This window comes from Argentina anserina, chromosome 1 (genome assembly GCF_933775445.1).
Source record: "Argentina anserina chromosome 1, drPotAnse1.1, whole genome shotgun sequence".
NCBI lineage: Eukaryota > Viridiplantae > Streptophyta > Magnoliopsida > Rosales > Rosaceae > Argentina > Argentina anserina.
Window position 1 is genome coordinate 7,985,695 of NC_065872.1, and position 68,076 is coordinate 8,053,770.

A 68,076-nucleotide genomic window follows, 5' to 3' on the forward strand; every position below is an offset into this window, starting at 1 on the left:
TGTGACATTTTTTCCTATGTATGTGATATTTCAGGATCTTCTCACCAGAGGGTTAAGTGGTCAGGGGTATCTGAGGGGCCGGTTGTTTCATCTGGATCTGACATATGCCGGGGAAAAACCAGGGGGACAATCTCGGACCGCTTTACTCTCCACTTCTGACAAGCTAAGTGAAGTTTGGTTATGGCATCGTCGCTTAGGGCATCCATCTTTTAGTGTTATGAAAAAATCCATGCCTATTTTATTTCTTAGTGTAGATGAGTCTTTTTTACGTTGTGAGACATGTGTTTTGGGCAAGAGTCACCGCTCTACTTATTCCTCTAGTACTTCTACTAAAAGTATTCTTCCTTTTGAATTAATTAATTCTGATGTTTGGGGACCCTCCAAAAAGTCTATTGTGTCAGGAATGCGGTATTATGCGTCAATTATTGATGATTGCACACGTCTTTCATGGATTGTTCTTCTTAAAACTAAAAATGAGGTTTTTCCAGCTTTTCGTGCCTTCTATTCCTCTGTCCAAACACAATATAATACCACCATTAGAGTTCTTCGTTCTGATAATGGGGAGGGATATGTGAATCGTGTCTTTCATGAGTTCTTTGCCACACGAGGAATTGTTCATCAAACAACGTGTCCTTACAAACCTGAGCAAAATGGGGTTTCTGAAAGGAAAAATCGTCATTTACTTGATATGGCTCGGTGTATTCTTTTTAGTGCCCATATGCCTAAATACCTTTGGGGTGATGTTGTCATCACTTCCGCCCACCTCATTAATTGTCTTCTCTCTCGTGTCCTTCAGGGGAAAGTTCCCTATGAGGTGCTCACATCTCATGTTTCATTACCCTCTTTTCATAATCGTCTTGCTCGTGTTTTTTATTGTGTTGCTTTGCTTTTGTTCATCTTTCACAACATCAGAGGTCTAAGTTGGATACCCGGGCAGTTAAATGTGTGTTTGTTGGATACGGCGGACATCAGAAATGGTACCGGTGCTATCATCCACCTACTCGGAAATACTATGTTACTATGGATGTTACCTTTTTTTAGGACATGAGCTATTTTACCTCTTCTGATACTGCCCTTCAGGGGGAGAATTCATATTTTGAAGACCTATATCATGGAGAGGGTGAGACAAGTGGGCCAGTAGATATGGTGACAGGTTCCATTGAGATTACCAATGCGTCAGCTACACAGGAAGCATCGGATGATTCCGTTGTAGTCACTCCGGAAATTCAGGTACCAGAAGATGATAACACAACTGCCCCTCATGTCTCATGTACTTTTGTTTATACACATGACCAATGCTCTCCTGGTACAGAAGATCACTCATTTGAGGTTAGTCATTCTCTTGGGGCTAATAGTAGACAATATGTCTTGCCAAATAGGTCTACTCGGGGTCAGCCAACAAAAAATACGAACCTACCCTTCAGACTAAAGCTAAGTATCATGTGGCAAATTTTATATATACCAAAAGATTATCTAAGTCATATGAGTCATTTGTGAATCAAATATCTATTGTATCAGTACCTAACAAAGTGCATGATGCATTGGGAGATCTAAAATAGAGGAAAACAATGGAGGAAGAGATTGAAGCATTACAAAAGAACAATACTTGGGAGCCTTTCCCAAGTATTGTTCTCCACCACATGGCAAGAAGGTTGTGGGATGTCGTTGGGTGTTTACAGTGAAGCATAATCCAGACGGGTCAGTAAGCCAGTATAAAGCATGCCTAATAGCAAAGGAGTTCACTCAGACATATGGCATATACTATGATGAGACATTTGCACATGTTGCAAAGATAAACACTATTCGGGTATTGCTCTCTTTTGCTGCTAGTTTAAACTGGCCACTTAGGCAGTTTGATGTTAAGAATGCATTCTTTCATGGAGAACTAACAGAGGAAGTATACATGTATCTTCCGCCTGGATATGTGGCCGCTTCTCCAAGTAACTGTGTATGCAGATTGAGAAAATCTTTGTATCGTCTTAAATAGTCACCTCGTGCTTGGTTTGGAAGATTCTCACAATTCATGAGGAAAATTGGCTACAGACAGTAATTCAGACCACACGTTATTTCTCAAACATCAACAAGGGAATGTAACAGCCCTAATTATATATGTTGATGATATGGTAGTTACTAGGAATGATACTGTTGAGGTGGATAGATTATAGAAACAGCTAGCCACAGAGTTTGAGATGAAGGACCTAGGTACACTCAAGTACTTCTTAGGCATTGAAGTAGTCCGGGGAAGTGATAGTATTTATCTGTGTCAGAGGAAGTACATCATTAATCTACTAACAGAGACATGTATGTTGGATTGCACTCCCATTGATACTCCTATTGAGCAGAACCATCGGTTAGCAGAGTATCCAGATCAAGTGCCTACTGAAAAACCTCGTTATTAGAGGTTTGTTGGACGCCTCATTTATTTATCACATACCAGACCAGATGTTGCGTATGCAGTAAGTGTAGTGAGTCAGTTCATGCATAATCCCAGTGTGGACCACATGGATGTTGTCGTAAGAATTTTGAGATACTTGAAGTCAGCTCCAGAGAGAGGAGTAATCTTCTCTAATCATAATAATACCCTTGAGGTTTGTGGCTTCACTGATGCAGACTGGGTTGGAAATATTACAGATCGGAGATCCACATCAGGGTATTTTACCTTTGTTGGGGGTAATCTTGTTACATGGAAGAGTAAGAAATAAAAAGTGGTAGCCCGATCTAGTGCTGAAGCAGAATACAGAGACATGTCTCAGGGAGTGTGCGAATTGTTATGGCTTAGAAATTTACTACAAGATTTGGATATTAAGTCTAAGTGTGCTATGCAGCTGTACTGTGACAACAAGGCAGCTATTGATATTTCACAGAATCTTGTGCAACATAATCGTACAAAACATGTGGAGGTTGATCGTCACTTTATAAAAGAGAAGCTAGACGCGAAAATTATTAGTTTTCTTTTTGTTCCTACAAAAGAACAACTTGTCGATATGCTCACAAACTGAGTGTCTAAAAAGGCATTTTATGATTCATTTAGCAAGTTGGGCATGATTAATATGTATGCGCCAACTTGAGGCGGAGTGTTAGCGTGAATCACGAGAGTGATTTATGCTTTTGTAGATTGTATATAGAGCATCTCCGTGTATGATTTCAATACATCAATACAATTCAACTCCACATGTGAGTAGAAATGCTCTATCTGCTTGTTCATCCCAGTGTGTGCGAACTAATTCCACCACCATGATCCCAAAGCAAACTATTCAGCCACAGGCCCAGTAAGCTCAACTATACCCCAAAGCCTAAAACAAGGGCTGCAGGCAATCCCACACCATAAAACGAGCCGAATTTATTTACGCAGCCAAAGTTGGCCGAGCACAACCTCTCAAAACTCCACATACGGTGGTTTGCAGGCAATTCCGATCCCGAGCTCACATAGCCCTGCAATTGGCAACACTGACTCCACCAGCGAGATAATGGCTGGATCAGAAGTGAACAATCCGCCCCACACGTTTTGCATTCCGATCATGAAACTCATGGTGATAATGCCAGTGACTCAGTGAGAATAGCACATGCCACTGCAACTAGAGACGCTATCTTAGCTTGCTTTGGCCTGTCCGCTCCTAACTCATTCCCCACCCTAGTAGACACGGCCTGGTTTAACGAGATAGGAAACTGATAGATCAATGCGGTCATCTGGATCAGGATTCCCATGGTGGCCACAGCCTCGGGTGCGTTGACGAGTAGTCCAGAAAAAACAATCATGAACTCATACCACCACTACTCAATACACAGCTCGGAAACGCTAGACTGAAAATGGGGCCCCAATCTTCATAATGTCTAAATGAAGCAGTCTCTCCAGAACCAAAGAGAACTCGATGTAAGATGGCCAGAAAAAACAGATAACCTAGAAGAGAGATCGTGATATTAAAGTCGGCCAAGCAGCCGGTGAGTGAAATCCCTTCGAGACCAAGGTCAAGACAGTAAACGGCAATGTAATTAGCCGGGATGTGAATGGCTAATGAAAAGGCAGTACTGAGCGTAAAAGGAGTGGTGACTTTCTGGCTCCTTAGGTAAATTTTGATAGGGCAGATGAGGGACTGAAACAAGAGTGTAGGGATAGAAAATCTGAGATAGGTAATGGCTGTGGATGAGATGGATGGGTTTTAGCCAGAGTATATGAGGACATGTTCAAAGTTATACCAGATCAGAGCGATAGGCACAGATATGATGGCAGGAGAATGATTGTCCTCTGTACGTAGAGTGTGTGACAAAAGACAACCTTTACGAGCACCAAATGCTTGTGAAGCAATTCAATCCATCCCAGTGGCGAGGCCGGAGATGAAAGTGTATCTGATAATGTTCGCAACACCTATGGCGAGGCTTCCTCCTGCAAGAGCAGATTTTCCAATCTTCCCCATAAAGAACATGGAGATTGCCGCCTTTGAGTAGTTTAAGAGGCCGGATAAGATCATGGGGATGGCAAGAGTGTATAGTGCCTTAATTTCGTCCAGAACCTGGTGATTAAATAAATCAGACTGAAAATAAATTCAAGAACAACATGCATGGTATAAGACAAGGGTGGCGTCATATAGTACTGACCATGTTAAGAAAAGTGTATGATGAGATTCAATGTGATATCTTTTTTGAGAGGAACAAGCAAGAATTGAGAATTTCTTTATAAAGTTTTTTTTAATGTAAAATTATTTATATGTAATAACAAATTATTAATTTATATATTTGATGGGATCCAAGTTAACTCTTAAATTTCTATTATCTTATAAATTTAGTAAAATATAAATTTAGCACGTTAGCCTCGAGGCATGACCGGCAAAAATTATTATTTTAGCGAGGTCGTTAATTAATTAGGTATTAATTTAACAAGATTTTACTGTATATTACAAACTAATTATTATATAGGGTTCAATTGTGTTAAATAGTAACAAATTTCAAAAATCTAATATCATAAAAGAGTATATATAATATTGTTAATAATGACAATGATGTTTCGGGAGAATTATTATTCTACCCTTGTGTGTGTCTTAGCCTAATAGGTTTCCTGTTAAGAGATAGATTAGCATCTCCGTAATATATTAGGACTCCAAATCCTACAGTATTGTGGTTTTGTAATGCCTATATATAGGCCCCCATATCATTCAATAATACACAATTATTTCATCCTGAAACACGTTATCAGCACGTAGTTCTAATCCTGTGTTCCTAGGTCTAGAACCCTAATTTCTAGAAAATTTTGACGGAAGATGAAGAAAATTTCCTTCTGCTGAAAAAAAAAATTCAAAAATCGAAATTACTGTGGGCACCCAAGAAAATTTTCTGCGCACCCGAACTCCATCTTCTCCAATCGATTTGCTAGCCCAGCCGCGGCTCCGCTCTGGCTACATGATGCCACCTTGCATCTTCTGGTCCCCCCCCCTTCCGCAGCTCCGCTATCGTCGAGAGACCACCCATCCAGATCGCCAGCGTCGCTTCCAAGCGTGCCTTTGTACCCCGATGCCATCCCCGTCTCGGTCCTCTACATCTTGACCCGGACCCTGCCTGGCAGCCTCGAGGTTGCTCAACCCGACGGCGCCCTCCTCCTTCTCGCCTCCCGGATGAAACCTAGCTTCCAAAAATCAACGGCCGCTCTTGCACGTCTACAACCCGGTGTTCGATGCCAAGCCGGAATCCCTGTGTAAGAGATGCCTTCGTCGCCAAATTTCTCAGACGAGCCTTGAACCGGATTTTCCGACTCGCCGACGACGTCGAGCCTCTCCGACCGGAGACACATGCAGGTCTCCTCCATTGCATCTGCAGACCCGTCTCTTCTTGGACTCGCCCTGGAATCTCCACGATCCGACCCGTATCGGGGTCCATTGACCCGAACCTACAGGACCCGATCCGCCTTCCAGATCTGACCCGGCCCAACATTCAAGGCATATTGCTCCACCGACCCCAACTGAGCCTATTTGGCTTTAAACTTTCTTTTTCTTTTTCCTATTTAATTATTTAAATGTTCATTAGCACGTTTTTATTTCTAACAATATTTCACGTGCTCGTACAGGAAAAATCATTGCTCGTCGTACTATGGTGATGACATTCATGCCGAGATGGACGATACTTTTGTCATCTAGATATGATTTCGATCGTATCCTCCTAAGATTTTTATATCATCGGACGACGATCGAAAATGAATTCATCAAGTAACTTCCTACATGACGATCGATTTGCAGAGCAATTTAATTATATGCGGTCTATTTGGCAGACCAACAAGTATGTTTTTCTTAAAATTGCTGCTTTTGAGCATATATATATATATATATATATATAAAGTATTGGGCGCTATTAGCTTTCTTCATGTCTCTTTTCCGGCCTTCTTATAACGCCGATGAGACCAAAGAGGGATATGATTCCCCTCTTTGTCGACATTTTTCGTGTGACGGTCATGGGAGAGTCACGTTATTATTTAAAGGGAAGAAATCGATTACGTGTGGTTGTCTGAGTACACCGCTGTTTTGGGTGCGATCATGAGAATCACCGATATGCATCGATTATTTTGTGACCATATACATCACAACTCTTCTAATTCTGGTTACATACTTGAATAGTTTTGATTCTTTGAAACCTATACAACCCTCGTTTCTTATGGATGCGTCGCCATCGTGACTGTTATTTGATTGTTTGAGTTTTCTTAAACTCTTGTCTATAAACGATAATCCCAAGGTCTATGTACTCATTTATTTGAGTTGAAATTCATTACTCTGAAGCAGCACTATTTGCTGAAAAAAGATCCCAAAAATAACGATTTCTATGGGACACACTTAAAGTGATTCAATAAACGTCTATGGCGTTGTATTATCAGAGTTGACCTTGATGCATGCTCCACATCCGAGAAACACATGCCATTTTTGGCACCTGTATCTATTCATTGAGGGAATTTTGGAGATGGAAACGTAACATTCTTCTATTCTCAAGTAAATAAACATTTTTAAGTCTCAGGCTAAGGCTCCGCCCGATCCGATATGCAAGATTTTGTCGCTATGAACTTTTGATTTGTCAATCTATTTTGACTATGTTTTCTGCTTACTATTTTTCAAGTATGACGTTGGCATTGCCATGATTCTTGCTCGACTTTAGCTTAAGTCGTCTATTTTAATTGGAAGCTTGTTTATGTTGTATTAAATATTGACATATTCAATAAAATTTCTCGCATTCCTTGTTTACAAGATGATCTCGTGAGAATTTTATTTGCCTTTGGCCCTTGACTTAGCATGAATGGTCAACGTTTGCAACTCACGTGGTTTTTAAATTGGCCTTTTTGAGTTACATGGGACCACAATAGCACTGAATTATGGTCAAAATTGGCACCGTTGGAAAGGTCTATGTGTCTATTTTTCAGGGACACCAACCATTTGTTCATAGCTATCATATTGAGTGTGTTATGGCCGTTTTAGCAAAGTATGACAGTTTTGTCGGGAAATTTACAAGTAAGTCAACTTCGACAGAGCACTGTGAACTACTCTGATCGGATTAGGTTGTGAACTTTAAGTCATTGGAAAGCCACGGGTGTCTACTTTCCATAACATTTTACGGTTCGCTGATACCTATTTTGACGAAGAAGTTATGGCTGTTTAAGTGAGTGAAGGTCATTCTACCTGAGGATCTGATTTTCATTGCAAACTCTTGTTATGAGTTGTTATGCAATCTTGTTTCCTAAGATCTAAGTTTGGCTAAGTATAGCATGTATGATCTAAGGATGTGTGGCTAAATTAATAATTAATCATTAGTCCAAGACTACGTTTGAGAAGCATGTAATGAACGTTGTATATGTTGTTCTTTGTACTTCATGATTATGGCACTTATCATGGGGAGTTGTTTCGTAGACTTCAGGAGGAGTCTACCTCACATGATGCTATCAAATGTATACGGTGTGTTGTGCTATTTTTCCCTTCGATCAAACTTTTGTTTTTACCCAAGAGGTTTTTATTTTGCTTGACAAAGTTTTTACCGAGGCAACGATATGTGCACCATGCAACCTAGGCATGCGACACAAGGGGGAGTGTTCCGGGAGAATTACTATTCTAACCTTGTATATGTCTTAGCCTAATAGGTTTCCTGTTAGGAGATAGATTAGCATCTCTGTAATAGATTAGGACTCTAAATCCTACGAGATTGTGGTTTTGTAATGTCTATATATAGGTCCCCATATCATTCAATAATACACAATTATTTCATCATGAAACAAATGCATAATTTTTCAAAATCAATCTCTTAATTTGTAATTAGAAATTTTATTTTTAGTTTATATACTTCAATATAAATAAGCGCATATAGTTTTGTTAATCAATAGTTACAAATTTTGCCTTTCTTTTTTGGGTTCATGTTTTCTGTTGAAGTAATCATTTATATTGTCCTTATATCCTTAAACCTCTTCTGAATCACGCCTATTGAACTAATTGTCATTAATTAGTCCAAGTTTACATGCTAACAATGACTGACTCTGGTTATAGAAGAAATGGATTCGAAACAATACTTGCTAGGAAACGGATTATATACACCGGTAGTTATTTTAATATCAACCCCAATCCCATCATTTGACATGTGGGTCAAATCATTTATCTAACCTAGGTGCTAACAACAATTCCATTCTCTAGCTGAAAATGATGAGCGCCTTCGCTCGGAGAGCCTCGCTTTTAACTTATTATGTGTCATTGTGGCATTGGTCCTTTGATTAATCAATTCACCTTTTATTTCCATGCTTGATTATCGTAGGTCTGTTTTTCCCTTCTAAATAACTACTTTCCATTTGTCGTGAACTCTCACGGAATCAAGTCAATTAACTCACAAAGGAAGAAGTTTCATACCAAGACAAAAACAGATAAGGATGAATCTGATAAGACTCCCATGCATCTTCACTTGTATTCTTCGTTTATATACATGTTTAATCCAAATTGTGACTCTGAGAGTAAATAGACATAGGGGTGAGGCACTGAGGCAAGCAGCCATGCACGCCATGGTTCATGCATTTGGATTAAACTAAAGAGATGGATCAGTAGCATTATAATTTGCTGATCAAGACTAAATTTTAGAACAAAATGGAAAAACATTTCATTGTAATAATCTTCCATTTCATTGCAGTAATTTGAAGTTGCAGCCTATGACACTGCTACCAGTATAAAAAGAGACCGATTAGGCATGAATAGTTAATGCAACACCTAGTGAATGCAACAATGTAGTTAAACCCTCACTATGTCAATAGCAGCTCTAAAAATGAAAATTAATGGAAGGTTTAAGTCAAGTACCTTGAGTTCATCATACAGCTTTTTCTCCCACGCTAGCAATTATCCAAGACCGTAGCGTGAGTTTCATGCTCTTCAGTGTCAAACTCATCCTTGCCGCCGTCATCAAAATTCAGAATTTCTTTAAAAGACCGATTCCATGTACACGCATCACTCTAGCAGAGTGATCAATATACCATGGGTAAATGTAAAGCTTAAATATCAGAGTTATTCCGACCTCTCGAAATACACTGCCCGATTCAATCACTCTGTCCAATTGGGTTACTGCATGATCCTTCTCTTCGCATAACACAACTCTAACAACTAATTCTGGACACTGCAAAAAGATCTCAGCTTCATCTTATTCTCTTTTAGCATTGACCCGTGATCCCTAAATCATTAATATCTCGAATCTCATTCACTCTGAACTTAAATGAGGTAATTATACTGCTTGATATTGATATATATGATCTGATACAAGTCTAACTATTTATAGGAATTGATTTGAACATTAGCACTATCACTAATGATGAATCCTAGCTGTTCTACCACCATGAGTAACATGTTTGTTGCTTTACACAACTCACACACAGCTCACTTATGCTAACACTCCCCTTCAAGTTGGCGCATACACATCAACCATGCCCAACTTGCAATGTGAGTCATAAAAAACATTCTTTGACACTCCTTTGATGAGTATATCTGCAAGTTGCTCTTCTGTAGGAACAAACGGAAAGCAAATAATCTTAGCGTCTAACTTCTCTTTTATAAAGTGACGATCAACCTCTACATGTTTTGTACGATCATGCTGCACAGGATTCTGTGAAATATTAATAGTTGTCTTGTTGTCACAGTACAGCTGTATAGCACACTTAGGTTTAACACCCAAATCTTGTAGTAAATTCCTAAGCCACAACAACTCGCACACTCCTTGAGCCATACCTCTGTATTCTGCTTCAGCACTAGATCGAGCTACCACATTTTGTTTCTTACTCCTCCACGTAACAAGGTTACCTCCAACAAAGGTAAAATACCCTGATGTGGACCTCCAATCTGTAATATTTCCAGCCCAGTCTGCATCTGTGAAGCCACAAACCTCAAAGATATTATTGTGATTAGAAAACATTACTCCTCTCACCGGAGCTGACTTCAAGTACCTCAAGATCCTTACAACAGCATCCATGTGGTCCTCACTGGGATTATGCATGAACTGACTTACTACACTTACTGCATACGCAACATCTGGTCTGGTATGTGATAGATAAATTAGGCGTCCGACTAGCCTCTGATAACGAGGTTTGTCAGTAGGAACTTGATCTGGATACTCTGCTAACCGATGGTTCTGCTCAATAGGAGTATCAATGGGAGTGCAGTCCAACATACATGTCTCTGTTAGTAGATCAAGGATGTACTTCCTTTGACACAGATAGATACCATTGCTTCCCGGGGCAACTTCAATACCTGAGAAGTACTTGAGTGTACCTAGGTCCTTCATCTCAAACTCTGTGGCAAGCTGTTTCTGTAATCTATCCACCTCAACAGTATCATTCCCAGTAACTACCATATCATCAACATATATAATTAGGGCTGTTACCTTCCCTTGTTGATGTTTGAGAAATAACGTGTGGTCTGAATTACTTTGTCTGTAGCCAATTTTCTTCATGAATTGTGAGAATCTTCCAAACCAAGCACGAGGTGACTGTTTAAGACCATAAAAGACTTTCTCAATCTGCATACGGAGTTACTTGGGGAAGCGGCCATATATCCAGGCGGAAGATCCATGTATACTTCCTATGTTAGTTCTCCATGAATGAATGCATTCTTAACATCAAACTGCCTAAGTGGCCAGTTCGAGTTAGCAGTGACAGAGGGCAATACCCGGATAGTGTTCATATTTACAACAGGTGCAAATGTCTCGTCATAGTCTATGCCATACGTCTGGGTGAACCCTTTTGCTACTAGGCGTGCTTTATACTGGCTTACTGACCCATCTGGATTATGATTCACTGTAAACAGCCAACGACATCCTACAGTCTTCTTGCCATATGGTGGAGGTACAATCTCCCAAGTATTGTTCTTTTGTAATGCTTCCATCTCTTCCTCCATTGCTTTCCTCCATTTTGGATCTCCCAATGCATTCTGCACTTTGTTAGGTACTGATACAGTAGATATTTGATTCACAAATGACTCATATGACTTAGATAATCTTTTTGTAGATATAAAATTGGCCACTGGACACTTGGCTTTAGTCTGAATGGTAGGTTCATATTTTTTTTGTTAGTTGTCCCTAAGTAGACCTATTTGGCAAAACATATTGTCTGCTATTAGCCCTAATAGAATGACTAACCTCAGATGAGTGATCTTCTGTACCAGGAGAGCATTGGTCAGGGGTATAAACAGTGGTACGGGAGACATGAAGGGCAGTTGTGTTGTCAGCTTCTGGTGCCTCAATCTCTTGAGTGACGACCTTTGGTGGTGCCTGTGTGACTGACACATTGGTAATCTCAACGGAACCTGTTACCATATCGACTGGCTCACTTGTCTCCCCCTCTCCATGATACAGCTCTTCAAAATATGAATTCTCCCCCTGAAGAGCAGTATCAGATGAGGAAAAATAACTCATGTCCTCAAAAAAGGTAACATCCATAGTGACATAGTACTTCCGAGTAGGGGGATGATAGCACCGATACCCTTTCTGATGTCCTCTGTACCCAACAAACACACACTTAACTGCCCGGGCATCCAACTTAGAACGGTGATGTTGTGGAAGATGTACAAAAGCAACACAACCGAAAACACGGGCAGGAAGATTATGAAAATAGGGTAATGAGACATGAGATGCAAGCACCTCATAGGGAACTTTCCCCTGAAGGACACGAGATGGAAGACGATTAATAAGGTGGGCAGAAGTAATGACAGCATCTCCCTAAAGGTATTTAGGCATGTGGGCACTAAAGAGAATACATCGGGCCATATCAAGTAAATGACGATTTTTTCTTTCAGAAACCCCATTTTTCTCAGGTGTGTAAGGACACGTTGTTTGATGAACAATCCCGTGTGTGTTAAAGAACTCTTGAAAGACATGATTTACATATTCCCCCCCCCCCCCCATTATCAGAACGAAGAACTCGAATGGTGGCATTATATTGTGTTTGGACAGAGGTATGGAAGGCACGAAAAGCTGAAAAAACCTCATCTTTATTTTTTAGAAGAACAATCCATGAAAGACGTGTGCAATCATCAATAAATGACACAAAGTATCGCATTCCTGATACAGTAGACTATTTAGAGGGTCCCCAAACATACGAATGGATTAATTCAAAAGGAAGAAAACTTTTAGGAGAAGTACTAGGGGAATAAGTATATCGATGACTCTTGCCTAAAACACATGTCTCACAACATAAATAAGACCCATCCACACTAATAAATAAAGTAGGCATGAATTTTTTCATAACACTAAAAGATGGATGCCCTAAGCGACGATGTCATAACCAAACTTCACTTAGCTTGTCAGAAGTGGAGAGTAAAGCGGTCTGAGACTGTCTCCCTGGTTTGTCCCATGCGTATGTCAGATCCAGATGAAACAACCGGCCCCTCAGATACCCCCGACCAATTACCCGTCCGGTGAGAAGATCTTGAAATATCACATACATAGGGAAAAAGGTCACAGAGCACTGAGCGTCAGCGTTCAATTGGGGAACAGATATCAAATGATGAGATAAAGCAGGTACATAGAGTACATTGTGAAGCTCTATGGTGGGAGTAATACGAACAGACTCTGTCCCTAACATGGGAAATGCCTCACCATTAGCATTAGTAACATAGGGTACGGGTGGAGGTGACAATACGGTAAAATAAGATTTTTCATAAGTCATATGATCAGATGCATCAGAATCAATAATTCATGTATCAAAACTAACAGAGTGAGAAATATTGAAAGCCATACCAATTTGACAACGGCCAACGACGGAGGCTATAGGTGCTCCTCCAGCAGTATGATGATCATGCCCAACCACACCATAGATATCAGATTCCGGAACTAATTCAAGAGCTGCTTTAGCCCGGGGAAGATAATTAGGCCTCTTAGGCCTAAGGTGTGGATATAATTTCCAGCAGGTCGCACGAGCATGGTTAGTATCATGGCAATAAGAGCAAGGAGGACGAGGCTGATTCCCGAAGCCTGGTGGTGGTCCTCGTCGGTGAAGGGGAGCAGAAGGTGCTTGTGGAAGGGGTGGTGCCGGAGATCGAGCATGAACAGTGAGATTGGAAACGACAGCCGATGCCTGAAGAATACTCTCCTGCTGAGACTCATCCTTTCGGATATAGGTGAAAGCGATGAGTAGGCTAGGTGGTTCGGTCATTCGGAGTAATTCGTCTTTCGCACTGGTATGCTTTGCATCAAGACCCTTTAGGAAATGGTGAACTCGTTCAAGCTCCTTCTCCTTTTGGTACCAAATAATATCCTCTTGATTTTTTATCATGCAAGGACGTTTCACATCAATCTCAGCCCAAATATTCTTTAGTTTGGTAAAATAGTGCGCCACCGGTTGCCCATCCTGACGTATTGTCAAAGCTGTGTACATTAACTCATGAACCTGTATGAAATCAGAATCATTAGTATATAAGTCGGCCAGTGTCTCCCATATTGCCTGCGCAGTTGTACATGCCTCCACCAGATCAACTATCTCATCATTCATAGTTTTCCACAAGACAGACATAACAAGACCATCATCGTCGTCCCATTTATTGTAGGCAACACTATCCTCAGGACTAGGAGCCTTAGTGACGCCGGTGACATGTCCCATCTTGTGCATGCCTCGAAGGTGAGCAGCCATAAGTCGTTTCCATTTACGGAAATTGGTTCCGTTGAGTTTGGCGCCTCCAAATGAACCATTGTCAGAACTTTTGACAGATACTTCAAAGGTCGGAACATCAAGAAGCTGAGAACCCTCCGCTTCGTGTCCAGAACCCATTGAAAAAGAAACAATGTAAAAATCAGGGATTAGACCGCAAAAAAATACAAGAAATAGAGAACAATCTGTCGCCGGTGCACTTGCACTGTCGGTGAGTATACACTGATGGAGAACAATCTGTCGCCGGTGCACTTGCACTTTCGGTGAGTATACACTGACTGAAGCTAGCCGGACCGGGTCGGGTTAGGTTTACCGGGTCGGGTTGAGTTGACGGGTTAGATCCGGGTCAAATCTGTCCGGGTCGGGTCGGGTCGGATCCGGGTCAAATCTTTCCGGGTCGGGTCGGGTCAGATATGGTCGGGCCAGGTCGAAATGTTTATGGGCCGAGTCGGGTTGAAATTTGACCCGGGTGGTATTTAGGTTGAGGCTCCGACAGAATTCCCAAACCTCCGAAAAAATTCTCAAACCCGATTCGATCTGAGAAATTTGTGGAAGGGGCGGCGCGGTCGAATGGCGACGTCGGGGGCAGCAACAGCGGCGGAACGGCGACGTTGGGTTGATTGTGGATCGATGAGCGTCAGAGTGCGGAGGGCAGCGACGAACGAGGAGCAGCGGAAGGTTGACGGCAACGTCGAGAGACGCCGGAGTGCGGCGGTGAGCATGAGAGGACGACGGCCGGAAAGAAAACATAAGAAAAAAAGGAAAAGAACATAGCGTTTAGGCTCTGATACCAACTTAAATGAGGTAATTATACTGCTTGATATTGATATATATGATCTGATACAAGTCTAGCTATTTATAGGAATTGATTTGAACATTAGCACTATCACTAATGATGAATCCTAGCTGTTCTACCACCATGAGTAACATGTTTGTTGTTTTACACAACCACACACAGCTCACTTATGCTAACATCTGAATCATAAGTTTCAACATTTTCTGTGTTTTTCTTCTTGTGTATGACATAAAGTTGGGTTCTTTGGTTTCAAATACTTGATGTCGTTGGCTCCGTTGTTGTGCCCATCGGAATTCTCTGCAACCGGCTCTCTTTGCCAACCAAAACTCATTTAGGAAGGCATGTGCTCTCTCTGATTCTTCCCTTGCACGATTTACTTACAGACCCAGAAACTCATTTCAAGGTGAATTACTATTGTAAAGTTTGAAACTTTCTTGTCTGGTTAATGTTTGGTTCAATGCAGAGGCAAAAGAAACAGAACCAAAGAACATAGGTAGAACTCACGCAAATCAGAGCAGCAAATAGATTTTGCGCCGTCCATTTGTGACGTTAGCGCGAGTACAAGGGTAATAACGTCACACCAGCCAAGTAAAAAGTTCTGCTCTTGGAGTGAAGGCGCATTCCAGAATGCCAAGTAAAAAGTTCTGCTCTTGGAGTGAAGGCGCATTCCAAAATAAGTCATTGAAAAATGGCAAATTTTTGGCAAAATTCTGGGCAGAAGAAGATGCATGGTTGTTTTTCTTTTTTTTTTCTTTAAAGCCAAAATGGCCTTGTTTTAGCATTTCTTTATTAATTAATTAAAGCTCAAAACTGTCATTTATGCCTTTATAGGAAACTAAAATAAATAAAAATAAAAAAGGAAGACACGAGACAACAATTAAACCTCATTGTTGATTAATACTACAATTAAACCTGGTTATATCTCTAAGTTCATGACCTAATCAACATAGAACATCTCTCTAGTACTTCTCCAAAACCGAAAAAGGTTAGACCCTAAGTCGAAAGAGTTCTCTCAAAGTATGAAATCGAACCGTGAATAACTATCGTATCGTTGATCAGTGACAAGTTGTCTCTTTATTATTGAGTTGTATTTTCAATTAGTGCATTATGTTCATATTAAAATTTGAGTTGTCTCTTTAATACACCATTATTCTATCACTATAATTTAATTTAATCTACAAATTCACCCATTAAATTAGCTTTATCACCCTTTATGATTAGCTCTTATGGGGGTGTATAAATAGCAATTTGGTGTGTGTTAGCACAACCCTAATTTTTTTTTTTTGCCTTGGCTGACATGTATTTATGGATCCGCCACTGTACAAGGCTATCCTCCTATATTTGACCAATTTTCTTGTAGTGTCCCTGAAATCCTAAGCTCCTAACATAAGACATGATAAACAGATAAAATTTTGGGTTTTGCAAGGTTTTTGGCTTGTTGGATCATTTGGCGGTCGGCTGCATTGGACACCAAACACGTCCGAAGTTCAAGACTTCAAGCAATGACAGTGGACTCTAGTCTTTTGATCGAACCCTAGTTCTACCGGGTGAGCTTCGGTCCCTTACCGGTTTACCTAAAAAAACAAACCCTAATGCAGGAGCTCTGACCATATTGGGGGGGCGGGGGTATCGTCGTGTAATCTCGTCCAACAATGACACTCGAGCTTCATTTTCTAATGACTGCAAGTCTCTATCCAGCTACTTAGATTCGTCGGTTCAAAGAACTAGTGGCTGCTTTGACGGCGTTTGTGCAGCCTACCTCTGCTATCACACCTCTAGTGATCGATCTTACCATGGTGAAGACCTCCTCGGGTATCAAACACGTCGCTTGTATGGAGCTGAGGTCTTTCTGTAAACATGTCTGGGTTGAAGGGGTTGTCATTGAATTTTTGCCCTTGGAGCTGCCATTTTCGCAGGGAATGAAGTTTGCCTCATCAGTGCAGTAACAAAGGAACGGTTCTTGTAGGGTTGGGATCGGTCACTGTAATGAATGTATCTAAAGCACACAAAGGAATTAACATTGGTATAGAAGAATTATCAGACAGCTATACCATACATTTTCACTGAGATTTGAAAACAGATAGCCAAAAACAAAACAAAAAACAAAAAAGTAAGAGAGAATCCAACTAGTGCATTTGGTCGACGAATTCAATAGTTTGGGAAAATTTTGTGGCAAAGGAGACAACAAACAAGGACTTGAATAGAAGCAGTATTGCTGATAGGTCTTCCACATTGATATATATATATAAGCACAAAATTTGTAAAATTTCAAATTAATCCCATTTAAATTACTTTGACATATAACAAAGATTACATTGTTATACTTTACTGCCCTATAAATCTTGTGTACACAGTCGTAGCAGTCGGCAAAGCTACTTGAACATGACTCAGAACTACACAAGAGCTAAAGACATATAGTTGCTGTCTTTCATGGCTGCCTCTTCTAGCCAACTATTGTCTTTCTGTCTAGCTATGAAAGAAATATACAAAACTCAAATCAGAACAAGTTTAATACCAGCGACTAGTAAAACACCAGCATCGAGGGGACAAGGGATCTGAGAATCTAAACTCGGCGTCTGGCATAGGAGATCATATTCATCATAAAATCTCAGAAATCTGCAATAACATGAATCATCTCATATCAAAACAGTGTCTATGAGTGAGTGAAGATGTGAAAGATGCGAAAAGTAAAGGAAAAGAAAACAAAATGAGGAAGAACTTATTACATTTATGGGCATCTCCGCTATGACTAGATTGCTGCTTTCTTCAATACTTTTGAGAGTTACTACCTCACCCCCAACAACCATATTGATTACAATGCCATCTGCACATATTTTAGATGAAGTCTCTGCATGAGTGCAAACCCCATTTTATGAAACTAACAAAGGAGTAAAACATGATAGGGAAGAACCTGCAGCCAAACAATTTGCCATACGCCTTGCATAAATTTCCTACAAAAGAATTTTGGAAGGGAGAAAGTAATTAGAAGAGAAAGTATAAGGTAAACAGTGTGTAATGCAACTTTTAGGTAGCAAAGCAAACATGTGCAGACTAGAATGGCTTGTTGATAAGAGCTTAAACAACCAGAATGCCTGCTAAAAAGAGGGACAACTAAAGAAGTGCAAACAATTCTTTTTGTGGGAAACCAAAAATGAGTATTTCCAGTCTTATCATGAGCCTACAGTGTTTTCAAAGGCGACGCCTTTGGTGCGGGGCGACCGGAAAACGCCAAGCTTGTCCAAACCAGGGCGAGCTGCTGGAAAGGCGAAGCAAAAACCGTCGGGGCGGTCTGATGCGGCGGGAGGCGACGGCTGATGCAGCGGGAGACGGAAGATTTTCTGGATTTTCTTCTTTCCTTTGGTCAAACCGACGTCTTTGACTAGCTTTTTTTGTCATTGGAACGAGAAGCCAATGATTTCCTTTGGTCAAACAAACTTGTAATCAAACCAACGCCTTTGCAGCTTCTCAACCATATTTTTAATAAAAATACCATTTATATATATTTATATGTATTTAATTAAAAAAAATCTTTATTTTAACCTGTATATGTATATATATATATATATTCATATCTTATTTATAGACATATTACATTAAAATAATATATGTTGGAAAGGCGGTCGCCTTAGGTCGCCTTAGCACGCCGATGCTCTCGCCTTGTGAGGCTTCCTCACATCGCTTTCGCCTTCATTTTTGCCTTTGAAAACATTGTGAGCATATGACAGACTATTGAGGGTCAAAAGAGGAAGCAGTTGTAGAGCTTGATGGCGCCCCCAAGAAAAAAAAAATGAAGCAAAATCTATGTGAAATAAACACTCATCTGAAAAAGTAGTACAACACAAGAAATCACAAGGACAGTTGACTATGCAGACACTTGCAGAACATTATCAGTTTTGTGAGAAGAAACAGAAACCTTTTTTGCAGGCAACTCATAGTTTATAAGAACACGAGCGGAAATAGGCAATTCCCCAGAAGCCAAAAGTGGAAGGCAGGCATCTGTGGCAACTATCATATGAGATTTGTGTCCCTCGTTCACCAATGCACAGTCATCAGCTGATTGAGCACCAACTTCAGGGTTCCACCTGATGGTTGCTTGCTTGAAGGACTCTAATACCGCAGCACGGTCTGCTTCAGCAAGGTCACTGTACTGGGATACAAGACGACATGTAGACTGTATTAGATAGACAAAAAAACTCCAAGATAATTGTCTGTTACCACAGGTAATATTGTTTCAAATGTTCATGGAGATAATCATAACCAATTATCATGCCTTCAAAGACACAAAAATCCACCCATTGTTCAGAACTACAAATTCCTACCGGTAAAAGTGTAAAACAATCAAAACAACATTGCAAAGGCATAAGTCATCTGTCATATTGCATAGACAACAATAAAACTCTCTAACGTTATTTCAAGATTAAGATGGCAACAGCTATAACACAAAGTCACAAACTAGTCTCTTCCCTTTCAACATCTCCAACTTAACCATCATCCCACACTAGCTAATCTCTTCCATGCTTTCAATTGTTGATTAAAATCTTTTACTTAAACATACATACACATCAAAATAAATATGTAAATATGTAATACATACCTTTTTCTATATATGTATATATTTTGTTTTTGGCAAAGAGTATGTAATACTTATAACACAAACACAATATACAGTATATACTGAGCAATCTAGTGTGAAATTACCAGAGGGGCTAAAGAGATATAGGGGACGGTTGCGACGGCGGAGCAGACGGCATCGAGTTCGTCACGTGAGCTGCAGCACACCACCACTGGAAGACAGGGACGCCTTCCCGCCACGCCCAACAAGTCCATGAATGTCTCCTGCTCAAATTCAAATCACAAATTCAGTTCTCTCTAATCTCACCGTCTCCGTCAGTTAAACAAGACTCGAATTGATGGGATCGGAGAAAGATACCATCTTGAACTGGAGTCTGTCGACGGCGAGATAGAAGTGGCGCTGTTGACTGCAACCAAAACTTGTTCTTTTCAGAAAAACAAACTGGAAAAAAAAAGAATGGCATTAATGAAATAAAAGGATTCAAATGAATGAAACCTGAAATGGGAAGGTGATAGAGGTGGAGGCGATGGAGCTTCAACAATATCAATCGCCATGGTTCCAACTTCTAAGTTCTAAGTTCAACCAACTGTAACAGACCTGAACCGAACTCAACCTTCGGCTTCGAATTCCCCGAGAATATGCCAATGTCTTACCACCAGAGAGGCCCAGGCCCAGAGGAGGATTTGGGCTTGGCCATTTGATTTCTGAACAAATTGGAATCTGATGAAAAATGTGTTGAAATTTATAGTCGAAACTATTATGTTAATTACACTGCTCATATTCTAAATTTCTAACGAAACCCAACTCCAGAACAAAGACAGCATCTTTAACATCAAGGATGCAAGTTAAAATCTGTAGACACTGCCACAATTATAGTAGGTTTTTCTCTTCCGACAACCTAAAAACAAGTATATTAAACAACACGTACACTCTACAACGAACAAGAAATCAATCTAAACACGCTCGATGGTCCCTCAATACAACAATCCAAACAACCCAAAAAGAAGAAGCTAAACAGCTAGCTCTTCATTTACGTACCCAGTGCTTACTACTTACTATATATAATATATTCAAGTTCGATGATGGTGGGAAGTTTAGCTTAGCTCTGTCTTCACGAAACTCGACGGCCGCCGTGTATGTCATGAACCCTGTAGCTGCCACATCCACCATGGAACGTCCCGAACTGCTCGACGCACGCAGGTCTCGAACCTCCGACCCAGCCCTGCATGTACGTACTTGCTTTATTCATCTTTGAACTTAGCCGCTCCCTGCTTGGCTGCTTCATTGCTTCGCGCGCCGGCCGGAACAAACAACAGCCAAGGAAATCATCTATATTATACGCCTGAAAGGCTGACACATATCAACAATCCCGAGACGGTAACACGGCGTGATCAAGGGCATCAGCCCTTGGACGAGGCCTGCATAAATCGAAAGCTTTAACGCAAGTGGCGGTTTCTGTGGGGATCCACTGTTCTTACCATTAATGCGGGAATAAAATTGTAGTCTCACTGCTTTTCTTTTTCAGGTTAAAAGTGGCCAAATTCTCCGAGTTCATATGGGATAGAAGGAATCCAGATTTTTCGAGCAGGTGGGAAAGAACTTTGAACATTTATAGAGGGGGCGTGTGGGTCAAGCCTCTCTAAGGCGCGTGTGTCGCCTGTGGGATTCACGTGATAATTGCTGGAAGGTTCTAAGTTCTAACCTGGTAATTGCCACGTTAGCCCCCCGTACGTCACGAGCTTGTCTGCGTGGCATTCCTGACTGTCTACAGCGCTATAGCTTTTGAGAAATCCTATTTGCAGGCTCTATATTCAGGTAGCTTGGATATACAATACCATGGAACGAAATTCCGACCAGTTGAAAATATCTGACCATCTATGTGACTGTGTCAAGGGGAGAGCAAGCGTAAAGTGGCAGCTAGCTAGAGAACAAAGGAAACTGGCCGGCAGATATTAAGAATGATTTTTTTGTTCACGTTCATAGTTGATCATAATAGATTTAAGGTCTTTCCACACATACATGGAGGGTTCATAATCGTTTTCCAATGAAGTTAAGAGATAACCTTTCGTATAATTCTATAATGGTCTATGATCATGAAGCACGGACTTTTTTTGGTTATTATGAACAAATAGCATAAATTATTATCATAATGAATGTATGGATGTACTATTTACATACATTATACCGACATTGTCTAAAGTGAACCACCCTTAAGGTGTTTGGGTGTTATAACAGAAGACTATATGAGATAGATAAAATATATATGTCTTGTAATCTCTCCGATTTTTAATATATGTCGTTTTAAGAGTTTGCACACATATTAAGAAACAATTCTAATAACAATTTAACTCATATTTAAGGTTTCATTGTTCTTAATTACTACTCATCACTTTATAATTTTATCTATGTCATTATTATGACTCAGGGATAAATTAAAACAATACTAACAATTTTAACCTAAAATGACTTATATTAAAAATTGAAAAATAAAACCTAAAACGACTTATATTAAAAATTGAAAAACAAAACCTAAGACGACTTATATTAAAAATCGGAGCGAGTAATTGAGATAACAATTGACTTGTGAGATAACTCTTAATTTCCGATGCTTTGAATGCTTGCATTGTCACGCACGAAATTTACAGTATTTCATTAGGTGTAAATAATAAAATATTATATGAGATAAATAGTATGCTCATGTCTTATAATTAAGATGATAATTGACTTGTGAAATCACTCTTATTTTCTGAAGTTTTTGATATTACGTACAATATCTTATAATCGGTCCGTGTTCGTATAGTTTTATGCCAAGTGTTAATATTGCGATCATTTGAAAATGCTACGCTGGTAATTCCTGGTTGGCTGCTTGGATCTGTACCACTGTTGTAGTTCCACGTCCACCCCTCTTCTCATCCTTTTCAATTTGAAATTTGGGATAAAGCTTTATTATATTTGCTATACAATGAACCATGCACCCACAGTAATTTGGAAAGGCTTGCAGACCGTGGATTGGCGCCAAGGTTCTGTTTTGATATAGAGAATTTTGGTGCTTCGGGATCTTAACAAATAACAATTAACGTGTGATGTAGACAATTTTGGTGCTACTGTAGGCTGTAGCCAGGTCGAAAATATTTCAAAAATTTTATTCGTCACACTAAGTTCTCACACACTACGTACGTATCCTGAGACTTTAACAAGTTATAACTATGAGGATAAATCTATCCTAAGCCCCTGTGTACCCCAGACGAACCCTAAATATGATGGTACCCGGATCTTGCGTCTTGCTTCCTCTCCCAAACCCAGAAAACCAACAGCAGTAACCGACCTAGTAGAACTTATTCAAAGTAATTTACTATTCGACCAGATCCATTTGCTTCCATCTTCATCCTCGAAGTACGTCATCTTTCAGCATCTCCCAGATGAAACCGTCGATCTCTTCGTCCTTAACATCAGGACATAAAAGTAATTCCTGATTCGCAGACTTCTCACTCCTTGCATTGACTTGATTACTGACCTCGTCAGTCTCCATTCTTTGTTTTGTCAATGCTGCACTAGTAGACGACGTAGTACCAGCTTCACTGCTTAGCGGGAAGTTGAGCTTGGCTTTCTCCCCTCGGAACTCGACCGCCGCTTTGTCATAAGCCATCGCCGCCTCCTCCGCCGTCTGGAACGTCCCGAGCCAAACCCTCGCCGCCTTCCGTGGGTCACGAATCTCCGCCGCCCATTTTCCCCACGGCCTCTGCCTCACTCCCCTGTACTTACCCTTCTTCACCCTCTTCCCTCTGTCCTGCTTATTGCTTGGCGGAAAGAAATCGCAGCCGAGACAGCCGTCGATCTTGCATACCTGGCAGGTGTCGCCGTCCGAAATCAACACAACCATCGTTCCAGCTTCATCCGCTGACGTGTCGAACTGGTAGTGGTGGTGCTCGGAGTGTCCGCCGCTTTTGAATGCAATGCCGCCGCCAATGACCTGTTTGAGGGCGGAGACCATGATGGCGTGCTCCTGCTCCCGAGGCATTCCACCGCCGGAATGCGAGGGCATTTTCTCCCGGTCGAGGGGTTTTCGATTCTGCCGGTGCGTGTAGGCAATCAAACAGTGGATCGGAGTTATTCTTAGTAAAAAAATGTAAAGCGAAACAATGGAGTTCGCATGGAATGAGTATCAACTAGTGAGGATGGTTTGAATTGACGAAAAGAAAGGGCGGGAGAGATCGGGTTTCTATAGAGGGTGGCGCGTAGGGAACAGTGTGGCTCATCAACGTGGCTGCCAACGTGAGTTCGATAGTGGGTCCCATTATCTTACATCGGTACATAGGCTGCCGCGTAAGCATGTAACCGGCCGCGAAGTGTCGTGGCGACCTGAGACGGTGACAGAACACCGCTCCGGGACGAAAATGGTTAGCGTAATCTGTTGCTAAGAGACAACATATCCTCATCGGCTTCAATTCCAAAACTTCTACTCAGTTTCATATTCCCTCTGGAAAGTTCTAGCGTTACTATTCGGAGCTGACTAGAGGAGAGCATCTTCCTAGTGTCATAACACGTGGCAGCCTACAAATTATGTAGTTTCTAGAGAAATTATATATACCGTCCTACTTTTTAATATTATTATTCTATATTTTACTGTGATTAATTATTATATGTAAATAAATTTTTTTAAATTTTTACTGCATGTATGTTAATTATACCATGGTGTAATATGATTGATTAAGTACACTACATAACAGTAATAAGTGATGTGGCGGGTACACAGAATAATTACTCGTAATTTCTATATGAACATCGATGAATCACATTTTATACTCTTTTTCTTTTTTTTTTTGGAAATGAACACTAGTATTTCCCAGGTATTTTGACTTTTGTATGTCCATATAGTTTTCTTGGTAAATTCGTAAAACTAGCTACATGTCATGACTCGTGAATTAAATTGGACACTGACATGAAAAAAGAAAACTGATAATTGTTTGTAGTTTCAGCTAGGGGCGGATCCAACCGAGGCTTGACTGGGCTGAACCTGAGGTGAAGTTGAAGCTTGATATAAGAAAACCGAATTTATATATATGATTATATATATATATATTAAAAAATAGGGATATGTTTCTTTCTTCGTATCTTCACTTCACGTGCGTCTTCTTCTCTTATGGAAGTTGGCTGACTCGTCTCCCCACTCCTCGGTCTCTACTCAGCTATAGCTCTTTTCCTAAAAATTAAATCAAACTATGGACTTTAGAATCTGAAATTTAGTGGGTAGATTAGAGCATGAGAGATTATTAAAACTGCGTATTTGGGTTTGTTGATTAATATTGTGGGGATGAATATTTTGGGCTACTTAATTTGTAGGAATGGTTTGGTTATTGATGTCTTCATGAGAGATTATTGATTAGGGATATTGAATACATAACTAGATCACCTGTCTAAGGGTGAAGGGTATGTAATTCTAGCATGCTCGATTTACTTTGGAACTTCTTAGATACTAAATTTCTATATCTATATGATCAAAAGTTGCTAGAAAAGATAACTATAAGGGGGGAATATATCGATGAGTACCGTAACCCCTTGCAATCTGCTAGAGATAAATACCATAAAAAGAGATGGACTTGTGAATTCATATATTGCATTTGATTACTTATCTAATGATTATAATGTATTTTTCAAGTTGATGATGATATGATTACGGAGTTTGAAGCTTTGGCCGTTGGTAGAGTTAAGTTTGTTTAATTAGTTTTTTTGACTTCTTATTAACGGATTTGAGGGTAAAATTTGCACGTCTTTCCTATGTATGTTTGTCATTAAAAATGACATTAAAAAAATTATACCGTTGACCAATTTTTTTTTTCTGATAAAATTAGTCCACGTAACATTTTAATCTTGTATCCACTGGTTTCAACACATGTCAAATTGAATGGACTAAATGAAAAACAGAGAGAAACACTCCAGTTCTTCCCGTTCCGTTTAAGCCATATTCATTAAAGACACTTCAAGACAATGCCTTGATGTCCCATTAGGAAACTAAATCCAGGTAGTTTTCTTAAATTTCTCTCTTCAATCCTAGACCTTACTCTATCAGCATCAGTCCACCTGCCAGCTGCTGCATAAATATTATGAAGCATAACATGTGTTCTTGAATTTCTAGGGTCCAATTCGGCGAGCAAGCCACCAATTTTCTCTCCAAGTTCAACATTCCCATTAATTCTGCAAGCACCCAGCAGAGACCCAAGTAGGCTTGTTGAAGGTTTACAACGTCATAAGCCTCGGTCAAGTTACCTGTTCTTCCTAGAAGGTCCACCATGCAAGCATAGTGCTTCATTTGGGGTGCTATGCCATGTTCTGCCATGGATTTGAAAACGGCACGGCCTTGCTCGACCAATCCAGAATGGCTGCAGGCTGATAAAACACTTAAATACGTAATCCCATTAGGTTCCAGCCCTGATAGCTTCATCTGAAAGAAAAGATCTAGAGCAGCTTCGCCATTCCCATTCAAGCCATACCCGTTAATCATCACACTCCAAGACACATAATCCTTCTTGACCAACTCATCAAATAGCTTTCTTGCAGTGCATATGTTTCCACATCTTGAATGCAAATCTATTAATGCATTGTTGATAACCAGATCTTTGTCAAAGCCCTTGCTAATGATGTAGCTCATAACATAATCAGCAAGTGCGAGGCTTTTCAATTCAGCACATGCAGAAACCAAATTCAGAAGGGTCACATTGTCTGGTTCCAATCCAATCTGCAGCAAGCTATTGAAATATCCCACTGCATTCTCGCTATTTTGTTGCTTGTATATGCACCTGACATAATAGCATTCCACACAGAAAATCCTCCATTTTTCTTGTTTGAAACAGTAATAAACATGAATCATGGTTATCAAATCTGGCATACATAAACATGAGTGATGAAAGATGGGGAGCTTCATGGAGAACACCAATTCTAACTGCCAAAGCATGAACAGACTTACCCTGTAACTGTTAAGAAAAGTTACCCATGAACAGACTTACCCATGCAGCATGCAGGCAACAAGTTAAGAAAAGTTACATAATTTGGTGCCTGATCATCCTTTATCATTTGACCATAGACGGCCATAACCTCATCTTGTAAATTATGATTCTTGAAGCCAGTCATTAGAGCATTCCAAGATACCACACTTCTTTTGGGCATGCTTTTGAAAACTAATTTCCCAGCATCAAGGTCTCCACAGTTACAATACATGCTAATAAGTGAATTGAGCAGAGAAATGCCAGAAGCAAACCCGTGTTTTAAAGCATAACCATGAAAAGCCATTCCTTGCCCCATGTTTTCCTCATAACTGCAACTAGGGAGTATGCTTGTCAAGGTGACCAAGTCCAATTTGAAACCATCATTCTGCATCTGGTAGTGTAAGGCAACCGCTTCTTCCAATTCTCCATGATACATACAAGCGGATATTATTGTATTCCACGTTATGGCATTTCTTAGATGCATTTTGTGAAACAAATTAATAGAATAGGAGAAACGATGACAATCAGAGTAAAAGGCCAACAATGCATTTGACAGATTGAGGTTTGAGTGGATACCCATTCTTATACTAAATGCATTGACAGACCTACCCAACAAATCAGCCTCAAGTTTGGAGCAACCAGAAAGAACACTAATAAAGGTGACTGCGTCCACATCAAGTCCTGAAACTTGCATCTCACGGAACACACCCAGACTTAGATCCCATAACCCATTGTATACATACCTAGAAATCATTGAATTCCACAAAGGAAGGTTTTTACTGGCCATCTGGTCAAAAAGGTACCTGGACTCATCAACACTACCGAGTTTGGCATACACTGATATCAGGGCAGTTAATACCGGAAGCTGATTTTCCGATCCATGTTTAACTACACAAGCATGAAGAGACTCACCAAAAGACAGGCAATCAAAACTCTCTAACGAGGGAATAATCGACACAAAAGTGACCAAATTTGGCCGTATGCCCACTAGCAGTATCCACCGGAACAAATCAAAAGCTAGCACAGTGCACGGACCTAGCTATTCGGCTTCCACATTTGTCCATGCAACGTTCCATCCCCATGGAGCCAACCTTATCCAACGGGGCAATGCACTGGTTTCGCCATGCCTTAGACTCATTAGGGGATCGGCTACACCCCAACCTGTGTGTAGGGCGGTCAACTCCTTTCTTCGACGTTAAGTCTCCAACTAGTGACAAGCTCCCCAACTGAACCGGGTCGGCCTGCCTGAACCACTCGGAAGGAGCAGCCATATATCTCTCACACTTGTTATCTTGGAGCAATCTCACTTGTGCCTGATGTTTATTTAACCAGCGACGCCCATGATTGACACTCCCGAAAACGGGACGTGACATCCTCCCCCACCAAACTTGGTGTACGTCCTCGTACACTGCATCCACACTTGCGGTCCGCGTAATCCTTGTACGCCCACGTTGTCTGAGCGACGAAAAAGAGTTTCCAAATATCGCCCAACTATGCTTCGCGCCGGATTTCTCGTCCTGGACTTTGCCAAAGATCCTCTCGTCTGGTCCTCCCCCTGGAGGCAAACCTGCCTACTCGACTCCCCCGCGGAGCCCCCCGTATTTTGGGGACACGGTGACACGTGTGAGCGTTTGGCAACACAACGACAGCAATGTTGAGGCGGCTCTGATACCACTTGTCACGAACCTAGCCATTCGGCTGCCACACTTGGTCTATGTAGCGCTCCATCCCCATGGAGCCAGCCATATCCAATGGGACAATGCACTGGTTTCGCCATGCCTTGGGCTCATCAGGGGATCGGCTCCAAACCTCAACCTGTGTGTAGGGCGGCCAACTCCTTTGTTCGACGTTAAGTCTCAGACTAGCGACAAGCTCTCCAAACTGAACCGGGTCGGTCTGCCTTAACCCCTCGGAAAGAGCAGTCATATATCTCCTCACACTTGTTATCTTGAAACAATCCCACTTGTGCCTGATGTTCATTTAACCAGCAACGCCCACGATTGACACTCCCAGAAACGGGACGTGACAACAGGCTCTTGCCTTTGTGTATATGTAGAAATCATGGCATTCCCGACAGCAACATTCTTATCCACTACTAAATCAAACAAGTTTCTAGCACCACATAAATCCCCATCCCCAGCATACAACGAAATGAAAGCAGGAACCAGAAAATCATTCGAAAAGTATCCACACTTGACAGCAAAGCAATGAAGACTTACCAGCATAGACACACCCCAAACGACTGCAAACAGGAGCAATGCTAGCTAGGGTGCTCACATTCGGCTTCAAATCACCGAAAACCCCTAAGGCTTCCCAATCAAATCCATTCGACGAATAACCAGCAATCAGTGCATTCCAAGGGACCAAGTCCGGTTGGGGAATTCTATCAATCACTTGGCGTGCAACTTCCACAAACCCAGTTCTTGCATAGAAATCAATCAGACTCGTCTGTATAACAAGGTTCTGCTCAAAACCAGTTCTGAACACAACACCATGAACCTCTTTACCAATCCTAACATCTCCCAAAGCAGCACAGGCCTTTATCACAAACGGAAATGTGTAATCATCAGAAGAACAACCCGAAAGCCGAGACTTCATGTACACACACAAGTGACACAACAGGTCTTGATATAAGCCATGATTCCGGAGTCGGAGAAACAATCCCATTGTTCCATTAGAGTACCGACTGTTGAGAAAACAGGGCATATAAGACTTGAAAACACAGCTGATCGTTTAAAGGCCAAACATTCAGTAATATTTTGCCGCCTATTCAGTTGGAATCAAAATTATCTCATGAAAGGAAGTTACTGTTCAGAATTGAGATGGGAAAATAGTAATGAATCAAATAGAGGGGCTATCTTCCATATATCCTACTGATAAGTGCCACGGCTCTGAGTACTACAGCGTGGCAGAAGACGAGCTCTAAAGCACCATGTCTGAGATCATAATTGCACAAATAATGTCTGAAACAGAATCTGTCTACAATCACTCTTTAGTTCTTATAAATACAACACAAATACATTGGGGGGACCAGGCTATCAACAGTTCAACACCAAGCAGAAGGGTAAATGATACTCTGAATTCTAATAGCCATATGCTGTTCTCTTCATCATCCTGATGAACTCATCAACGCTGACTTCTCCATCACCTGCGTAGGTTAATTGAAATCTCTAATATTAGCAAAAGGAATATCTGATTGTACACACCATGGAGAAAAAATGGGGGACCTAAGAAAACAAGGAGTCAAAAGTTGAAGTACTCACGGTCCCGGTCTGCTTCCTCGACCATCTCTTGAATCTCTCTGTCGGTGAAATTCTCACCCAGCTCCTTTGCAATCTTCTTAATGTCTGCAGTAGATATCTTACCCTAAATTCGATAAAAATCAGGAGGTTACAGATCGAAACAAATCAGATATTGTAAAGTAGAACTCCATACTAATTTAGGTTTAGAACTGATAGATGAGCTGTACATTGTTATCTTGGTCAAGGACATGGAATGCTTTCATGAGTTCCTCCTTTGTGTCCCGTTCCCCGATTTTTGCTGTCATCATGTGAGCAAACTCATCAAAGTCAATGGCACCACTTCCGTCCTTGTCAACATCTGCGATCATTTGGTTAATTTGCTGGAAGGACACAAGAAAATGTGTCAGCCCTTGAGTCAATGCCTATATATTCAAATGCTGAAATGTTTACTTATGAACCTAGCATCAAAGAGAGAAGCTGATGTTGCAGAGAGGGGCATTATCAAATTAACAAAACCAGATAGAAGAAATATTTTGTGCTGACCAACATATATTCAGGAAGAAAAGAAACAACAGCTGACCTTCTATGTATATAGTTCAAGCTAAAAAAGAAAAAGAAAAAACTTTTCCCCTGGATGAAAATAACTGAGCCTTAGCAACATGAAACTATAGTCTCAACAAGAGCGAACTAAAGATAAAAACATTCCAGCTACAATTTCGAGTAAATTCAGACATTGTTATGTGCATCTCACTCACACCAGACAATATACCCCTTCCGTCATCACAAAACCAGATAATATAAATGTCTAATTTAATTTTGACAAATTCAGACACAAAATGCTACGGGCATGATTCTACTCCCAAACACAAAAAACCAAACAAATACAAGCTCAACAACCAAGTCTATACTACCTCTTCTGTCATCTCGAATCCAAGAGCCCTGACATAACAAAATGTATCAGTTGTAAACAAAACATGTCGAAACCAGACCACAGAACTCAAGATAAGAATCCATACCTCATGGCAACATTCAACTCTTTAGCATCAATAGTGCCTAAACAACACAACATGAACATAATCAACAACATTGGATCAAGCAAGACATTCTTAGACATACAAAGACAACCGAACAAGGAAATAAAGGACAAAACTCCCAGGCACCTGAGCCATCAGTGTCGAACAACTCGAAAGCTTCCTTAATCTCCTGCCTCTTTTGCTGATTCAACCCATGATGTCTCCCTGGGCGAGGTTTCTCTTTCCTAGAAGGCCCTCTGTAGAGGCTTGCCTGTTCCAAACCAAAACCCAAAGTCAACAGAAAACGAAAAATCAGATCAATTCTATCATTTCAAACCGATTGATCCCAACATATTCGAATCCTTAACTTAACAATCCAATACTCATAACGCTGAGATTAAACAAAAACAGCAACAGAAATTGCTCGTAAGGAAATCTGAAAAGATCGGAACAAGGGAGTGCTAACCATTTTCGCGACGCGTTGAATAGGAAAGGTGGGAGAAAGATCAACAAGACACAAGCCTCTCTGCGATCAGAATCTTCGTTTTAAGGTTTATGTTTGGGAAAGGTTCGTGTCTGGGGATTTTGATGATCAAGCGGGTTGGGCTCAAACTTTCATGGGTCAGGTCGGGTCGGGTCGAACTCAGCCCAAGAGGGGTCCCTTTTGCACTTTACGTCTCTTATGTGCGACTCGCGGGTAAAAGAATAATTTAATTTTACCGTAACATCTACAAAAATTCATAAGATGTCTTTTCGTGGTAATATCACTAATATGACATTTTGCCTTGAGTTGAGGACCAATTTAGGAGGTTATTCAAAAACGAGTTCCTACGAAATTTATCTCACAAAACTACGTACAGTACTAATTATCCATATATAATTTAGAAATCCTATTCCATATGGGATTGTTACCCTCTATATTTGCATATATTCCAGGCCAACTATCAATGAACACCAACCAACTATACTGATCGAACTTGGTGCTTGGAGATCATGACCAGGATGCATGTTTAACCTCGAGTAACTAGCTAAACAGATGATCCTTATCCTTCATATTATAATCAGAGATCGAGCTTAATGTTAAGGACCAATTAAAAACGTCTAATACTAATTATCCATGTATGATTAGAAATCCTATTCCATATAGAGCACTGGGAATGTGGGAACCTTGTACAGATATATTGAATATGATCCAAAATCTCGAAGGTGAATTCCTGACAAGTCCTCATGACCAAGATGTTCAAATATGAAAGGACAACTTCACAACTGACGTTTGAGAACCTACCGGAAGAGGTGAAGTTTGAAATCTTTGCAAGCCTACCAGTGAAGACCCTACCCTAATACAGTCGCTGTGCGTTTGCAAATGCTGGAGGACCATAATTGGCAGCCCACTCTTCAGAAGCTTTCATCACGAAACAAACTTGTTAAACAAAACAAGTGCGAATCACGAGTACACCTACTCATCCGCACTGAAGGCACAAAGTGCTTGTCCCTATTTTGTGCTAAAACATACACCAAGCAGGGTTTGGATTTGGAATTTCCCAAGGACAAACTCATGGAACTCGGTTATGATTTCTACGTCCATGGGATGTACTTGAACCTACTACCATTCCTACGTACGCGTACTATCACTCTTTGATTTCTTTTGACCTGAAAAGCGAGGTTTTCAGTAGGATTATACTTCGTAAATTGCAAACTCCCCATCGGATAACACCCCATGTCAGGCTTCGAGCGTTCATGGAATCCCTGGCGGTGTTTCACTTCGATCGGCTATATACCAGTGTGGACGTGTGGAGTCTGGAATCTGAGACTTGGGAAAATGATACACACTATTCATCTGCCTCCCGGAACAAATCGAGGAGAGATACTGCGGCCCCTGTGCTTTGCCAAAAACGGTGGAGTAATTCATGTAGCTACAACAAAAAAAAGGCGGGATGAGTGGTTATTATGTGGGTCTATATGATCCTAAATCCCCTCCTGGTAAGGATACTATAATAGCTCGACTATCCCAGCAGCTACATATGGATGCCTATAAAGTGAGTCTCATTTTACTGGATGAAAGCCTTAATATTGCTCAGAAGGTACTGCTGTGTAATTCTTTCAAACTAATCATTCCAGAGTTCAAGGAAAAGCACTCGGTATAATTTATGAAACAATTTGAAAGCTGTATATCTAAGCCATTCCAACAGATCCACACGCTTCATAAAAAAATAAATAAAAAAATATCACACGCACGTATTATAAACAAAGGATGAAACCCTGTTCAAACCCCATGTTCAAGTATTTTTAATTGTCATAAGATCTGAAAGGAACTCTTTCTACAATCCTTGTAAACTGAACTTCTGCTAATGTTACGTAATACCAAGAAATTGACATATGAATAACAGAAAAACTGGCCTTCAAAATTCTAGAATTTACTTGCTCATCATTGCTTTGTAAAATTGTCGGTCCTTAAGAGATTAGAAAATCAGAACTAATGTTCACCTGCACAAAAAACACAAAACAAGAATTATTATACCAAGTACAGCTGAAGGTCATGACCTAAACAGTTCCGGCACAAACATATTCCAATAAAAAAAAGTGGAATTGAGCATTTTATATGACATAATCTGCAACAATGGCATAAGGAAACTAAATGGTAACATGAGTAGCAAAAGGTAACATGACTGCATCACAAACCGAACACAATTTTATCTGTCTACCAACTAAAAAACAGTTTTATCAACAAAATTTTTTAAGAGAATTTTACCAAGTGAAGGATAGAAGTTATCAGACCTGCAGAAGAATCCCAAAAGAGAACACAGAAATCACTGAGAGTAACATGAGACTCTATGTGTACTTGTCAATGTAGCTGTCACGCCAACTATGGATTTCAATTTCTGGATCATCATAGGTTTTAGATATAAGATCGTAGAGGACTAAATGACGGTGACAAGCAAATCTACATTCTTCAGTATAACATGAAACCTACGCTCTGTAGCACCACTCAACGGCCACACTACCTTAAAAGACACAGGGTGTATCAAGTGTTGAATGTATTGCAAAATTGAGGTTCATATCCTGTATTTCACAGAAGATAAACCCGCCTTCGTCTCTCATTCGGAACAATGAAAGTGAGTCCTGAAACACTCCAATAGACACCAATAGTATCGATCGTCATCAACTCAGCGTTATGCAAACAAAGGCATTGCATCGTGAAGGTCTCACTCCCAATATCAAACTGAAGGATGTATTTGTCCAAGTGATCATCTGTCCAATATAGCCAATAAAGAGCTCCTTCAAAGTATGTTCCAAAACGCCGCTGGAAATGCATAAGGGAAGATCCATTCAGTGGGGCAACGGTTTTAATTATGCCCAAGAATCATGATTAAGGCTATAAACTTCCACATCATAAGTATTACAAACTCGTGCAATACTGACTTATTTATAGTCTCTTCCTCCAAATCCAAAACCCATAGCAGTAGAAGAATGTCTAGAATCACAGTCTCCATTTAGGCATTGAGGAATCTTCTTCAGTGTCTCAATGGATGGATTCCATAAAGCCAGAGTCTCTCTGATAGCCGCACCAGCTTTCGAACCAGCTTCCGAACCAGCAACCAGAGAAGAATGCAAACCAGTCCCTTGGACGAACCAATGATAAAGAATCCAAAACCACGCCATTGACCAGGAAGCTGTAAATGAAATCTATTCTATTTGTCTCATAACAAAACAGCGAAGCGGCACTATCCGGGTACAGTAGTCAGATTTCACAAGAAAAAGATCAGTCTTTCCGGCCCCACTTTCAACATAGGCATCTATAAAATGCTTGCTGCCAATAAGAGCATTCCAACATTTGCAAACACATCTCAACTGCCCTAGAAACTCAACAGATTCTTTTGCAAGCAAAAAAATAATGCTCCAAATTTCTTCTGGTAATATTGGCGACGAGTAGTTGAGGCTTTTCATCTTCAATTGTTCAAAAACAACATGAAAGTAGCACACTGATTTCTCTAAACCCTAAACAAGAACAATCACAGAGTCCCTCACTGGAAATCCTAAGTATTGGAAACGACAATTAAGTGACTAAGAGGATTAAAGGTTCATCTTAAATTGTTAAAGAACAAGAAAGTAGCACTGATTTCACTAAATCCTATACGAGAACAAGCATAGAAACCCTCACTGAAAACCCTAAGCATCAGATACTGCAATTAAGTGACATCGAAAGCAAGAGCAGTACCTCGCCGGAGGCCCATTTCGATCTTCAAGCAATCGTGTTGAGGCGAACGGAGACGACGCCGGAGCCAGCTGTCAGTATTATGGAATTGGTCCATCGTGAAGGTCCAGGTTTAGGGTTATAGAATTTGGGGATTTCTTTCTTGAAGGAATGAAGGTACTGTGTGAGTGTGCCTTGATTCTTCACATGACTCGTGTGATGGAAGATTGGAAACCCCCACGGCCCACACTTGTGGTTAGCTCATCTTTCTTATTTTTTTTACATTCAGTAAAAATGTAAAATTCTTTACCACTCGCGAGATTTCACAAAATGTAGAATATATTTAGGCAAGTTTTTCCCAAACATTCAATAATTACAAAACCTACTCTTCCTTTATACAAGTAGGCAGAGACCATTTAGTCTCCATCTCCCTATCATACGTCTTTTATCTTCAATTGTACAAGAAGCTTCACAAACCAATTCACCATCCTTATTATTTAACTACATAACAAACCCATCTAAACAAAGTAAAACTCTATTGCTTTCCATGGAACTATAGGATTGATAATTCCATAATGTACGTCTTCAATATCTACGAGCCGATCCATAGGCCTTACCAAGTTACCTTACGCGTCGACCCTAGCTTCTTAGTTGCACACCTTCCCGCTCTTCCTCAGTGGTGGCGCGTGGAACTCCGCCATCTTCATCTTCTTTGCTTGCTGTCCCCCACCACCACCCGACTTCTCCTCCCGCCGTTTTTTCTTCTCCTCGTTATTTTTTCCCTTCACCCAAACCCCAAACAGTTTCAAACCCTCTTCTTCTCCCGCCACAACTTTATCGTCATTATCATTTTCACCGGTACCACGCTCATGATCGTCACCACCATCGCAGCTGGACCCAAAGCTTCCTTGCCGCATGATCTTACTGATCTGATCTGGCCCGACCTTCATGTACTCCATCAGAAACGCCACCAGCTCATCACACTGCTTCTTTGTTTGTGCAAGCTCCGAGCTCAGCGTCTCGTTGTCTTTCTTCAGCTTCTCATTCTCGCCCAATAAATCTGACGCATGTCCCGCCGCCGTCTCCACCGTCCCCGGATTCTTTGAGTCCGGGGACGACGTGGAAGTTGACCCCAGGTCCTCTCCGGAGTCGGAAGCGGTGTCTCCGCCGGATTTTTCCGCGGCGTTGGCTTGAGCCGGAGATGAAGCCACAGCTTTGCGGCGGCGTATCTCGGAGAGCAGCTCCTTCTCGCCACGTCGGAAGTTGTCGTTCGCGAACTCCCATTTGTCCGGCACGGTCTTTCGAAAGCCCTGAGAAAAAATAGAAAGACAGAGACAAAAGGGCCCATTAGTGGGGCTGGATGGTAAATTTGCATGTAGGGCAACGGACAACGGCGCGCATGCGGGAACTTTTTGGGCCCAAAAAGGACGGAGCGGACAATTTAGAGATCTAAACTGGGCTGCTGTAACCTTCTTAATCAAATTTTGTTTTGATAAATAAACAGACACTTTCCTGGTAATTGTACAATATACTACTTGGCAGATATTTTTTATTCATTATTTTTTTCTTACGAATTCAACGAGATGACTTGGCAGATATTTTAAAACAGAAAATTGATACAAGGCCATCATATTCTACCGATACCAACCCTAAATTAAGAAGGCTATACGAAATCGCTTTCAACGTTTTCCTTTTTCTTTTCCTTTTCATCGAAAATAAAAAACGTTTTTTTTCCTTTCAAGGTAGATTTTTAATTTGTATCGTCTATCTTTCTTTGGTTTCACATGGAGAATCTTTAGATTTCCACACATAGCATCTGTTTGTATTTCAATTGATTTGTCACTAAAAACATGAGGAAGCAAGAAACTATATGAAATATTTCATTCAACAGTCTGATTTGCTTATCGTTTATGGCTTCATGCTTATAATCTTAGGTTATCTGAAAATTAACTTAGTTACATCGCTCAATAGATCCATGCTACAAATTGTATCAATCGACTTGATCGATCTATATATAAACATGCATATAAATTCAAAGAAATAGTGATTTGTCCTCGTTGGTTTATGAACTATGATTTGTTGAGGCAGCAAGTATGAAAAAGTTGGCGTAGCTAGTTGACTTACATAGGTGTTAAGCTGGCGAACGAAGCTTGAGAAGTTGTTGTGCTTAAAATAATTAGGCAACATATCCCGGGCGAAATCCACCGTCTTCCAGACCACAAACGCCGTCCCACTTTCATTCCAAGAGATCACGTCGTCACAGGCCGGATCATCCACCAACTGGTACGTCTTCATCAGAAACGGCGCCGGAACTGACCTTTGCGCCATTTTGATTATCTGTATATACTCCTAGATTCTAAGAACTGTTAACACCCCGGATTTAGGGTTTGGAGAACTGAATATTTATAACTGGGTTAGATATAGCTAGTCTAGATTAGAAAGGACTGAAGAGAAAAGAGCTAGCAACTGAAGAGGAGGAGAGCAGTGAGGAACTCCCAACCCCAGCAATAGAACCCAGAGAGAAAGAAGCGAGAGAGAACAGTGTTGGTTCTAGCTTTGCCTCTACCAGCTTCCATGGTTGGTCTGAGAATCAGTATGAAACAAACCCAGAACAAAGACCATAACTACTCCAAATTCCTTAGCTTCCCCCAAAAGAATGAAGTGATACGAGTCTTTGTTGTTCATCCGGGTATGTGACTTTATAAAGGCACAAGAGACCAATCCAAAGGAAGCGATGTGGGTTCTAGAAATTTGAAGAAGAAAATAACATACAGGCGAGAAAATAAATTAAGTTCCACTTTAGTCGTCTTTCAAAGATGAGATAAGAGTGGAGGAACAGAGGGACAAACAACTCGCATTTTTCTTTCCTGAAGAAAATGATGTGAGAGAGAGAGAGAGAGAGAGAGAGAGAGAGAGAGAGAGATTTTCCCTTAATTTAAAGGGTGGTGGGATTTAATTTCTAATGGAAATTTGTGGTAGTTGTTACGTTCTTTGATCGGTTCTCTTTGAAGGAGGAGGGAAGCTTCCAATGTGATTCTTGAAAGACTGGTCTGTTCCTACGCGTGGCAATTGATTCCTTTTTACTTTAAAGCGATGGAAGAAGAAGAGAGAAGGAAGCAAGGATCCGAAGAAGAATTGCAAGAAGATTAAGGTCGTGATCAAGTGCGCGCCTTTTCTATGTTTTCTTTTTTTTTTCTTTTTCTTTTTTCCATTTCTCACCGACTACTTATTTTTAAAAAAAATTATGTACCCAGTACGTAGTATACGTGATTTATTCTTTTAATATTATTAATATATTTTTATTATGTTTGTTTCTCATTAATTACTCATATTTAAATAATTTTTTTTTCACCACAAACATGTTTAACACACCATAAAATAAGATAATTGGTGAGTACACCACGTGACACTCGGGTACACTGAATAATTACTCCTACTTATCAGGCTTTAATATTGCTTAATTTCTTCGTAACCTTTTGTTTAATGTGTTCTCTTTAGTTCCATATATAGTTTGCTCGGAGCAGTTTTTGATCACTCAAACGTAAATAGTAAAATTAATATATAATAATAGATAAAGTGATACAGAGCTTCGATCAAATTTGACGAGGTTTGAATACTATTATTGTGGCATTTACACAGGGCCGATCCTGAGGGATTTGAGGCCCAGTGCTGCGAAGAAAAAAAAAAGAGCCCTTACACAAAAAAAACAAATTTTTTTTCGGGGTTTAAAACAGAGATTGTGAATTGAAGGCTGTAGAAAAAAATATATTGATCGGCAGGGATCAGTTGGATAACACGATTGTGTGGTGTATGGTTTTACTTCATTAATTATATTAAATTTATTATCAATAAACAAACAAACAGAAAAAAAAATTTGAAATTTTAGGGCTTGGGCCTAGTGCGGTAACACTGACTGCCCTCCCCCTCAGGGCCGGCCCTGCATTTACAAAATGAGTGTTTCTAACATAATGATATATATATATATATATATAATTCTTAAAAAAACATAATAATAGATAAAGAGATTGTTTATATATAATTCTTCGCGGATTTTCGATGGAAAAGTGATAGCAAAGAAGAAAAAATGAATTCTCATTACTGAAGAACAATCTCAAGTATATATAACGAAGTGTACTTTCATTGTTAAAAATTCGCTAAACAAAGTTACACGTTGAATTATTACTAATAGTGAAACTCATAGTCTTTGATGTGTAATTTATTCTATGAAACAAATTAAAGACATGCAGCCTAACTACATCTACACGGTAAACTCATTGATTAGTTGCTCCCATTAAATTTCAACTGTACCAAGAAGTAATTATGTAGAAGCAATAAGAAACTATTAACAACAAAAAGTAATTATTATGTGTACCCGTCACACACGTGGTATTGACATGTGGTGTACCCAGTAAATCATATTACACTATAGTATAATTAATATACACGCGGTGAAAATGATAAAATTTTATTTACATATAAGAACCAATTATAAACAATTACAGTAAAAAATGAACCAATTACATCAAGACACTACGCCACGTGGGATATGTGACAGATATATATAATAATTTCTCTAACAACAAATATCAAGAAACAATCAAACAATGGCACACGGTTACTACTGAAAAAGTTAACTTGCAAAATGGACCAGCTTGAGGACTACCAAGTACTTTGAACTCCCGATAGCCACCAAATCAGTAATTATTGTGGAATATTAATGGCTGGATATAACTTGAGTAAGAAGATAAATTGCCGACACTGTCACCATGAATTAGGAATTGAGGGGATTTAATGTTAGACATTTACCTATGGATCAGTATCAAGTGCATCGATCGATTGGGATCTTATTAGGACTCGGATCCTCTCCTGAGCAAGGCAATGATCTGACCTTACTGACCTAACAAAATGATGACACGTGTCCACCATGATCCATACAATCCATTTCAATTATATGTTTATCCTTCTCTCTTCGCAGTCATTTCAACTCGAGTGTTGTACTTTTTTCTTTCAAACCTTTTACCTTCTTCTATTTCCTTCTCTTCTTATCATTATGAACTCATATTTGTACCTGAAAATCTTTATGAAAGATCTGAAAAAGGGGTTCGAGATTCATGGAAGTGGACTGAGGTTTCTCTATGGATTTTTGTTCTAATTTGGTAATTGGGGTTCAATTATAAAATTAAAATGTGTCTAGGCTAGATTTTCTGGGAATTTATATAATAGTTTGGAATCCAAGACAACCGTCTTCCCTTCCAACTCTGCAGGAATCCCAATGCACTAAATCTCTGTAGGAACTAATAGCCATCTCCTTCAAAGCCTCAAACACCTCCTCACTCAATCCCAATTCCCCAAAACTCCCAACCTCAATCATCTTCTTACTCCATAGCCTACTCGATCTCCTCTTTCTACCTCTCTCCCCAAATCCATTCGGCATCGAGCTTGCTGGGTTATGCGGCTTGACAGATCTTTTGAGGTGCCTGAGCCTGAGCCTGAGCCTCTCGATCGAGAAGGACAGAATGCTCAAAGGTTGAAGCGGGTCTTGGTCTTCGAGTTGAATGGGAGTGATGGTGGTTGTGGCGGTGCAGAATTAACAAAGCGTCATTATCATCCCCATACGCTCTCACTAATAAACATGTGAAGATTCTCAGCTTAAGCACTCTCATAATATATGTGAGCACCAATTTCAAACAAACGAAAGAGAAGGAGAGAATAGAGAGAAACGAAATAAAGCTCCGACCGAAAGGACAAAGAGAACAGAAAACAAGAGAAGACAAATGGAATGTATGCCATTAGATCACGACAGACACGTGTTACCAAACAGTATACATCTTTCTAAGGTTAAAACTTCAAAATATACTGATAACAGTATGGCACGTATCCACAAAATTGGGTGGAAATATTTGATTTATAGTAACAAGAATACAACATGCATGAAATACATATGTCCCTTAGCAACAAGTCCACAACTCCAATCGTAAAAAAAAATTACTCATTTAGACGTGAAAAGCACATACAACCTAATCAGGTTAGAATTTTCATGTCATGGAGAATGTGGAAGGGAATGACAGCTAATAGTCCTAACCACAACAAAAATTCTAAAGCGTAGCTATCACAAATCACGATTAAGCTGCCAAGCTTTCATTTTCGAGGAGTTGCACATAATCACGAACGAATTAAAATTGGTAGGCTACAACAGCGTGAAGTGAACGAAGCCTCAGATATTCATAGCTACATTCAAACTAATTAGGAATTGAATATCCTAACATAGACTTCCATCTCTATAGATACTTTTCAAGTTCAAACTTGAATGGCCCCTGTGACCAAATCACAGAGAAGACATAGGCACAGAAACCACACAAGAAAATTCGAACGTGATTTCCTATTTCAAGTCATTATCGAGTGCGTCTTTATGGTTCAGTAATAGTGAATTCTTGATCAATCAATTAATCGTGTTAAGTACTTAACTAATTACTAAAACTAATTAGCAGTATCTTAGCAGTACTTGACACTCAGGATTCTCCCTCGCTCACAATAAATTAATCTTGCACTAAATTACCCAACTGGATATTCCTTACTTAAGAAACTATAATTACGATGATCTTCTATATATTTTGATGAAATTAAAACCAACCTTATTATTTGCGACATTTTAACTGAAGTACTGCTATATAGAGAGAGGTAGACGTACGTACTACAGGTTAGTCGCCTCTGATCAAATTGTTTGTCAAGACTCAAGACCATTGAATTGACACTGTATGTGCACGTCCGCTCGATCAGTCCTTGTGTTTGAGTTGACATTATTTGTTTTCTTTTGGCTATATTTGTTTGCGTTTGATAAATATATAGTAATATTAATGGTGAAGTCTCGGATTTTATAATGGGTTGGTTAAAAAATTATAATTATTTATGAATTATATATAGAAATATAGGGAGTTAATATTTAAAATTTAAATTTTCACACTAAAATTTACATACAAATACAATTTTTTTAATAATTTGAGATTGGTTACAACTACTTACAACCCATCGTGTCTAACTAAGTCCTTGTTTTGACGCGTTTACATGCGCATTATTGGTATAGCTAGTTTTGGATTTAAGCCAACAATATAAACCCTAACTTTCCAGAAAACTTTGAAGCGAAACAAAAAATTGATATTTAACTGGGGAAATGATTTTGATAAAAAAAAAACTGGGAAAATGATATCCGTCGAAAATCGCATGCCTCAAAAGTCTCTCTTATATTCGTTTTTGTTTTTGGAATTTTGGAGTAGAAGATTATTCCATATTCGATCTTGTGGAGATAATACAAACCAATCAGCTATATATATATATATATCGATCGATCAGTTTGTTCTTGGGTAATGTTTAGTTTTAATTCTAAACCTTTTGATACAATTGATTAAGCAAGGATGGGAATAAACTAATAATTAAGCGATACCCAAATCATCTGTTTTGTTCTTGATATCCAACATTTTCCATAAACTCACACTTCAGGAAAATAGTTTGCAATGAACACATTCAAGGAAAGTGTGTCTGGCATGGCATCAGCAGGACTTTTGAAAATTGCATGCACAAGATACAATATTTAAAGAATGGAAGTCATTTTCAGGGGACTGTAGCCAAGCATGCGCTCGGACTGTGTCATCGATCCTAGGGTTCTTGTTGAAAACCAGAAAATGCATATATACCTAGCTAGCTAGGGTACTGAGACTTCATATCCCTAGGAATCAAACCAATATATAGATCATAGGAAGGAGCAGTTGATCGATATAATAACCTCTTATTACTTAAGTATCTCATATAAATTTATGTGGATCGAAAATATGTGTTTAAAAAACTAAAGATGGAATACAGATGGAATTGAATAAGAGAAAGGAAGAGACCATGATCATTGAAATTGTCATAGGAGATGAACTAACGTGCCTTGGGGTTTTGGTTAACGCCAGTTCTAATTAGTTTAATTAATCCTAGCTAGGAGTCACGCACGAGACAATTGTAAAATGTAAGCTTAATTTGTTAAGACATTTTCAAACTGTACAAACTTAAAAACGCGTCTTTAGGTCCTTTCTTTGTTCCCCTTGAACTCTTGAAGGTTGCTTTGTGTTTCCATCACTTATTGAAAAGAAGAAATCTTTTGAAATTAGAAGTATATATAGTGTATGACCGATCGATGTACTAATGCTTCCTATCAATTTCCATCGGCAATGGAAACAATGTCAAAATAAGTTACATTTATACAAAATAAGGTGGGAATAAAAGTCGAGCCCAACTTATGGACAAGTCTTGAACGTAATCAAAAGACACCCTAGCCTCAACTCTCATGAACTAGACACCCTCAACTTATGGCATGGAGCGTATCTCATCAAAAAAAAAAACTTATGGAGCTACGTATAAGAAACAAGTTCGATTAGTACAAACACATACCCCCCCCCCCCCCCCCTCTCTCTAGCTACATCGTCACACAAATTGGAGAAATGCCACTAGAGTCTAAGTCCTGGGTTACTAAATCAGTAACCATTTATTTCTAAATATAAATACATAGATCAAAATGTGTGCGTGTGTGTGTAAAAATATATTGTATATAACCATGAGCTATTAATTAAGAAGAAAAGAAGCAGTCTCACTAGAAGACTGAAGGTAATGAAAATACAAATATATGACCTCCTTATTCTCTGGACAAGAATTTCAACATTGTAGACAAGATTCGCAATACAATAAGTTATTTGTTTTGAGGGCGAGTAGTAGTAGTGGATGTCCTCGGCTCTTGGTCATTTGAAACTTTCTTCCAGTACATTTAATTTTAGTACAATGCTCACGATATGTACATGGGTTTCTTCACATCAAACTTTCAAACTTTCAAAGCTTGCGACAGGGATGTAGCACTCATTAACTAATACAAAATAACAATCTGATTTCAGATAGTATGTGACAGCTTGAGCAATTTTATACAAGGAAATTACAGTTGCACAACTTTGAATATGTAACGTTATAAACTTGAACTGGGGCGGAACTATGTGCGAGTCCGGACCCCCTCTGTTATTTGACAAAGTATGCTAGTTTATTTCACTGGTATAATTTATATACTATCATTTCATTCTAACCCCCTCTCAGCCAATCCAATTCCCCAACCTCATTACTACTTGGTAGGTAAGACTAAGAGAGGGAGAAGGTAAACATACACTTGAATGATAATATACTATTTTATATTCAATATAATAAATACAAACTATTGGCTATTGCATAAGACTAGAAATTGATAAATAAAGTAATAATTGTTCTGGAAAAATTATTATTTTACCTTTTTGTGTGTCTTAACCTATGAAGCACGGACACGTCAGTTTGACGGCGTATCGCGTGTCAGACACGGACACGACACTGATACATCTGGAGACGCAAGAATACGGCCGGATACGCGAACTTTAGTTTGGACACGATTTCGATACGTTCTTATCCTAAATGGACACGCCACTCAATAGAATACGTGGTTTGCCCAAAATTTCTTTGCTCTTGACGATCCAACACCATTCTCTTGGATACTTGTGTGGTCATCATAGTTGAGAGCCGCGCACATGAGACCATCAAGGTTTAATCTAAAGACAATACAAAGAGTTCCATAAACCCTAAAAAAGCCCCAATTTCTCAAATGTTGGTCAGAGAAGGATGAAAGTTGAAATTACCGACGACATACTTGTAGAGCTTGACGGAGTGGTCGAGGAAAACCAAAGGAGTCAAGGAAAGGCAGGTAACTGTTGGGCTCAACGTGTATCGTTGTGAACATTACTGTCGGGGCGGCAGGTGAGGCCGTTGGGATTGATTGTGGAGGAGCCGACGGAAGAGAATTGTTGTGGACATCGCCGATTTCTGGAAAATGAGAGGATGGGAGAGAGCGAGAGAGACATCAAGATCGTGGATAAAGGACGAGGATTAAGGTTGAATATTTGATGTTGATTTTGAAATTGGAAAGGTGGGTTTTAGAAAGAAAGAATAAGATCTCGTGGGGTGGATGATCAAGATGGAGTTTTACTGTTTTAGAGTAGATCTCAAACTCCTCCCATATGCATGGCGACTGCTATCAAAGGCTCAATCCCCTTAAAATAGGGTTTCACTTATATCTAAAGTTTTTGTAGAATTAAATTTTGCTAATAAATCCTTATAATTTACACGTATATTATTTATAGCTTAATTTTTTTTATTTAGACATAAATTTATATTAAAATTTAATATTTGATTAACGTATCAACCACGTGTCCGAGTCCAAAAAAAATTTCATTTGCCGCGTCTACGTATCGAATTGTGTCCGTGTTCGTGCTTCTTAGGTCTCAGCCTTATTAGGTTTCCTGTTAGAGATAGATTTGCATATCTGTAATAGATTAGGACTCCGAATTCTACGGGATTCAGGTAATGTAATGCACATATATATAGGCATCCATATCATTCAATAATACACAATTTTTCATCCTGAAACACGTTATCACGCACTTTACCCTAAAACCTTGAACTTTTAGAGCCCTAGAATTTTCTTTTTTCTTCTCCACCGCTGGCCGCCTTCGTCTCCGGCCATCGGCACCTTCATGTCGTCGGCACAGCCCCTGCCCGCCGCTCCAGCTCGCCGCCACTGCAGACCCCTTGCAGCCCCCCCGGCAGCCCCTGCACGCAACCCCGCATGATCTCCTCCGCATTCGCTCCGCAAAAACATCTTTTTTCCCCGCAAGTCCCCGCATCAAAGCATTTAAAATTGCTTCCCCCGCATATTCACGCAAGAAACGCGAACTTCATAAGCAAAGTCTTTGCTCAAGAGAAGCTACTCCCGTCTTCACTCAAGAGAAGCTACTCTCGTCTTCTACAAACCTTCAAAGGCAAATTTTTCATAAACGTTCCCGTTTTTAAACATATATATATAAATTATCGGGCGCTATTAACTTTTTTTCATGTCTTTTTTCCGGCATTTCTTATAACACCGATTAGACCAAAGAGGGATATAATTCTCCTCTTGGTCGACGTTTTTCGTGTGACGGTCCTAAGGGAGTCACGTCATTATTTAAAGGGAAGAAATCGATTTCGTGTGTCGCCTGAGTGCACCGCTGTTTTAGGTGCGATCATGAAAATCACCGATATGTATCGATTATTTTGTGACCATATACATCACAACTCTTCTAATTCCGGTTACATACTTGAATAGTTTCGATTATTTGAAACCTATACAGCCCTCGTTTGTTATGGATGCGTTGTCCTCGCGACTGTTATTTGAATGTTTGAGTTTTCTTAAACTCATGTCTATAAACGATAATCTCAAGGTCTATGTACTCATTTATTTTAATTTAAATTAATTACTCTGAAGCAGCATTATTTCATGACAAAAGATCCCAAAAATAACGAATTATATGAGACACACTTAAAGTGATTCAATAAACGTCTATGACGTTGTATTACCAGAATTGACTTAGAAACATGCTCTACATCCGAGAAACACATGCCATTTTTAGCACCTGTATCTATTTCTTAAAGGAATTTTGGAGATGGAAATGTAACATTCTTCCATCCTCAAGTAAGCAAATTTTTTGATCCTCAGGCTAAGGCTCCGCCCGATCTGGTATGCAAGATTTTGTTGCTACAGACTTTTGATTAGTCAATCTATTTTGACTATGTTTTCTGCTTACTATTTTTCAAGTATGACGTTGGCATTGCCATGTTTCTTGCTCGACTTTAGCTTAAGTCGTCTATTGGAATTGGAAGCTTGTTTGTATTGTATTAAATATTGGTATATTCAATAAAATTTATCGTATTCCTTAGATGAATTCGTGAGAATTTTATTTCCTTTAAACCTAGCATGAATGGTCAACGTTTGCAATTCACGTGGTTTTAAATTGGCCGCTATTGGGTTACATAAGACCCCAATAGCACTTCATTGTGATTTTAGACCTTGAAATTTGGAAAACGGACTTCGGAACGTCAAAATTGACGTCGTTTTTTCATGTTACTGTTCCGGCGTTTTGGCCGTCTTCGGGCCACTTGCTAGCGTTTCCGGCGCCACCATCTGGTTCCTGCCGACGTCCCCTGTCGGACAGCAGCCCCGGCCTACTTTCCGGTCAGCTCCGATTGCCGCCGGTTCAGGCGATTTTTTCGTCGTTTCTCGTTATTTTTCCGGCATATTTCCCGCAGTTTTTACTGCCACGTTTTCCCAGTCCAAACTTCACCTGGTTTTGAGTTATTTTGATAAGGTTTTTCTGGTTAATTTTTCGGTTTTTCTCTAAGACATTTCATAGCTCCAACGATTTTATTATTTTTAGTGACCACCCGCACTAATTGGATGGTTTTTAGCACCCTAATTTTTTGGTATTCAACTGCTCCAATACCATGTTTTTTTTCAACTCTTAAGTCGAAGAATGTAGTTCTATTGTCATGTGATACACTCGATGGGATTGCACATTTATTTCAATCCTCCCTCTTATAATATCCTACGGCGTATTGTCTAGAGAAGTTCACTGCGTCGTTGACTCTCTTAATTTTATTTTGAGCATGTCCTGCCGTGAAATCGAGTGTCTTGCTAATTGCGTAACCACCCACACTGTTCTAAGTCGTGCGGAGATTGTGTTTTATATCTTCGTGCCTTGCTAAGTTTTCAAAGGCCCTACATGCCAATGATGAATTTTCATCTTGATATTTGTGTTAATAATGGAGAGGAATGAATCAGTCAGATTTCATTAAGAGTAGTTTTTTCAAGCTTAGACAGTAGCTTTGTTAGCTTGTGGACATAGCTTTGCTTGCATGCAGCAATAGCTGTATGTAACTCAAGATTCTTTGAATTATGGATTCAGTTTTTCTGTCTCCTCGGTTTTGACATGATCATTTTTTTGTCATTTTGAAAGAGATATGATCATTCGAGTTCTTTGAAATTCACATGATTATCCATTTTTTATGTCACGAAGCGATTGGAGGATCACCTCACCCGTGCTCCACACGGTGAGGCCGTGCCTATCCGTGCCATGCACGGTGAGGCCGAGTCTGCCCCTCTCGGAGGCTCCATGGCATTCAGGATGTCGGTGGCGGCATCCCCTCCTTCACAACAGCTTGTGATGCCTCCCGTGTTTTCTAATGCCTCCATAACAATCTCTGATGCCCATCGCTCATTTTGCAAAGCTTGTTCTTTTGCTAGATATCAAGGAAGTCCTTATTTTCTAAGGCTCCAACCGAGAACATTCAATTCTTCCAAAGTATTTAAGGTGACATTAGTGGACCCTATCCAACCGAATGCGGACATTTTTCAGTATTTTTATGGTATAGGTTAAGAGCATCGACGCGTTAGTCACACGTCGCTTTGCTTTCCACAAGGAACGCTGTATTTGCTAAGTTTTTAGCTAGGATCATCATACTACGGGCTCACCACCCTTCCCATCCTCTCAAATCTATTTGATTGGATACCGTTGGAGAGTTCACCTCCATGACTTTGATGATTTCATTTTGCATATCTACTGGGATCGTCGTTGAACATATTATTCCTCATGTTCATTCATTGCACGATCCAGCAGAGCTCGGACTTGGTAATGGGTACTAACCTGTCGATTTTTGTATGGGGATATGTAATAATGTTGCATGCAGCGACACTTATTTATTTTAGACCCACAACTTGCCAAGCATTTAGTGCGTACCAGATGGTTATTGGATACGATCCCAACGTTCTTTTCATTAAACGCCTATTTGGTTAAAGTTGTTTATGTGCCTCTATTGTAGTTATCTCAATGGGTCTACTTGAAACGATTAAGTATTCTGGTTGATTATGATTTATGAATCACCAACACTTGTCCGCTATTTCCAATCTATAATCGTTGATCTCTATCCTGCGATATTAGCCGACGGTAACTTTGATGAGACATATTTCTCGTCGTTAAGTGGAGATATGGAATGCTCCCATTCCGGTTTTAACGCCAGGAATTGACGTGGTGTGGCACTATGTCTCATTAAGATTCCGCACTACTCAAACTGAGCAAATGTGCAGCGCATTATCTACCTCCAGAAAGTCAAAGATTCGATGCTCAATGACTTTACCGATATTTCGAAAGTGACGGATCACACATAAATGATGTCATGTGCCGGTGAGGTTGGAACTCTCAGAATATGGGAGAATTTCATATGACCTGGTCCTAGCACCGTTGGCACCATCCCTGACAGTGGGAAGGAAGCCGGCGATGGCACCATCGTACGCTGTGGTGTTGTCGGCGCCCGTGGTATTGTACCACAAAACAAGGGCGGCAAATGCAAAGATGGACTAGTACGGGTCATAGCTTCGGTCTTGGATCCTACCTAGATGAGGGGGAGACTATTATTCTCTAGAATCAAAACCAGAAACAAGCGATGTGCGTAGGCACAAGTATTTCGCCCATCATCAAGAGATATTCTCTAAACATGTGTATCAACTAAGTTTCTGTGGGACGCTACAAACTCATTTTGTTGATGTTAGAGAAAAATAGAAATCTCACGAATTGATCGTATACAGCGCGCGCGCGTGTTTAATGGATTGATCTCCCATGATTGATGATGTATTCACTTATGCTCTTATTCCGTTGTAAAACATCAACGATGAGCAATTTGACCGAAGTGGAAAGAATCAATACAAGCTGAACTAGACTTGTTATGTTGGTCGTTGTTCGTAAGTGTAATGAGAAAAATGAAGTCATGTGATATATGCAGGACTTATGACACAAAGATTTTCTCATTATCCTAGTATTGACTACGATGAGTTATATTCTCTCGTTATGGACATAATTGCTTTCCGCTACTTGATCAGTAGTAGTGTCCATGAAAACTGATTTGCAGCATATTATATTGGTCATAGAATATCTGTAAAGAGATCTTGACGCAGATATGAGAGTGTCCGAGGAATTTTAAATGCCTCCAGACCACGGAGAGTTTATGTAATCAGATTGCGACGTTCGAGAGAACGTAGTATAATCCATTGCAATAACTCATACCCATATGTGTTCATATGAAAGCTAATTCTTGATTCTCTATTCCGTCTAAGTAAAGATGATGAAGAGATTCAATGAGCTATAGATTCATATATGTAAGTGTTGTTGGGATACTATTGCTTTCATTATGACATGATTAACTCTGCGCCTATGCATCGTCGTTGGACTTGCATTGCTCCTTTGACATGGGTTTAGTTCTACACTTAGTGAACCAACACAAATCCTATCCACACCAACGCCGTCAGCAGCTCCAGCAACATCAACGTACGCCCTGTTGAAGCAGTCGACACTTGTAGCATAAAGGATACGTACGGTTCCGCTTCAGACCAAAATCATTCTTTCATTGGTTCATTCCCCCATTCCTTTGTGAAAGACACATTAAATGTGACAAATCAAAATATGTCCAGTTTCGTAGGTCAACTTTAACGAGACCTACAAGACAGATCGCTCAATGAAATATGGTGAAATTAGTACTGTTGGAAAGGTATATGTGTCTACTTTCTAGGAACACCAACCATTTGTTCATAGCTATCATACTGAGTGAGTTATGACCATTTTAGCAAAATAGGACAGTTCTGTCCGGAAATTTGCAAGTCAGTCAAATTCGACAGAGTACTGTGAACTACTTCGATCGAATTAGATTGTGAACTTTATGTAACTGGAAAGCCACGAGTGTCTACTTTCCATAACATTTTACGGTTTGCTGATACCTATTTTGACGAAGAAGTTATGGTCATTTAAGTGAATGAAGGTCATTCTATCCAAGAATCTGATTTTCATTGCAAACTCTTTTTTTGAGTTGTTATGCAATCTTGTTTCCTTAGATCTAAGTTTGGCTAAGTATAGCATATATGATCTAAGGATATGTGGCTAGATTAATAATTAATCATTGGCCCAAGACTACATTTGAGAAGCATGTAATGAACGTTGTATACTTTGTTCTTTGTACTCCATGATTATGGCACTAATCAGGAGAAGTTGTTTCGTAGACTTTAGAGGGAGTCTACCTCACATGATGCTATCAAATGTAGACGGTGCATTGTGCTATTTTTCTCTTCGATCAAGCTTTTGTTGTTACTTAATAGGTTTTTATTTTGCTTAACAAGGTTTTTACCGTGGCAATAATGTGTGCATCATGCAACCTAAGCATGCGACACAAGGGGGAGTGTTCTAGGAGAATTATTATTCTACCATTATGTGTGTCTTAGCCTTATTAGGTTTCCTGTTAGAGATAGATTTGCATATCTGTAATAGATTAAGACTTTGAATAATGCGGGATTCAGGTGATGTAATGTTATATATATAGGCTCCTGTATCATTTAATAATACACAATTTTTCATCATGAAACCATATTAAGCTGAACAAATGCCAAAAAAAGGATTAATGATTATTAAGCTTGTCAATGAAAAATGGCAACACATATGAACTAGGTTTTAGAGTTTATCATACAGCTAACTAAAATAAGATTGAACTTGAGGAAAAGAAAAATATATTGATGAACTCTAAACATTTGTCAAAATGCGTGCAACAAATGGAAATTCGTACGCTGCAAAGTTTTTGCGTCACATGGACTTGAAAGTAGAGCAAAAGTCATGGCCCAGTAAATATTGGACCATATCAATATTGCTTCTCACAAGGCCGAAATGTGATCTGCATCTAGGCCTAGACTTTTATCTTTTCTTATTCTTCTTGAAAAAGTAGTGGACCAACCTATGAAGCACGGACACGCGGACAAGGGTCCGTATTGCGTGTCCGACACGGACACGGACACGCTTGGACACGCGAACTCAATTTGGACACGGCTCGGACACGTGGACACGCACCAACTCATAATAAAAGTGAAAGTGCTTATGGTGAGAATCGAACCTTGGTCATCCAAGGCACCCAACAACTCCTCAACCATTCCAACAGATTCAGTTTTTGTTATATTTATGCACACTTTAATATATATAAGGAGAGAAACTCATGATAAAAATAATAATCCTTGTGGTGAGATTCGAACCTTGGTCAGCCAAATGATCCAACAAATCCTCAACCATTCCAACAGATTCAGTTTTGGTTATATTTATGCACACTTTAATATATATACATATAAATATTTTCAAAATTTTAAATTAATTTTTTAATTAATAAATAAATAAATATATATATTAAAATAATTTTAATTGACGTGTCCACCACGTGTCCGTGTCCAAAAAAATTTCTATATGCCGTGTCTACGTATCGAATCGTGTCCAATACGGACACTCGTGTCCGTGTCCGTGCTACATAGGTACCAACACTAATTAGTAATTACACTATGAAGGAATGAAGGGAGTTTCATAATAATTTGTACAGTCCATTTAGAATTGATTTTTTGTTCATTTATTCGATGAAATTCTAATTTATAGTTTCTAGGTACAGTTCATTTCGAGTGGAAGGGCTTACTTATTTAATTATAATTTGATAATAAGTCAGTATCATTCAGAACACGTACTTACTTTTATTCACCATTGAATATGAATTCAATGTAATTGGAGTTGAGGACGTGAAACCATTTTGCACCGAAATACGACGGCTAGTTGGCTACGAGCCTAGGATAAACATGATGCATGTTTCACGTTGGTATTCAATTCATGAGAGAATTAGACGTCTCCAATTATGTTACATGTTCCTCAACTTATAGTAGTTATAGGTCTTCGCATTCAGACCTTGATAATGAAGTAACAAACTGTTTTTGGGACACGATTTTAATGAAGTCACTCTAATTCGTACTTGGATCCTCAATGTCAATGATATGTTGACACATTTTACATGTTGGAGCCAGCTGCATTCACATAACACCCAACTTAATACTCTTCCACCGGCAAAACTCCAACAGTGAGAAAGTACTCATCACTGTTAGTCTGGGTTTCCTCATCACGACAAGGATATATATGAAATTCGTTGATACAAAATTATCTAGCTATTGTCCATTCGGCTTTGTTTCCTTGATCTCAGTGCATCTATGTATAGAATGGCAAAACATTCATCGTGGTTAATGATACATAAGTGATAATAGGCCATTAATCTGACTTTGGCTCTATTTATATGCTGCGGTAATTGATACATAAGCTAACTTTGTTTGTTGTAGATGCTCTTTTGAGTCTATATTGAATCTTAAGTTCTTAATTAACCAGGCCGGCCTATGCTTCAATACTACTTTGATTAAGGTGTACGTAGGATTGCACTATATATCTTGTTTGCTCATTTTTCTAACAAAGTACCAATTAACGGAAATTAGCACAAGAAAGAGAAAAGGTTATGAAAAGCTAGAATTGGGAGGATCGGAACCTACTGTATTTTCAAACTATATTACACAAAAGTTATAAAACCTAGAATCAATGGCTTTAAAAAATAAAACCGAATCAATCAGTGTCTAGACACAATCATTGAAACCAGCACCAAATTGACATTCTTTTTACATTCTGGGTTGACACAAGCCTAGTAGTCTAGTACTAACTTAAACGAGTAAAAAAAAGAGCAGACAAATAGAACATTTGCCAATTGCCAGTTACCAATAAAGCAAAAACAAAAGCAAAAGGTCAATCCCAGTAGTACAAGTTGGTTCACCAAATATTACTTCTACTACTACATTCTTTAAGTTCCCCCCGGCTATATTTTTTATCGACCAGAGTCGGTGGGAGTAGAAAATTAGAATCATATCATTGAGCTTTGATGGTGATGTGTTTGGTTACATTGATACCCTGGTTTGGTTCAGACTTAACCACGGACGTTTTGACCCCTGATATCATCAGCTCGAACTCTGCCTCACAGTGCAAGCAACCACCTGCGCCCATTGCTTCAACCTTGCCTTCACCGTCTGTGGATTATCCCCTTCAACCATTTCAAACAAAACACAATCAAGATCCAACATTTAAGAAACCAGTAACAAAAATCATAGTTTCATTTTCGAGCATCTGTGTTTTAAATTCCGCAACTTTAATCGTATATTGAACTAGAAAAGGCACAAGTAACATTTAGCTAGCAAATGATGAAACGCCAATGTTTGAATTGATTTTTGTAGTTTAGTTTATTTGTTTCAGCTTTTAGATTTTGAAGCTACAATGATGGAAAGGATTCAAAACGCATGGACCAGACCAGACTGAAAATTAAAAGGTCGATACTTACCGGGACCATATATGGTGTGGGGGCTGCCGATGGGGGAGTGGGAGTCGCACTCCGAAGGTGTAGGCGAGAACGACGACGTCGGAGTGGTGGAAGACTTGTAGCTTCTGTTGACGGCGTAGTAGAGTCCCAAAGCGGGAAGAGTATCGGAGAGTCGTTGGTCGGCACTCTCCTCCTCCTCTGGCGGGTCAAACCCGAACCCCAACTCGATACACGCTTTCAACTCATCAAGGTCTTCGTCGGTGACGCTCTTGCTCCGCTGCTTTTGCTTCCTGCTGTTGCTTTTGCGGCGGTGCCACGCCTCGTCGCGGTAGGCATCGGGAGACCACGACTTCTGCTTGAAGAGAGGGTTAGGAGGCATGATCATGGCCACCGAGGAAGGAGGGGGAGGAGGCGGAGGAGGCAGGGCGTGAGGTTCAGAAATCATCGGAATCGGCCGCCGCCCCGAGTGGGGGGTTTGCGGAGGTCGGAGGACCCCGCGCGCGCGCTGCGGTTTGAGAGCGTTTGGAGTTGTTTGTTTTTGGGAGGAGGAAGGGTTTAATAGAAAGGAGCAGGAGAAGGGATTGGGGGGCCTGTGGAGACTTTGCTTTGGTTGGTCCGTGTCATCATTATCTGTTCCTTTCCTTTTGGTTTAGGGCTTCTATTCTTCTATTTTTATTTCTTTGGGAGTTTTGGTATATTCCGAGTTTGCTTGAGGAGGAAATGTTGTGACGTATTTAATAGAGGGTTTAGGTGTTAGGTTTCAGTTGTAATCATTGTTTTTATTTTGATGGTTATACCGACCCGTATTGAATGTGGAGTTTTGATAATTAGATATTTGAGTGTGATATTTGTGAAAAATAAGGAAATAGATTCACAAATGTACTATGGGTAATAATAGCTACAAGGGAGAGTGCTTTCATCTTGACGAAACACAAATCGACAGCACCCAAATTCATGAATAACCGACCAGATAAAAGAAACAAAATGATGTGTGAAAGCCTTCTAGAGAAATCTCATCTATAGTAATATAAGGTTGTGGAATTGTTGGGCATCCTATGTCCAAATCAAACAATGACCGCATATATAATGGTTATGCATGAGATCATGATGGCAAAATATTGCTTATACCAATCGATCCTAAATTTCTCGATCTTTCAAAGTTATATTGAGTTAGCTTTACATTGCAAAATAGAGGAAGAAAAATCATGCAGCTAAGAGTTATATAGGATTCCTTACGAACGTTTCATTTGATCGATGATTGAAGATTGGTCGATTCGCATGAAGTTTTGATTTTAGAATAATACTATTCATGATTGTGATAGTAATATTATAAGATCAGCTATAATATATACATGCTAATGTATACTTGCATAGTTTTTTGATATCATAATTTAATAGTTTATAGTTAGTTACAGGCTGAACAAGCAATAATATCATACAGTATGATATATGGATCTCATGATACATTCGCGAGTTGTGCTTGCGTACTCCACAGCATGGATGGGCATAAGAAGATTAATATGCAAATAACCTACAAGTTGCACATAGAGTAGCTTCTGATATGCTAAACAGCAATCATCAACTCAATAACTAAGCACAATCCGTCATGTACACATATTAAATTAAAATACTTATCAACAATCAGCTAAATTAAACATACAATGTCAATTCGATATGCTAGCTGCTCGACAGTGACCATGGCGCTCTTATCGAATTGGGGTTAGCTTCTAACCCTAGAATTTAGAGCGTTCATAGTGTGACTTCATAATTGAAGTGAAGAAACAAAGAAACTCATTCTTAAAAAAAAAAAACAAAAAACAAAGAAACTGCACTTCATTAATCGGACTAAACTTTTTTGACGTACGTACTACTTGCCAGCTAGCTACATGCTCTTTTTGCAAGGGCAACAAACAATTTTGTTTTGATTGTTAAAAATAATTAATTAGTCAGATTATTTCCCAACAAAAGCAGGTCCAGAAGTCAAAAGCCGTCTCATTTACTTTGAAAACTTGTGAGAGCAGCTAGGGTTTCCGTTAGTTCAAGGAAACTGCAGCCTTTTCTTGCCAAAAAAAAAGAAGGAAACTGCAGCCTTTGAATCAGTTAATTACATCTATAGATTATAGGTTTGTTTGTTTTTATGTATTCTTTCCTAGATATTTTGTAGTATAGTCAGGTTTACAAATAAGAATTTTCAAAGCCGACCATATATACAAGAACAAATAATGTGACACAGTTGCTTGGTAGGTACGTTTGTATTGACCCAGAAACCCGGTTAATAAATTCCAGATAGTTTGAATGCAATTATTGGTAGGCGCCAATATTCATTTCAGTCTTCTTCACCAAATCGCGGGAGGTCAATTTTCTTTCTTAAGCATATCCACAGCAGTTTATGAATATCGTGATTTTTATTTTAGGACTTATCATAAAAAAAGTCACTTTTGATATTTGAAATTAGAAAAAAAAATCAGGTAAAATTTTAAAATTAGAAAAAAATCAGTTTCTTAAATTACTTATAGTGTTGCCCCTATTTTTTGCCAAAATTACAAAGAATGCCACTGTCATTTTTGTTCACATAAGTCGTAACACCAGCTTCGTCTCTGACCTGCAGCCTTTGACTAAATCGAGATTGGGTTGACCTCGTCGGCGTCATTGATGGCAAGGTCGATTCTAGGGTGCTCGTCAAGGATAGAGAGAAAGAGCTCGAGGTTGCAGGCTTGGTCCTAGGTTCACTTTGAGGCCAGGACGCCGACGGTGTCGGTGAGGTCGCCAGATGCTAGAAGCTCCTTGAGTTTTTAGGCGACAAAGGCGGTGGTGGAGCGATGTCGATAACGAGGACCATGCCTGACCTGACGTATTGGACTTGGGTGAAGATTTGTAGGCGGTGGCGACAGTAACGACAAGAAGGCTGGTGTTGCTACAGATGCAGCTAGACGGAAAAAATAACCCATATATGGGTTTAAGGGGAGAAGATGATTAAGGGGTGCCCAGAGCAGTTCCTCGGTGCCCATAATAGTTTCTTCTTCTTCTTATTCTTTTTCTTCTTCTCACAGCAGTTATATAAAACAATGTGACAGTGGGTGTTATATGTAGTGTGATAGTGAGTGTGACAGTAGTCTGCGAGTGTGACAGTGGGTGTGACAGGTAGTGTTACAGCAAGTGTAACAACAGGTGTGATAGGTAGTGTGACATCGGGTGTGATATGTAGTGTGACAGTGGGTGTGACAGTAGTTGTGACAACGGGTGTGATAGGTAGTGTGATAGTGGGTGTGACAGCGAATGTAACAGTATGTGTGATAGTGAGTGTGACATTTAGTGTAATAGGTAGTGTGATAGTGGTTGTGAGAGAGGTTGTGACAATGGGTGTGATAGCGGTTGTGATAGTAGGTGTGACAGTTAGTGTAAGAGGTAGTGTGACAGTGTCTGTGACAGTGTATGTGACAGTAGGTGTGAGAGTTAGTGTAAGAGGTAGTGTGAAAGTGTATGTGACAATAGGTGTGACATGCCGAGAGGAAATGTGGAAATATGCGAAATTTTGTTAAAAATTCAAATGAGATTAGTATAAGTATGCTCAGAATGAAGATAATAGCTAGAATTAGGGAACTTTGAGCTTCGGTTTCGCCAGATTTGTTTGGAGCACCGCCATCGATGGCGGCAACCCTTTGCGTGGTTGTTACGTCTTGTACGGTTGGTCAATTCGGAGTGGATAGTATATCAAATGAAAGAGATGAGCAAGATATTTCTAACGGTACCAATTTTGTCAAAATCTACCACCGGACTGAAAAGTTATTGCCGAAATTAGAAAAAAAAGGGAAAAAAAAAGAAAAAAAGTGAAAAATGGCAAAACAGTCCAGAAAAATATTTTTTAAATGATTTTTTTTCTAATTTTATTGACATTTTTTTAATTTTCACTTAAATTTGATGATTTTTTAATAATTAATTTATAAATAATGATTTTTTAATATAATTTCAGAAATAATAATTTTTTATAATTTGCCCTTTTATGTTATACCTACAACACTTGACGATATATTATCGTAAGCAAGACTAAGCGTTAAGGTTTTGATCATTTATAAAAACCCTACCTAGCTAGGATTACAGACCTGGGAAATGATGGCGGGAAGTATAGTGGTGCTGGTGGTGATCATGTCAGGTGTCCCATCTCTTTTGAAATCTAACTGTTAGCAAAAGCAAAGCATGCAATTTCAGTAGGTCGACTTTGGTAGCCGAATGAAGCATATATAGATCGGCGGAAACAGCTAGCTTACACGGTTTGAAACTTTGAATATTCCTTTTTACATGAGTGATTGAGTGGTGACATCTATTTATTCAGCAAAGCGTTCCAAAGCTCCATCATGGAGTTCCTCCTTTTGTGGGGTTTTCGCAATCCCCAGCATTAAGGTATCATACTGAATCGCTGTTGGTATTCCTTTGTGAGATTGCGCTCTGTACGTGCTTTACTTTTCTCTTACTTAAAGGGAAATTCAAATATGGTGTGTATATATATATAACAGTCGAGCTATACATGACTTCATGACCATGTCACTGATGCCACCCTACTCACCTTACTAATGTCCCAGAAACAGTAAAGGTCATGGGATATGTTGGATAGGAGAGGGAAGAGGATGATGGACCTGCTTGGGTACTCACCTTACTTGCGTGCGTAACCAAGCACAGTACATACAATTATAACACGAGATTTGGTTATGATTTCTACTTACAGTACTGGATGGTTTGCAACACATTCGCATCATTTGTTTGTACTTCCACTCCATTGTTGAATAAGCTTGCACCATATACCATTCATTTTCACTCGAATCCGGTAGAGACATGTAACATTATGAGTTTTTAACACAACATTTGCATCACATAGACATTTCCATCTCACTAATTTTAGCTACACAAAATGATTCGCTTCTTACGGAATCAATTAGACGGTCGGACAAAGTTACCGGGGTCACAATTCGACGGTGGGCTTGTCATCCACCAGAATAAAGTGGGCTTTCTTACATTTGGCAAGAGGCCCAATATGGTTTTTTGAGTGCTTCTTCTTCTTCTTTCTGATTCTCACAGAGAATGAAATAAAAATCACAGGGAACACAGAAGCAGTGAAAAAAGAAGAAGAATTAGGGCTCTCTCTCTCTCTCTCTCTCTCTCTCTCTCTCTCTCTCTCTCTCCTTTCACCTTCACTCAGAATCGGAGAAGAAAGAAAGATGTGGCACGAAGCTCGGAGGTCGGAGAGGAAAGTCCACGACATGATGGACGCCGCTCGCAAACGAGCTCAACGACGCGCCGTTTTCCTCGCCAAACGCCGCGGCGATCCCCAGCAGGCCATCCAGGTCGTCGGCTCCCGCTGCCGCCTCTACCGCGACGACGGCCTCTACCAAGCCGCCGAGGATCAGCAAGGCCTGTATGTCTCCATCTCCACCAATTGAATCAAAATTTCGATAATCAAATTTCTCCGAAATCGCACCAATTTATGTTATGCTTATATGAATTGGTGAATTTGTTTCATGTTTATGTGGTTAGGATTCCTTGGAATGGGAAAAACGATGTGCTAATTGACAGGTGAAAAATCGCAATGCGTTAGTTTCTGTTATTGTTATTTGTGGATTTTAGCTCGGTTATATTGTTGAAGAAGTTAGGAGATTGGGGATTGAGCTTCTATTTTTGCTGAAAAACAGATTTGATGGGCGTGCATTGCTCGATTTTATCCGAGATTCGAAGCATTTTCGTGCTCCGGAGAAGTCGGAGGAGGAGGAAGAGTTAGAAGAGTTTGTTAATTTTGAGCGTTATCGGGATTTAATTAAGCATCATCGTAGAGGATGTCGGTACCTTTTGATTTTGGAATCATGTCTTCAATTAAGTTTTATCGGCATTTTGGTTATAGGCTGTTTATAATGTGTGAGGCAATCATCTACTATCTGCTAAGAGTAATTAAACTACGTGGAAGTTGCTGTTTGATTAAGTAATATAGGGGTGTTGTAGTGTAAGATTGTCACATGCTAAGCTTTGTACGAAAACAGTTACTGATGATGAGGGTTTGCTACACGTGCTTCAAGAGATGGAGGCCAAGGTTACTGCTCCATTTGCACCTGAGAGGTAAGCTTTTGTATTATGTTGTTTGACATGTGGTTCATTTCATATGCTTCACTGGTTCAGATTCTTGGATTGTTGTGACTCACTTTCTTGTGTTTTTGTGCAAATGTGGCAGGTCTCAGCCGCAAGCCTCTGTGACCAAGGGATCTTATTCCCAAGTTGGATTCTCTTATGGTGGGGATGGAAAAGAGGACGCCCAGTATTCAGATGCTGAGGAGGACGATGATGACGACGATGAGGATGAGGATGATTTCAACTCTGATGATAGCAGTGATGAAGGAATGGATAAAATAGCAAAAGAATTTGGAATCAAAAGGTATGGTTGGCTTGTCTACATGGATAAGAAAGCTAAGGAGGAGGCAAAAAGGCAAAAGGAAGCGATCAAAGGCGATCCTGCAATTGTAAGTTCTCACCAGTTTGTGTACGTGTACTTTCTGTTGTAGTTTCCTTTGGTGCATAATTTGCATTTCGAAAACCCTGTAGAGGAAGATGAGTCGCAAAGAAAGAAGGAAGGTTTCTCAAATAGAAAGGGAGAGAGAAAGAGAATCTTCTCGGGTAACCGGAGCTCGTGTTCTCCATCATGATCCATACCGGTAGAAATCTACACTTCTTTTTCCAACATCATGCCTAGTTGGTTTCTATCTTCAACCAATTGAACGTAGCATTTGATGGTACTTACAATTACACCTATATTTGCAGTGAAAGCAGGCGAAGTCCAACATATGAAGCTTATCCTCGTTCAAGAAGGTACATTGTCTATACCATTCAATGTATATCCCTGATTTCCCGGAAAAATCATTTGGGAGATGAATGTTATCTTGTGTGTGCAGATCAAGATCTCGATCACCATCATACTCAAGGCGCCATTCTCGTGCTCGACATTCTGATGATCATAGAAGCAAACCGACGACTTCTAAAATAGAATACATTACTGAATTTGGGGGCTCAGATGATAGAGAAGAATCAAAGCGTGAAAGATTTTCTCCACCGCCATCTCCTCTCTCACAGACTGATGTGTTAAACCGGTCGGAGCACTTGACCTTTAATATTTGCAAAGATTCATTGGACTGTCTTTACTCTGCTGCAGCTTTTAACCTGTTTGTTACCTGAGAAAAATATGGTTTTAGAATAGTCAAGTTTAGGGTTACTAAGTCTAACTGCCAAAAGGGAGGAGGAAATTGGTATCCTAATGCTGCTTCTTTACTGCAGACCGTCAACTGGTTTGATACTTGAGGCTCTGCATGTTGATCCTGCTTCTGGTGCATTGCTTGACAAGGATAAGAGCACTAAAGTGGTGAAGCCATCAGCAAGGTACTTCCTAGAGCCTAACTGAGAAGAGTTTTACTACGTTTCATGGTTGAAATTTTTCAGTTGTAATTGTTGTGCTTGTTAGTGGGTTTATTTAACAGTACACTTATTTTTGACCACTTGTAATTGCCTGATTGATTGTGGCCTAGTAACTATTTATCTCTGTGTTTTAAATCAATTCCTTTTCCTATCAGCACATCTTCAGCATTAGCAAAGTTAAGCAAGACAAGTACTTCTGTGGGGTCACTGAAGCAACCAGCAGAGAAGAAAGAAACTCCTCAAGAAAGACTTAAAAGGATTATGAGCAAGCAGCTGAACAAACAGAGTATGATCTACGATTCATTAAGAAATGAATAGCTAGTATATATTATCCATCTGTTCTGGCTTTGTTATATTATGGTGCTGGTATGGGCGATAGTATTAGCGAGTTGTATGTTCTACAACTCATGCATTGAGAAAAAATTAATAGCTAATATATATTATTAATCTGTTTTGCCTCATATTATGTTATATTGATTGTTTTAAAGTGGGTGATAATGCAAGAGAGTATATGCTGCGTTCGTATAACATGAAAATGAAATAAATTGGCTTTACAGTTAAGAAAGATACTGCTGCTGAAATGGCAAAAAAGCGAGAGCAGGAGCGCCAGAGGCTGGAAAAACTTGCTGAAACTAGCCGTTTAAGTCGACCTAGGCGCAGGAGTCGTAGCAGGAGTTACAGCCCTTCTCCACCAAGGTATGCAACTATGCTTCTGGGGTGACAATTTAGGAATCATGTTGTGTCATTGATCATGACAAGTTGTAGTCGGCTACACACCCTTTGTAATGTATGTTCTACAACATATTTATGTATGTTTACCAAACATGAAACTGTGTCTCTTGCATGGGGGATCTGAAGTTTAATCATCTCCTTGTGTCTCTTGCAACGTTGTTATCCATACACAATTAAGTCAGGACTTGCTGGGTTTATTTGTCTTTAGAATTTGAAACTGAAATTTGTGATATTGCATTTCATGTATTACACAGTTAGTAAATGTATCATCTTGCTTATGATTGTGATGTGTAAATGCAGAAGACACCGGCGCAGTAGAAGTCCAAGTCGAAGCAGGAGTTCCCGACGGCATTATTCCCGTTCTAGGTCAAGGTCCCGCTCCCAGTCTCGTTCTCGCTCCAGATCTTGCTCTCGCTCCCGTACCCGTACTCATTCACGCACTTACTCCCGCTCACCAAGGTGATCACACTATTTCCTTGCCCCCCCCCCCCCCCAGATTCCCCGCCTCTTTGATGTGGTTCTTAACTTATCGTTCTGAAGACTGATTCAAAGATTGACATTACAGGGTGGGGAGCCGATCAAGATACTGATGGATATCTCAGGAGGGGATCAGCGTGCTTCATATACTTGTAGTTGTTCTTGTACTTGTAGTTGAAATGACCTCTATTTGGCTACTTTTTTGGTTTCTTGGTTTCAGGATAGGGTGTGCAAAACTTTGTTGTATATGGAATCTATAATAGAAATAATTGAGCTGTGCTCTTTTGTCATGTTTTGTTTAAAAAGACCACAGTTATCATTATCAGATTGAAATTCGTTGCCTATATTAGTCTGGTGACCAAATTGAATCTATCTTTTAGAACTTTTGGGAAAGAAAAACGACTTTAGCCGCTCCAAATAGTGGAGTATGGAGATGGCAGTGCCAGGTTTCCTAGGCCAATTCAAGTGTATTCGGTATATTGGCATCTAATAAGCAGCGTTGATGTGAAAGGAGGGGATACAATTCATGGGCAAGAAAGGGACTACCGTTGAATGCATTGTGCGGGAAGAATTGACAGCGGTACACTGAACAAAGTCGACTTCCGATGATCGGCCAGTTAGATTCCCTGGATGAAAATATCAGGTACCTTTTCAAAATACTTGTCCGGAAGTTGAGCCAGCAGAATCCAGAATCTGTTCTCCCTGTGTCGCCGTCTGAGCGGCTAGTGTGTACAGCCAGGGAACTTACCAGTTATGTTTACTGCTGCCCTGATGAGCACTGTGGTGGTGTTTTAGCTTAGCAGACATGGTGAAATAAACTGGTGTCAACAACAGTATGGTATAGCACAAAAGATTAGCATGGATGCCAACTTAGTGGAGTCTAAAGTCTTGTCAAAATCGATTGTAATGTCAATTTTCTGCGGCAGTAACCGCGCATGTTGTGGAAATTCTATCAACAAGTAAAGCCAAACATTTGAATTTGACTGCTTGGTGATTCACCAATCTTCTCATTATAGGAACTTAGGCTACTGTTGAAGCATTTCATGGAAGAAAGACTTTCGTAACTTAGAGAAGGATGATTGCTATCATAAGCTTATCTTGTTAATTGGTTCCTTGAATATAAAGTAAGTTCGTACTCTGATAAGAATCCCCGATCAGCAAGATAGTTCCACTAGGTCTGTAAGCAATCCAAAATAGTTCCGTCTGGTATTTGTTGAATAATTACCGAGTGCCAACTTGACATCATGACCTTAGTTCAGGAAGCCCTATCTGAATCATGTAGATCATCATTGTTGAACAAGGAACTCAGTTATCACCCTTTCTTAGATTTTACTTGAAAGAAACTAGGGTTTCTTACATTAGTAAGACCGACAGTGTCCTCATGTGAATCAAAAGTAAATTATGCAACATCTCGTCTTTGAACTTAAATACCGACTATGAGAAAACCGATAGATCTAAGATACTGTTCGTAAATTTTTGTAAAATCGAATTAAGTTCCTATAACTAGGAAGATGGTACGTCAAAATTGCATTAAAAGGAGCGCTCCCACCTTATAAGTTTCATCTCATACAAAACACATCATAAAATGACCTACCACGAAAAATGAAAGATATAAAAAGACGTTAATTTATTCAAAAAAAAAAAAACAGAGACGTTAATCGATCATTATAGCTTCCTGAACATATTCAAGAGTATACATTTCCACAACTACTCAATTAACCATGGAGGGCCTTACAAATCAAACTTCCAATAACAGATCTAGCACTTGATGGACATCTTGATTTTTTCGTGATCGGAACGATAAGAAAAGAAAGTAAAGAGAGCTAGATGAGGATAAAGGCAAATTCGATCAAGTTGGTTTGAAGCCATAGATGAATCCGGCCAGCATCATGTTCTTCCTTTTAATTCATGAGAGCCTTTAATCTTTTGCTTCCCGTGAGCCACACGGGAGTTGTTCTGGGTTTCTTTTTCTTTCCCTGTTGCCATCAGAAAGCTTACAAGCATCGATCGTTCTAAAACCTCCCTTTATTCCATCCATATCACTCGAAAGTGATCGATGCCCCTATTACTCTTAGACTCTTATGCTTCATTTCACATCATCTTTTCTTCTACCTGCCTACTTTAATTTTTATACAGAAAGTTGTCGTATATAAAACTGAGGAATTCTCACCACCACACGAGGGGGCCTCTAAATAATCATAATAGACTTAAATTAAGTTTGGTAATTGGTAGTAGATCTAGGTGTGTAATTTGCTTCTGTGGTGATGATTTAGATAAGATAATAACACAATTAGCTAGGCATGTTTCATGTGTTAGAGTGGGGTTTTGGTTTTACGAAATATATTTAGGTACTCTTGCAGTCTTGCATGAAGAACCATTTACTTGCCGGATAATTTGATCGACGATTTATATATGTACCTGCTACGTACGTTAAGATTGTTTAACTTTATTTTGTTGATGCATAATCTAAGTTTAACAATTAACAACGTAACACAACATATCATAATGAATTGATATTAGGGAGAATTCAACAAACAATACCATAATTATTTGTCATTCTAATTCTTAGTACCTCACATTTGAAAACTATCACATTGTTACCTCAAATTTATATTTCATACTAATTTTAATTATTTCCGTCAATTTTAGAATAATCAATAATTGGAGTATTGTTTTTTAAATTCTCTGGTACGTACAAACATTTAGAAAAGAATCCGATTGTTAATCGATTGTCTCTTTTGGCTTGCATTCTTTATCTACCAACAATTATATTATGCTAAAGCCTCTTCCACTTTGTAGTTTGTACATGCAATGAAGAAATGAATCCCCTTTCATTCCCTTTATCTTTCTTAAATCCCACCTATTGTGCTAGGCTTTAACATGACTAGTTCTTCCTACAAACTCAAGGCAAAAACAACTTTTGTTAATTAAGTATGTTTATTGTTTCAAATTGAGTATAAACTATGTTTGAAGGAAAGTGAAGCACATGGGATGGTGTATCTCCATGGATCAAATAAGTCTGATTACATATAAAATTGAATCTTTAATCAAATTAATAGTGTAAACAATAAGACTATTTCTAGGTTAGCATTACCCTACAAAATGATTTTATTCTTCTAAGCATGCACTCTCTTCTTATAACCATCTTGATATTATATATTCATCCTGATCACCATGAACCATCGGAAATCTTCATAATTTTGTCCTAGCCGTCTTTGAATCTTAGTTAATATGATGCCTATAATCTAAACCTACCTTCCTATATCAACATCATTGTGACATAACTATATTCCGTCATGTAAATATTATAAGCAAAGTGGTAAATATATACTGATATATATACACACACACTACTTTCATGTACTTCCACCTACCCTAAATCACTGGCCTAATGAGAACGAAAACCAAACGGATATGAAAATGGAACACATTACCCGAAAAGTGTATCATTCTTCTCAATTGTTGTCGAAAAAGTAATTATTTATTTATCATATAATCTACCCTGATCGATTAATGAAGTAAAAAGAGTAACATGTACACTACTATGATCGAGTTGCATTCTTTACTCCTTTAGCAAAGCACTAACAAAGTAACGAGGCGGCTAACATCTTTTTTAAATGACCGTTTGTCACATAATCATCAGTAGATGAGCTTTTGAGAGAAAACAATGGTCAAATATTACTGTATTAGCTAAATCGATCAAACATGTCCGTCTAAAAACTACAAAACATCCATTAAGGTATTAACCCCCAAGGTAATACGACGATCTGTCCATGTTGATAGAAATGGAAGCATTAATTCGTAACAGGGACAAAACAAACCTTGTTATTTCAATTTCTTATATAATGCAAAGTTCGGTCGTCCCTTATCAATCAAAATGATACCTCGTGTTCCTTCTCCAATATTGTACAATTGTATTTATAATGAAAACCAACATTTCATAACACGTACAGACATCAATATGAGTATACGTTTCTACATTTCCAAGCATTATAGACAAACCCAGAGACTGATGGCTTGACAAATCAAAACTTAAGGGAACATAATGTTGGATTGAGGAAGACAAAGCAGGCAACGTTGCCCACTACGTCCATGAAGTAGATTTACAATTAGAAGATTGTTGATTTTAGTTTCAATATATATTGAAGTTTCGGACCCTCACCAATTAGAACCATGCCTTGTTTTGTACATATATACAACACAATGGTGCTTATCTTCCAACTACGTATGTGCAAAGTGGGATGTTCATATCTAAGTACTTTAGCATTGAAATATTGAGAGACATTTGTGACTTTTGTTATGGGTGATGACCATGCTCTTTGGTCCATCCCCTGAAAAAGCCTACAAATCTAATCCACGTCTCGTTTCCACTCCAAATCTTAAGACAGTACCTTCTTGTCTTTCTGTAAGATAGTTGTTTTGAAAATGTCTAACAATACCAATATTAGATCTAGCAGACTAGATAGGATGCCATAAGGAAAAATAAAAAATAAAACAAATATCATCTACATTTTAGTCTTTGTATTCTGTAATTTTATTACATTTGTGTTTTATTTTATGGCTAATTTGTGCATATAATATCAAAACTCCACTTAAAATTACAAAAGTCTCATCTATTATCCAGAATCATTTTGTGTACCGATATATATATCACCCTTTAATTAGTAAGAGGTTGTGAGTTCAAGTAGATCACAATTTGAGTTGTCTGGTCAATCTAAAAAAAGGAGTCTCTTCTATTCAAGAGAATATTTGGAGACAGAATGAGGAGAATTCTGCTATACGATGTTGCATGGGATGCAGCAGCACTTTCATCCACACACAAACCTCTCACACTCACTTTGTATTTTATCAAACTCGTCCTTCACCACACACAAGTGTGTGTATGGAATACCATGCTGCACATCAGATAAACCCACAGAATGATAGATCCTGAGATCCATATGCAGGTGAGTTAAAACAAACACGTGCATGATTGCTAAGCGCTCTCTCCGCCGTAAAATTTTGTTCAAATAATTATCCGATCGCAAACACGTACAGTTAGCTACTTGTACGTCTATAAATTAACTTAATTTTGCATGCAGCCTTCTTTACTTGATAGCTAATTAGCATGCCATATGGCCCATCCGAAGCACCTTATAGAACACGTCCAATAATTAAGTTAGATCGAGTCTCATACATTGGAGTGGTGTTGGAGTTTACTTCCAAACAAATAAATACAACGTACGTACTCTGCGAGTGGAAATATGCAGAATGTTAATTGGGTTTATCGTTTACGTAAGGTGGTTTTTACAGTTGCAAATATAATAGGACTCATATTGTTGTTTAACCTTCAGAATTAAGTCACTAAATCTAATTGCACAATGAACCGTTGACCCCAAAACCATACTGTTCTTTATGAAAAATCGAAATTCAAGGCC

At 39.4% G+C, this 68,076-nt stretch overlaps 6 protein-coding genes and 2 pseudogenes across 8 annotated transcripts; 1 reads left to right on the top strand and 7 right to left on the bottom strand.

The window, feature by feature from the left end:
• Positions 1–3,152: 3,152 nt before the first annotated feature.
• LOC126801021 (protein DETOXIFICATION 48-like) lies at positions 3,153–5,794 on the bottom strand (annotated as a pseudogene).
• Positions 5,795–17,178: 11,384 nt separating this feature from the next.
• LOC126785425 (uncharacterized) lies at positions 17,179–21,004 on the bottom strand. 2 transcript variants are annotated; one of them, XM_050511120.1, is made up of 7 exons: positions 19,984–20,714; positions 19,846–19,894; positions 19,614–19,751; positions 18,829–19,062; positions 17,827–17,866; positions 17,642–17,739; positions 17,179–17,531 (listed from the first exon to the last, which is right to left on the bottom strand). In XM_050511120.1, exons 1-7 carry the CDS (start codon positions 20,040–20,042, stop codon positions 17,514–17,516), a joined length of 636 nt encoding a protein of 211 aa, XP_050367077.1. In that variant the 5' UTR covers positions 20,043–20,714; the 3' UTR covers positions 17,179–17,513. The 2 variants fall into 2 exon arrangements, with proteins under 2 accessions (XP_050367077.1, XP_050367084.1); XM_050511127.1 differs by lacking the exon at positions 17,179–17,531 and having other exon boundaries at positions 17,665–17,739; positions 17,827–17,868; positions 18,830–19,062; positions 19,984–21,004.
• Positions 21,005–22,870: 1,866 nt separating this feature from the next.
• LOC126801030 (ethylene-responsive transcription factor ERF109-like) lies at positions 22,871–23,530 on the bottom strand. Its single transcript, XM_050528482.1, has one exon. The coding sequence runs from the start codon at positions 23,528–23,530 to the stop codon at positions 22,871–22,873; it is 660 nt and encodes a 219-aa protein (XP_050384439.1).
• A 1,920-nt stretch (positions 23,531–25,450) lies between these two features.
• Positions 25,451–29,174, bottom strand: LOC126785450 (pentatricopeptide repeat-containing protein At5g39350-like; annotated as a pseudogene).
• A 111-nt stretch (positions 29,175–29,285) lies between these two features.
• On the bottom strand, positions 29,286–31,327 carry LOC126785440 (caltractin). Its single transcript, XM_050511140.1, has 7 exons — positions 31,190–31,327; positions 30,871–30,994; positions 30,727–30,763; positions 30,622–30,649; positions 29,938–30,090; positions 29,732–29,834; positions 29,286–29,616 (listed from the first exon to the last, which is right to left on the bottom strand). Exons 1-7 carry the CDS (start codon positions 31,190–31,192, stop codon positions 29,552–29,554), a joined length of 513 nt encoding a protein of 170 aa, XP_050367097.1. The 5' UTR covers positions 31,193–31,327; the 3' UTR covers positions 29,286–29,551.
• A 3,909-nt stretch (positions 31,328–35,236) lies between these two features.
• On the bottom strand, positions 35,237–37,807 carry LOC126788152 (heat shock factor protein HSF24). The gene is made up of 2 exons (XM_050514119.1): positions 37,040–37,807; positions 35,237–36,225 (listed from the first exon to the last, which is right to left on the bottom strand). The coding sequence occupies exons 1-2, from the start codon at positions 37,241–37,243 to the stop codon at positions 35,563–35,565; spliced, it is 867 nt and encodes a 288-aa protein (XP_050370076.1). The 5' UTR covers positions 37,244–37,807; the 3' UTR covers positions 35,237–35,562.
• A 15,580-nt stretch (positions 37,808–53,387) lies between these two features.
• Positions 53,388–54,578, bottom strand: LOC126788223 (uncharacterized). The gene is made up of 2 exons (XM_050514198.1): positions 54,029–54,578; positions 53,388–53,734 (listed from the first exon to the last, which is right to left on the bottom strand). Exons 1-2 carry the CDS (start codon positions 54,450–54,452, stop codon positions 53,652–53,654), a joined length of 507 nt encoding a protein of 168 aa, XP_050370155.1. The 5' UTR covers positions 54,453–54,578; the 3' UTR covers positions 53,388–53,651.
• A 4,565-nt stretch (positions 54,579–59,143) lies between these two features.
• On the top strand, positions 59,144–63,001 carry LOC126790932 (uncharacterized). 2 transcript variants are annotated; one of them, XM_050517346.1, is made up of 13 exons: positions 59,144–59,414; positions 59,534–59,572; positions 59,689–59,831; positions 60,031–60,106; positions 60,219–60,504; positions 60,587–60,696; positions 60,803–60,850; positions 60,934–61,128; positions 61,313–61,414; positions 61,606–61,736; positions 62,008–62,146; positions 62,483–62,641; positions 62,748–63,001. In XM_050517346.1, exons 1-13 carry the CDS (start codon positions 59,218–59,220, stop codon positions 62,770–62,772), a joined length of 1,650 nt encoding a protein of 549 aa, XP_050373303.1. In that variant the 5' UTR covers positions 59,144–59,217; the 3' UTR covers positions 62,773–63,001. The 2 variants fall into 2 exon arrangements, with proteins under 2 accessions (XP_050373303.1, XP_050373365.1); XM_050517408.1 differs by having other exon boundaries at positions 62,486–62,641.
• Positions 63,002–68,076: the final 5,075 nt, after the last annotated feature.

Coding starts and splice junctions, on each gene's coding strand:
- LOC126785425 (XM_050511120.1), bottom strand. CDS start 20,042: ATGGCGATTGATATTGTTGAAGCTCCATCGCCTCCACCTCTATCACCT. Junction 19,063..19,613: donor ATATCTCTTTAGCCCCTCTG/GTAATTTCACAC, acceptor CTTGTATCCCAG/TACAGTGACCTTGCTGAAGC. Junction 17,740..17,826: donor GGCAAATTGTTTGGCTGCAG/GTTCTTCCCTAT, acceptor AAATATGTGCAG/ATGGCATTGTAATCAATATG.
- LOC126790932 (XM_050517346.1), top strand. CDS start 59,218: ATGTGGCACGAAGCTCGGAGGTCGGAGAGGAAAGTCCACGACATGATG. Junction 61,415..61,605: donor GTGGTGAAGCCATCAGCAAG/GTACTTCCTAGA, acceptor TTTTCCTATCAG/CACATCTTCAGCATTAGCAA. Junction 62,147..62,482: donor TACAGCCCTTCTCCACCAAG/GTATGCAACTAT, acceptor GTGTAAATGCAG/AAGACACCGGCGCAGTAGAA.
- LOC126788223 (XM_050514198.1), bottom strand. CDS start 54,452: ATGATTTCTGAACCTCACGCCCTGCCTCCTCCGCCTCCTCCCCCTCCT. Junction 53,735..54,028: donor CCACACCATATATGGTCCCG/GTAAGTATCGAC, acceptor AAATGGTTGAAG/GGGATAATCCACAGACGGTG.
- LOC126801030 (XM_050528482.1), bottom strand. CDS start 23,530: ATGCCCTCGCATTCCGGCGGTGGAATGCCTCGGGAGCAGGAGCACGCC.
- LOC126788152 (XM_050514119.1), bottom strand. CDS start 37,243: ATGGCGCAAAGGTCAGTTCCGGCGCCGTTTCTGATGAAGACGTACCAG. Junction 36,226..37,039: donor TTCGCCAGCTTAACACCTAT/GTAAGTCAACTA, acceptor ATTTTTTCTCAG/GGCTTTCGAAAGACCGTGCC.
- LOC126785440 (XM_050511140.1), bottom strand. Junction 30,650..30,726: donor GAGTTGAATGTTGCCATGAG/GTATGGATTCTT, acceptor TTGTTATGTCAG/GGCTCTTGGATTCGAGATGA. Junction 29,835..29,937: donor TCCTTGACCAAGATAACAAT/GTACAGCTCATC, acceptor TATCGAATTTAG/GGTAAGATATCTACTGCAGA.